General features: G+C 41.5%; 3 protein-coding genes across 5 annotated transcripts in view; all 3 read right to left on the reverse strand.

Moving 5' to 3' along the window:
* Nucleotides 1–28, reverse strand: part of LOC132891263 (potassium voltage-gated channel subfamily E member 1) — a 390-nt gene extending 362 nt beyond the window's left edge. The window contains exon 1 of the mRNA XM_060928751.1: nt 1–28. This exon is cut by the window's left edge and continues 362 nt beyond it. Coding sequence (XP_060784734.1) covers nt 1–28 — 28 coding nt within the window.
* Nucleotides 29–3,522: 3,494 nt separating this feature from the next.
* rcan1a (regulator of calcineurin 1a) lies at nt 3,523–15,465 on the reverse strand. 2 transcript variants are annotated; one of them, XM_060929761.1, is made up of 4 exons: nt 14,914–15,465; nt 5,122–5,295; nt 4,822–4,981; nt 3,523–4,737 (listed from the first exon to the last, which is right to left on the reverse strand). In XM_060929761.1, exons 1-4 carry the CDS (start codon nt 15,031–15,033, stop codon nt 4,562–4,564), a joined length of 630 nt encoding a protein of 209 aa, XP_060785744.1. In that variant the 5' UTR covers nt 15,034–15,465; the 3' UTR covers nt 3,523–4,561. The 2 variants fall into 2 exon arrangements, with proteins under 2 accessions (XP_060785744.1, XP_060785745.1); XM_060929762.1 differs by lacking the exon at nt 14,914–15,465 and adding an exon at nt 6,458–7,018.
* A 4,519-nt stretch (nt 15,466–19,984) lies between these two features.
* Nucleotides 19,985–45,781, reverse strand: sona (SON DNA and RNA binding protein a). Of its 2 annotated transcripts, none has more exons than XM_060929763.1 (8): nt 45,668–45,781; nt 34,278–34,396; nt 28,760–28,952; nt 28,599–28,678; nt 25,967–28,462; nt 25,436–25,872; nt 22,250–22,316; nt 19,985–21,645 (listed from the first exon to the last, which is right to left on the reverse strand). In XM_060929763.1, exons 2-7 carry the CDS (start codon nt 34,303–34,305, stop codon nt 22,272–22,274), a joined length of 3,279 nt encoding a protein of 1,092 aa, XP_060785746.1. In that variant the 5' UTR covers nt 34,306–34,396; nt 45,668–45,781; the 3' UTR covers nt 19,985–21,645; nt 22,250–22,271. The 2 variants fall into 2 exon arrangements, with proteins under 2 accessions (XP_060785746.1, XP_060785747.1); XM_060929764.1 differs by having other exon boundaries at nt 34,278–34,399.
* Nucleotides 45,782–72,089: the final 26,308 nt, after the last annotated feature.

Below are 72,089 nucleotides of genomic sequence, written 5' to 3' on the forward strand. Positions count from 1 at the left end.
GAACATCTGAATGATTTTGTGCTAGCATATTTGCCTTCACTAGTTTGAAAAAAAAAGAAAACCACGATGAGTTAATATTGCTCTTCAGCATCATGAATTATTATTTAATTACAATTCAATGTCAGGAAAAGCATTAAATGAGATTTCAGTTTTTCAATTTTTAAATGCCTTGATTAAAAAAGGCACATAAAACTACTGAAAAGACATACCTTCAAATCTCCAGTGGGTTGAGTTATAAAAAGATTAATGAAGCGCAACCTGTGGTGTATAGTAACGTCCTTGGTTTTATCTCATAAATTATATGCACATGGAGACTCTTGAAGGTTATGGATCCACCCACATATATGAAACAGTCACACCCACCTCTCCTTGAAGTCATCAGCAGGTTTAATAAGTCTAAAACAAGTGAAGGTTGGTGAGGGCAACATCTTCACGTCATGACTACATACACTTCAAGAGGGCAGACTCTGAACCAAATACGCTCTAATGTTTTCCCATGTAATGAAAGGACTTCAGTGACCTCTAATAAGTAAATGTTATATATAAAACCAGTATAACATTGGTGAAGCTAATATAGTAGCTTGATACACATACTGTAACCAAGTAATAACCTGTCCTTGGTTCTTTTTATGACTATGTAATAAAAAGTAATATCAGAAAGCAGACAGTGCTTATTGAATGAGATCTTCCAGAAAACAGTAGATCAGATTAGATAGAACTTTATTGATCCCTTTGGGCGGGTTCCCTCAGGGAAATTAAAATTCCAGCAGCATCATTACAGGATAAACAGAGAATAGAAAATAGAGAAAAAACTTCTAGATAAATTAAATTTTTACATACAAATATAAAAGGACGGTACGGTGGTGTAGTGGTTAGCGCTGTCGCCTCACAGCAAGAAGGTCCTGGGTTCGAGCTCCGGGGCCGGTGAGGGCCTTTCTGTGTGGAGTTTGCATGTCCTCCCCGTGTCCGCGTGGGTTTCCCCCACAGTCCAAAGACATGCAGGTTAGGTTAACTGGTGACTCTAAATTGACCGTAGGTGTGAGTGTGAATGGTTGTCTGTGTCTATGTGTCAGCCCTGTGATGACCTGGCGACTTGTCCAGGGTGTACCCCGCCTTTCGCCCGTAGTCAGCTGGGATAGGCTCCAGCTTGCCTGCGACCCTGTAGAAGGATAAAGCAGCTAGAGATAATGAGATGAGATGAGACAAATATAAAAAAAGAATAAGATATGGGAAAAGAAGAAAGAAAAAAAAAGTCCAGCAGGAGAGGTATTGCACATTTATATTGCACATTGTCCAGTATTGCTTTTTGCCAGGCTAGGCTAGGCTACTGCTCCTTCCCGTCCTCTGTCCTCCTGTTACCCCTCCTCCCCCCCAGAGAGGAGTTGGACAGTCTGATGGCGTGAGGGACAAAGGAGTTTTTAAGTCTGTTAGTCCTGCACTTGGGAAGGAACATTCTGTCACTGAACAGTGTACAGACATCCATTTGACCTTGAGGATTAATATTTCTACAGCAGAGGGAACAATGTTGCACATTGAAGTAGGCATTGGTGATGACGTGAGGTCTTTTGAGCCTCATGGATTCTATTTCTAGAGTAATCCACACTTCACCTTGAAAAGTCCTCTACGTGCGTCATTACTGCATTAGACCAGTATGAGGGCCCATTCATTCCTTTATATATATATATATATATATATATATATATATATATATATATATATACACGTGTGTGTGTGTGTGGGACAGGTGTTTTACTGGGAAATACACCACTCAGATTTTTCATATACGCTACCTCTGGGACATGCAGAACCAAAATCGTGACAAATCTGTATATGCCACTCGTGAGGAAATTAATAAATTGTTTTGATAAATTTGGGTACTTTTTGTTTTTGAATGTGTCTGTATAATAAATAGAAAATCACACACTGGCTTGAAGATATGAAGTTTATCTTCTCGTATTGAAAAACTCACATTTTTCATATGAAATGCATCGCGGATCTGAGCGACATATTTAAATAATATTGGCTGGCTTTGAGTGGTCTATCAGATATATTCCATTCAGCTAGCATGATATTGAACGAGTCAAAGACGAGCTGAATGGAATATATCTGATATATGACAAGAAAAGCCAGCCAATATTATTATACATACACATTCGATGGAATAATTATAGATTTTACAAAAAGTTAAGAACAGGGGGGTGACTTACCAATATTGAATGCTAATTCTGATCGAATGCAATTCAATGTTCTGTCAATCCAATGTACATGTACAAAGTTCTAACAATAAAAATGGTACAAGTCCAAAAACCCAACTTATATACAAGCTATATACAGGTTGACAGTTCGAGTTCAAAGTTACTTTTGGTAGGAGTTAATTGTTACATTGCATTTGTTCAAAACAAAAGGGCTTTGCTGAGTGAACTCCTCTTGTAAAAGTCTCCATCACGTTTCCTCACCTCCAAGTAGAACTTTGACAATATTTCTGCTATTGCTCTCTTTTCCAGTTTTTCGATGTCCATTGGTATGTTTTTCTCTTGTAAATATGCATGAAGAATATCCATTGAAGTTTTGGTAGCCTTTCAGGTGTCCAGCGCCTCTTTCTTTTTAAATCTTCCGCTTTTAATGAAGCAAGCGTCGTGGCCATGTTTTTGTACAAACTGTCACAGTCACTCGCTAGCACGGAAGTTTTACATCTCCGATGTGTCTCTTTTCCAGTTTTTCGATGTCTGTTGGTATGTTTTTCTCTTGTAAATATGTGTGAAGAATATCCAGTGAAGTTTTGGTAGCCTTTTGGGTGTTCAGCATGTCTTTAGTTTCAGTTTATTTATTTAATGCTTAATCCGAGCACTGAATTAACCCCATCTCCTCTCTCTCTCTCCCGGCTGATAAAGAAATGATCACGTGCATGCACAGCAGAAAAGTTTTGTCATTGGATCGTCGCATGAGCACCAAAGTGTGAGGTCATTTTGTCTTGACAACGTGCAATATTATAACCATATTGCACGCTCATTCTCCGTTGCAGAGAGTGGCATAATACATGGAGGATAAGTGATATAGTATTGCATGCCATCAATAAACCCGCTAGAAGGGATTAGAATACCTGTTTTTATTCCATGGAAAAAGTGGCCTGCATGTATAACAATTTCCAATATTTCACTCTGACGAGGTCACTCCCAGTGTTTTCCTGAGTGGACGCATGTTGTCAAAATGGCGAACCAGTTCAAAATTAAAATTCTTTTGATTAACTTGCACATTTTTTTTTGATGTGTCCATATAATATAAAAGAACATTACATGGTGAACAAAGATATGAAGTTTTTCTTGTATTAAAATTATTTTCACTCATTTGCCTTGCTCACTCATGAAATATACATTCACCACTCGAAGATCAACTTCATCTCTTCATGCAACTGTATAATATATATTTTTTTAAAACCACATTTCAGTTCATGTGCTCAGAATCATAAAGGTAAACAAGTGGAATCATGAAAAAAAAAATGTAAAAGCACGTGAAGCACAACTGTACAAGTCAAAATCCTGATTTATTATTTTGGTTGTTAAGGTACAAATCACAATACATACATCCAAGCCATTACTGAGTCAACAACTTTGTGGAAACCGAGCAGGTTCTTTCAAATTTCTGAGCAACCAGACATTAAGACATTACAATGAGGTAAACAAACATACACAGTCAAACACGAATAGGCTGAATAAAGCAGACATTAGTACAACGACTTTTACCATGTAACAAATGTAACTTGTGCAAATTCTAGTAAAGGGCATAAAGGTCATCCCTCATTAAAACTGACTGTATTACAGTGTTATGGTCGAAGGAAATTAATGCAAATTTCAGTCATGGCAAGGTGTTTCCATACAAATATTATCATCGAGATGAGATGTCAGGATGTACCAATAAACCTTTCATTCCTACTGACCAAAAAGGTTTGTCAAATTAATAGTAAACAAGTGATTAATTCAACATGATGATTTTTGAGAAAGGAAACTGAAATTAAATCTGTATTTTTACTTTTGTCATTCCTTACAACCAACATATAAAGTCGAAAATACCCATTACCACAAATGTTAAGTCTAAGATCAACCAAACATTCATACAAAGGCTTTGTAATAATACCTCACATTTCCACTGATGCCAACAGTAAAGAAATCATCATGTGTAGAAAGGAGGCTATTGAGAAAACCAAATCCATGACGACAAATTCCATTACAAAAATGCACCTTGCACTGCCCTAAAACATGCTTCTCAAATTAAAGGAGATAAATAAAGCCACGACAGGAGGGTTTTTGTTCTCTGTAGTCATAGACATCAATGGAAACTATTCATGAAACCCCCTTGGCCTTTAGATGTGTTGAAATGAGCCACTTTATCAACAAATGCATGCAATAAACTCACTTTCCCCTGAAAGACAGTGCAGATGTAGTGCCTTTCTCTGCAAGCCTGATCTTGGACTCAACGCTTCCTCTATGGGGACAGACTATGTGCATGCCTGACAATCCCGAGACAGAAAAACAAACTTAAAAGCACAAGGACATACTCCTCATGCTCACTGGGTGACAGAGGAGCTGTACTCTGGACGCCGGGTCTGGATGATTTTGGGTCGCGGCTGTCTGAAGCTGTCCATATTGTCCTCGGCACCGGAGCTGTCCTGATCACTCTCGCACACATGCACCACCACGCTGGGGGTAGTGGGGGTTCCAGAGTGCAGCTCGTATTTCTCCCCTAGAGGGATTAATAAAAAGAGAGATAATGAGTGAAGCTCAGGAATGAACACTCAGCATCTTTTCATTGTATGCGTGAAGCCACCTGGGCCAAGTCTGGCGATGGCACAGAGAAGGTCGTAGTTAATGACAGGTGTGGCATCCTGAGCCTGTTCCCATCCCACAGGAGGAGAAGGAGGTGGAGAGAGGAGGAACTGCTTCTCTGGCTTAGGAGGCTCCAGTCGTGCACTTCCTATATGTACTGACTAAAGGGGGAACGATGGGATCAGAGAGAGAGCAACGATTAAAAATACTGAAAGATTTTCGGAAAATGTCGGTCACTGAACTAAAACTTGTGTTGCTAATCAGAAAGGCAAGACAAGGAATATAAATAACAGTAACACACCTGGGCAAAATAAAGTCGGAGCTCTGAGCCGTTGAAGTCGCTCTTGTGGAGTCTTGATCTCGCCTCTGCAGCTGCCAGAGCATTACTGAAGTTAATTCTCACTCGTCTGAAGCTCTTGAAAAACTGAAAAGTAACTTCACCATCAAAGGCACGGAAGAGCTCTTCGAAACGAGCCTGAGGGAGAAATCAAACACTGAAATAAATGTACAGTTACCTGAAAACGCATATAAAAAATATAGCCAAGCCAACTGTAACTGCATTTGGCAGTTTTTTTTTTTTTAAATCAGGCTATGACATTGACATTTTGTAAGTATTGCATTTTGTCTAGATTAATCCTCAGTGACGCACAAAATGTTAATGCTATACAAAGCCTGTGAATGACTGCCTCTAGGCTCTATGAATGCACCACAAGATCATGGTTTCCAGGGTAACAAGGGAGAATCACTGAGGTATGCAGGAGCACAGACAAATGATGGTGGAAAACTGGATCAGGCCCCATGCAAAACAGTGACAAGATTGCATTCTGTGCCAACTTCCTGAAGCACAGTTATTTACCAATTGCGTGTAAATGTGTGCACGTTTGAGCACTTGGTCATCACTCACGTCAGACACATAGCTCTGAATCGCTCCTCATTAGTCATTCCACCTTGCTTATTTCCATTATTTTCCATTTTCCCAATCTCTTCTTGTTCTTTAGTCTGACAACAGGACTAACTGATTAACTCACAGTAGTGACCGAACAAACGCATCCTGGAAAAGCACAGCATAACTGAATTCCATGTTAGCATAGTGGCACATCTGATGTCCCTTTAAAGACAACATTCCTGACCTAACCATTCTTACTCATCCCTATTGTATCCGTCTGTCCTATCTCAAGCAAAGCCACTGAAATCTGACTACTGAGCTCGTGTTAAACTGGGTTTTTAAACTAATTTTTTTTGACTAGCCTCTGTCATGTATTGTAGCAGAATGGTGTGTTTGCTTCTACTGTTTAACAGTTACACAACTTAATTTTTTTTCTCAGATGTTTCCGGTTAATTATTGCTTCTGTGACTTTTCTGAACAATTTACGTACATATATACAACCAAGGATACATTTCTGTAATCTCTCTCTCATACACACACTTGTCATTTTTGCCAAGTGATGTTAAAAAGTCAAAAATTCGCAGTACAGCTTTATATCAATAACAATCCATCAAAAACATTTCGAACCTTTGAATAAACAAATCAGGTACATTTTATAATCAGTCTACTTTTACTAGACCACAGTCACATTCAGGTGTTTTGTGGTGCACAGAAAAGATCATTGGATATAAAACACACTAAAATACAGTACCCTGGCCTCAGGTCTGTTAAACATATCCAGATCCTCTAGGGATGCGATAAGGCAGAAGCGGTTGCACTTCATGGTTTTCAAGTGCATGATGGATGCTCGCTGAATCCTGCAGCGGACTTGAGAAGTGAAAAATCTGAAAGGGGTCCGTTTTGCCTTCCCCAGTGTGATAGTAGAATGAGATCTGGATCAGAACTAAATTCTAGTCTTCAATTTTCCGGCGAGGTGGCCTCTTCTTTCTATTCTAGCTTCCTCTTTGAGCCGTCTGTTGAAGTCAAGGCTGTGGTTGAAGGAAGAACTTGATGCCGGAAATAAGTCACAGCTAAAACGAGCAACACATCAAAACCAGCAGAGAGAGAGAGAGAGAGAGAGAGAGAGAGAGAGAAAACAACAACAAAAAAAAGATACGATGGAGGCACGCTGACTTGTTAACAGAGCAGAAGGAAGCTGTGTTGTCCAAACAGTCTTCTGGAAAAGACTGATTAAATGTCTTTCAGGCTCAGCCAGACTGTACACTCGCGTGTTCTCTGCTCTTTATGTAAGAGCAGCACACAGACAGACCCAGCCCCTTCAGGAAGGGAGTGAAACTACAGTCCTCCTTCCTTGCTGTCTGTGCTGACTCATCTCCATTCAAAACAAGAGCACAAGGGCTGGAAAATGTGTGTCATTGCTGACTAGAGCCTGACCTCAGTTTTACCAACCTCATTCTGCTCCATTTTGACACATTCCTGTTGGGCATATAGAACTGGAAAACTGTAACCTATCATACACACCAGCGATCCTGAACACCCGCCCTTCATGAGCAGGATGGAAAATCTAAATCAGCTGAGCTGTGCAATAAGGCAGCTGTGTTAGCAAGAGCTCCCTGCAGCATACTTTCCATGCATGTTAATTCCTTTCATCTCTCTCTCTCATGCTCCATTTTTGATCCATCCATCTGCTCCCCTATCCTTTCTCTCCGACTCTAGAGCCAGCGGATTTGTCACTTTATTGCGGAGCAGTCAGTCCATCATTTTAAGTGGCATTCAGCACAAAGACGTCAGATTTATTTTTACACCACATGACGTTTTTCTCTCCGGAGCTGGCAAGCCAAACAAATACAGTCCTTTCTTTTCTCCAACCCAAAGTCTCTCAGGTGAAATGGTCAACCCATTATGTCACAGTCACTGAGATGAGTGCAACTATATCTAAACACTCATTTGTGTGTGTGTTGAACAAGACCAGGATTCAAGTGAAGCCAGACCACTTGTGCAATGGAAAGGTAGAAATATGAAACCAACATAAAACAAAGGGAAAGAATGTAGGTGCTCTGGGACAGGGTTAGGAAACTTCCAACAAGGGTGGCTATTTAACAAATGACCACATATTCCTGTCAACTCAAACCGCTCATTTACAGCAGCTTTAAAAACCTTGAACTGATGTAGATTTTTCTCCAAACAGAGGCTTTGGGCATTTTAACCAAATGACAGATCATGCAGTAAACTAAAAGAAAATGTCTTTCAAAACATCTAATTTATTTTCTATGCGATTATGTATTGATGTCCTTTTTTAACAACATAGGAATACAACTGTCAGCATACTTTTCAGAAAAACCTGACATGCAAGTAGGCTACTAAATAATGGCAGCTTAAACAATAATAAGGCTTTGGGTAATGTCTGGTCACGAAGTAGGCAGGCTAGGCCACATTAAGTCCATCAACAAGTCACAAAGTGAAGGCAATGTTAAATTGTTGGACTCGAACACAAAGCTTTCGTCAAGCTTCTCTATGATCCCTCTGGTCTCTTTCCCAATGTCCTTTTGAGGACTTTGCTGATTCAGAACAGAACAACTTGCACTTTCCACTGACTAAACTGTTTATGAGCTTTAAGGAAACATATCAGTCCAATGGTGCATTTCCAGACTTTCCAGAGACACTAAACCCAGTGGAATCTTCCATCACACAACTATCAGCTGTCTGAGTCCAGCTGGAGCCTGACCCTTACAACTCAACACGTTTCAAAATTTTTATCTTGAGGAGGTCCTGATATGAAAATCAGTCAACGGCTAGAACAAATAATGAAAATTCTTTCTATTTAACCATGAAAGCAGTCTTATTACAAAACACCTTAAAGCACACAATCAGACAGAATTTATTATAATCACACTGCAAAAAAAACTGAATATGAGGAGAAAATTATTTATAATGCTAGTGAAATTATCTTGCTGTGTGGACACATTTTTACTTGATAAGACATCTTAGAATAAGTTGGTTGCAATCTAGAACTAGGTTTAATAAACTCAGAATTGGTGTCTTCTAATAGGAAATGCTAGATGGTTACAACTATTTTCAAGATATTTTCACTTGCTAAGATATCATTTTTGCACTGCAGTGTCTGAAAGACATCAGATTTATTATTTAAAAAGTTAATTATTAGTAAATATTAACTTTAAAATATTAAACAAATACATTTTAATGAGGGGCGGCACGGTGGTGTAGTGGTTAGCGCTGTCGCCTCACAGCAAGAAGGTCCGGGTTCGAGCCCCGTGGCCGGCGAGGGCCTTTCTGTGTGGAGTTTGCATGTTCTCCCCGTGTCCGCGTGGGTTTCCTCCGGGTGCTCCGGTTTCCCCCACAGTCCAAAGACATGCAGGTTAGGTTAACTGGTGACTCTAAATTGACCGTAGGTGTGAATGTGAGTGTGAATGGTTGTCTGTGTCTATGTGTCAGCCCTGTGATGACCTGGCGACTTGTCCAGGGTGTACCCCACCTCTCGCCCGTAGTCAGCTGGGATAGGCTCCAGCTTGCCTGCGACCCTGTAGAACAGGATAAAGCGGCTAGAGATAATGAGAATGAGAGACATTTTAATGAAGACAGTGTTGTATCATATAACACTGTTAAATAGCTTACAGGATCAGGAACATTAGGCTTTCTTTTTCAAATATGTAGAAAGGCACTCATTTAGAAAACACATGCAAGTAATGATGCCAATGACTGCGTTCAAAAATGGACTTGACACCACTAATTAGATGACTTAAAATGCACCAGAATTTGTGTACATCACACTGTTTTCCTTTTAGACATTAACTGGGTCAGTGTTGATGAAGTTATTGAAATTACAACAGTGTCTCGAGGGACTGCATGGTGTAAAGATAAAAACATAATGGCAGCTTTCAGCATAGTAGCGCATGTAACCATATTAATGGTTTAAACACATTTAAGAAATCTGAATACTATATGATGTCCATTTTCCCGTTTTCCACTCAAACACAATTCTTGTTTCCCCCAAGCTGGTTATTCTGTCCCACCTGGAAACAAACATGACTGTGTGTTTGAGCATCGCGTTTGCAACCTGGACACAAACTTTTATCAAGATTTTTTCTTCCATTTTTGATGTATGGCACATTGAGCAAAACCTTTCTGTCACAGAGCTAACCGCAAAAACATATTACTGCATGTGAATGAATGCAGTATATTGAATGGATATGTCTGATCTCTACATCTGTGTGAATTGCAGGGATGGAAGTAACTAATTATAATTACTCTCATTACTGTAACAAAGTTCTTTTTTTTTTAAGAACCAAGGTCACTTGGGTATGTTTAAGGTATTTTACTTTGCTACAATATAAATTCCCTCCATTACAGAGAAAAAAAAATTCCACAAAATATGGGCCAAGAAATGACTTGACCTACATGTTGGAATGTGGTTACTGCCCCTTTCTGGTTTCAAACAAACCTTTGAATTTGAATGGCAAGTGTTTGATTAAAACAAATAAATAGATAAAAATGGTAAAAGTATGTCCTGATATGTCATTACTAGTTTCTTTAGTACTTTGGCAGCTGATATACAGGGTGTTTCAAAAAATGTTATATCTAATAACTTTGCCAATTCTCGTTCAATTGACCTCAAATTTTAACAGCATGTGTGGAAACAGGTCAAAATTTTGTTTAATGTTTTAAGCTTTATCTTTTTAGGTAGAGAAATGCCAGTCACTGGAAAAGAAAAGGCGTTTTGTGTATTAGAGTACACTCGAACACAGTCGAACAAGACTGCGAATTTAGAGAATTCTCTAAAAATGCACCATACCAAAAGACGTACTGCAGCATGTTTGGCAGGAGCTGGACTACTGACTTGACGTGTGCCATGTCTCAGGAGACGTGCATATTGAAAATCTGTGAAATCATTCATGGAATGCACATACCTTTGAATTTCACATTCAAATTTTGACGAATAAATCTTATACTGCTTAACATTAAGCCTGTTCAGATTCATTTGCCTAGACTATGTAGTTTCTGGGATATTTACATCTCAAATAATATCATATTTTTGAAACACCCTGTAGTTTAGTCAGTAATGTATAATCAGACTAAATGAAAAAAAAAAGTTATATAGGCACCCTTGATGTACCATGTTTATCAATTACAATATGAAAATGGGATGGAATCAGCTGTTTATAGTGTAGATAGTATGACAATGTGTATCCCTTCAAACAGTTTTTAACTTTATTTTTAGACATACAGTGGGGCAAAAAAGTATTTAGTCAGCCACCAATTGTGCAAGTTCTCCAACTTAAAAAGATGAGAGAGGCCTGTAATTTTCATCATAGGTACACTTCAACTATGAGAGACAGAATGGGGGGGAAAGAATCCAGGAAATCACATTGTAGGATTTTTAATGAATTAATTGGTAAATTCCTCGGTAAAATAAGTATTTGGTCACCTACAAACAAGCAAGATTTCTGGCTCTCACAGACCTGTAACAACTTCTTTAAGAGGCTCCTCTGTCCTCCACTCGTTACCTGTATTAATGGCACCTGTTTGAACTCGTTATCAGTATAAAAGACACCTGTCCACAACCTCAAACAGTCACACTCCAAACTCCACTATGGCCAAGACCAAAGAGCTGTCAAAGGACACCAGAAACAAAATTGTAGACCTGCACCAGGCTGGGAAGACTGAATCTGCAATAGGTAAGCAGCTTGGTGTGAAGAAATCAACTGTGGGAACAATTATTAGAAAATGGAAGACATACAAGATCACTGATAATCTCCCTCGATCTGGGGCTCCATGCAAGATCTCACCCCGTGGGGTCAAAATGATCACAAGAACGGTGAGCAAAAATCCCAGAACCGCACGGGGGGACCTAGTGAATGACCTGCAGAGAGCTGGGACCAAAGTAACAAAGGCTACCATCAGTAACACACTACGCCGCCAGGGACTCAAATCCTGCAGTGCCAGACATGTCCCCCTGCTTAAGCCAGTACATGTCCAGGCCCGTCTGAAGTTTGCTAGAGAGCATTTGGATGATCCAGAAGAGGACTGGGAGAATGTCATATGGTCAGATGAAACCAAAATAGAACTCATCTCATCTCATTATCTCTAGCCGCTTTATCCTTCTACAGGGTCGCAGGCAAGCTGGAGCCTATCCCAGCTGACTACGGGCGAAAGACGGGGTACACCCTGGACAAGTCGCCAGGTCATCACAGGGCTGACACATAGACACAGACAACCATTCACACTCACATTCACACCTACGGTCAATTTAGAGTCACCAGTTAACCTAACCTGCATGTCTTTGGACTGTGGGGGAAACCAGAGCACCCGGAGGAAACCCACGCGGACACGGGGAGAACATGCAAACTCCACACAGAAAGGCCCTCGCCGGCCCCGGGGCTCGAACCCAGGACCTTCTTGCTGTGAGGCGACAGCGCTAACCACTACACCACCGTGCCGCCCCAAAATAGAACTTTTTGGTAAAAATTAAAATTGTCATGTTTGGAGGAGAAAGAATGCTGAGTTGCATCCAAAGAACACCATACCTACTGTGAAGCATGGGGGTGGAAACATCATGCTTTGGGGCTGTTTTTCTGCAAAGGGACCAGGACGACTGATCCGTGTAAAGGAAAGAATGAATGGGGCCATGTATCATGAGATTTTGAGTGAAAACCTCCTTCCATCAGCAAGGGCATTGAAGATGAAACATGGCTGGGTCTTTCAGCATGACACTGATCCCAAACACACCGCCCGGGCAACGAAGGCGTGGCTTCGTAAGAAGCATTTCAAGGTCCTGGAGTGTCCAAGCCAGTCTCCAGATCTCAACCCCATAGAAAATCTTTGGAGGGAGTTGAAAGTCCGTGTTGCCCAGCGACAGCCCCAAAACATCACTGCTCTAGAGGAGATCTGCATGGAGGAATGGGCCAAAATACCAGCAACAGTGTGTGAAAACCTTGTGAAGACTTACAGAAAACATTTGACCTCTGTCATTGCCAACAAAGGGTATATAACAAAGTATTGAGATGAACTTTTTTTATTGACCAAATACTTATTTTCCACCATAATTTGCAAATAAATTCTTTAAAAATCAGACAATGTGATTTTCTGGATTTCTCATTCTGTCTCTCATAGTTGAAGTGTACCTATGATGAAAATTACAGGCCTCTCATCTTTTTAAGTGGGAGAACTTGCACAATTGGTGACTGACTAAATACTTTTTTGCCCCACTGTATCTAAGCAAGAAATGTGCTTTATTAAACGTCAATACCAAATGTTTTTTATGAATGTAATAAATTCCAGCTGTATGAAAAAAGTGAACTGAAATTAAAAACGTTTTTAATATACATTATGTATTTATGGATAAGTGTTTTACTGAGAAACACACCACTCGTATTTTTCATGCACGCTACATCCAGGACATGGAGAACCAAAACAGTGACATAAAACTCTATACATCACTCATGTTTTGATAAATCTGGGTACTTTGTTTGTGAATGTGTCTATATAAGAAAAAAAAAATCACACATTGGCTTGAAGATATAAAGTTTATCTTTGTGTTGAAAAACTTGCAATTTTCATACAAAATACATCACAGATCTCAGTGACATATTTTCCATTATTATACATACAGGACACTTTTTTGATGGAATAAAAACATGGTGTTCTATTCCCTTCTAGCAGGTTTCATTCATTTGGTTTGATAGCACGCAATATTGTTAGCATATTGCTATCCTACGTGTATTATGTCACTCTACCCAGTGGAGAATGAGCATTGAATATGGTTTACAATACTGCATGGCTGTCAAGACATGTCACACATCAGCGATGTAAAGTTCTGCGCTAGCGAGTGACTGTGGCAATGCATATGCGCTCATTTTGAATTTGATGCCAGCAACACTTCAAAAAAAGTTGTTATACATATATAAATAATGAGAGAGAGGATATTACACAGTTGTGCAAAGATATGAAGTTTATCATCTTGTATTGAAAAATATTTTCACTCATTGGCTTACTCGTGATATCACGAGTGAAAATACTTTAACATGAGATGATAAACTTCATATCTTTGCGCAACCGTGTAATGTTCTTTATATTATATGGACCAAAAAAACCTGCAAGTTAATCAAAAGAATTTTAATTTTGACAATGCGCATCCAGTTAGTGGGAAAACACTAGGAGTGATGTCATCAGAGTGAAATATTTAAATAATATTGGTTGACGCAGAGTGGTATATCAGATATAGTCCATTCAGCTAGCACGATATTGAACAAGTCGAAGACGAGTTCAGTATCATGCTAGCTGAATGTAATATACCATAAAAAAGCCATTTATTATTATTATTATTATTATTTACACATTCCTTTTGGGTGTTCAATGCATCTTTCTATTTCAAAATCTTCCCTATTTAATGAAGCAAACCTGGCAGCCATGTTTGTTTACATATTGTCAGATCTCCACATGGAAGGCATCATTGGAAAGCTTAGAAACTGTACTTTCTGAATCTGTCAATAACTCAAAATGCCCCTGGGCAGACATGTGTCCCAAGATTCCATGATCTGACTCATATATGTGTCAGTTTCAACATTTGATATGTTGTCTTTGTACTATTTACAGTAAAATATAGGGATTCTCTGATTTGCAAATCACCACATTCTGTTTTTATTTGTTATACACAGCGTTCCAACATTGTTTTTGGATTTGGGGTTGTAGCAAGTCATTATTATGAGACAGAACGTCATAATTATTCATGCAAAATTCTCTCATTATTATGAGAAGTCATAATGAGAAACCTTTTCATTAACATGGGGGCAGAAACAGCTTTCCATAATTATACAGTATGTGCTGCACCCTGGTCCTGGAGAAACGACATTTTGTTCCAGTGTATCCAAATTATAGAGGAATGACAAGAAATCCCCACTTGACTTGATTTGAGAGACAAAGAGAGATATGTTGGTCGGTAATATTTTAAATAACAATGGGGGATCTGCAGTCAGTACAATCGTGAGTTGCTTGCTCTATCGAGGCAAACACAAACAAAGAGACTGGCTAAATTTAGATGTATTTTTTATTATTTCAAACAGACATCTGTTTAAAATTCATTATGAGATACAGCCCAGGTTCTTCTCTTCTCATTCATCTTTCAGCTAACAAACGACCTTAGCACAAATACAGCTAGCAGAGTCTAAAGGCGTCAGTAAATGAAGTACTCACTCGGAGCTGTCCGTGTCGGAACACATCTTCATCCACTTTATACGCAATGAGAGAATCAGGAAGAGCAGTGAAGTGCACATTGACCAGCTCCTCTTCCTCCGCCATGTCCGCCTGCTGCATGATTAGCACCAGTCTCCCAGTAACGGTACACTTTATCTCAGCTAGTGAGCTTTATAGCCACCTCGGCTTGTTCGTTATACAGCTACCAAACCGGTAACTTTTAGCACACTTCCAACGTTTGGAAAAACAGATATTGTGCAAGGCTGCGTAATATTTTTTATTTGAATGTGTATCAAAAGTGTTTTAGATAAAACAAACGGTCGTTTACCGAACAACAGGTTAAGTCATTACTACCGGAGGGCAGATTTCAAAATTAAAGCCTAGGAAATATTCTAATATTTAATTCGTAAAAAATATCTAAAACCTTTGAGGGGGAAAAAAAAGAGCTACTTCTGTTCGCGTTTTAGGGTCCCTAACCAGGCTGTAAACGCACTTATTTATAACCCATTTACGCAGCGAAAATTGTTATAAAGTAGAGAGCTGAGGCTTTTGGAAGTTCGAGACTTCGGGTAGTTTGCACTTCAGCAACAGTAACACCGGAAGCTACTTTGCACATGCGCGTGTGGGTTACGGTTAGTTAGGTATTAACATAAAAAATAAACAAACAAACTTGGGGGGGGGGGGGGGGGGTATTTTGGCGATTTGAAGCAATTTAATGATTTTCTCACGCGCTCTCTTTATATAAGAACGATACCCTCGCGAGATCTTGTCAACAAATATGGCGGAGTTGGCCTGATACTTCAGTTCTAAGACTCGAGCCTTATATTTAAATAATAATAATAAAATCGATATCAGGTACTGTTTTTCAGTAGTGACTTTGTTTTATTCATTTTTATTTATTGTTGGTTCGCTTTAGGATAGGAACTTTTTTTTCCCATCTTGTCACTCCACTCCCTACAGCTCAGCCGATAGAGAGGCAGTAACGAGGCCTACTGAGAAACAGATTCTGCCTGGGAATCAGTCACTGTTTGGAGCCATTTCACTTCTGTAAATAACAATGAAGCAAAATGCGGCATGTAGAAAGTCGGTAAGGTATTGTGACAGTGCCATAAAGCTTATGAAATAGTATTTTGACAGCACTAATGTCTGCTGTATATAGATAGCTATACAAGGGTAATGGTTATTAAGCCTGCCCTGGGTACACCAGTTTTCCTATCAAGTTTTCTCGCATCTGTTGCCCTCAGATTCCGGCAGCTCAGCTTGGATGTACATTTACTTTCCAATAAAAGTTATTGATTTAACATGCCTCATAAGTTTGACTCTTTGCACCATAACAATACTTATAGGCAAATTGTCGTCATATCTCTGCTCCATGAAACGCATGTTAATGTTCAGTAGTACGCACACATGGTTCTATGATATTGTACTAAAATGCGTTAATTACTGGGTATATATGCAGCTGAAACGGGTAGCCTACTGCATCCCAAAGTTTTCAACATTAACATTTTAATATAACAGTCATTATGACCTTTAGAAAAATATTTTTTGGGGGATAGGGCACCATAGGCCCCCGTGGCGCAGCCTAAGCCTTTGTCCATAATGACTTTTTTTTTTTTCGTGCGTTACTTTTATACTTTAAGTTATTTTGAAATCGGTATTTTTGTACTTGAGTTGATACTTCAAATTCTACATTAGTCTTTTAAAATCTTAGTATCTATGCTTCTGAGTAATGAATGTGAATACCTTCGACACCTCTTTGAAGTACATGAAAAACTGCCACACGAGCATGAGTTACAACAGAAGAGAAATACCCACACGTGACCGAGTGACGCGGGGCCAAATTACTCAATTCTGATTGGTCAATCAAGGAGGGCTTTTTTTTTCCCTTAACACAGGGCTGTATTTCTGATGCTATTGGCTAGTTCGTTGCTTGGTTACGGTTACAAAAATTAGCAAATTTTGTCAACAAAATGGCCGACTCTGCAATGCCGCGTTTTGCTATATTTGACGAAGAAATGATAAACCAATTGGCAGCTGCAAGCGAAAATGAAAATACCAAAAAAATACAAATTTTTGGCTTTTCGTGTTTAAGAAATGGGCCGCAGAAAGACAAATAAACGACTCTCTAGTGGCATATGAATGCTGAGAGTTAGACAAGGTGCTATCGCAGTTTTATGCAGAAGTGAGGAAAGAAAATGGGGAAAACTACGAACCAGACTCTCTTAAAGTCATGCAGGCAGCATCGGATCGGCATCTGAGACAAAAGAAATATCCGGGATCAATCCTGAAAGATGTTACTTTTCAAGAATCACGAAAAGTCCTCGAGGGAAGAGCAAGAGACTTGCGAAAACAAGGAATGCTTTAGAAACTGATTCAAACATGCAAGATTGGTTCAGAAAACGTGAATGACAAATGCTGTGAACTTGAATGGCTTCCGAAGTATGAATTTGGCCCTATATATTATAAACAAGTAATCGTATGGTTCCTTGTAAAATTAAGGATCAAATTGATTCTTAATTTTACTCAGCCCCATACGAATACTAATAACTTTTATCCACAGAAATCTGTTGACACTGGTTTCCAAAGATGCTGTGCAAAAATAACGCATGACAAAAAATAATGTAAATAAATTACAATGTCATTTATTACATGTTAATTATAAATACTAATAATCTTCATTGGCAATGTCTCAACGATACATTCACGAATAATGTCTCCAGTATATCAATTTAAACTCAACACTATGAACAGATCTAACCTCAGGGTGAAGACTGTTAAACAGCATAGCTGAGTTGGATGCAAGTTTAGCAGTATGAATGTCTCTTCCTTTGGTGTTATAGTTATGTGCTGATGAATTTTCTTTACAATACTTGAGAGATATGATGGAAACAGGCCATGGAGGCACTTATATGCAGCACTACATTTGTGGAAGGACCAATGATCTACCCAACCAAGCTGTTTAAACAGTTCTGCTGATTGTTCATTATGTATTTTCTTCTGTAAGATAAAACGAGTGCCTCTCTTTTGGAGCTTAATAAGTTGCTCCAGACTGGTTTTGAGGGGCGTTTGACCAGATGACATTACAGTACTCAAAAAGTGGCTGAACAAGGGTGCCATAGAGCTGTTTACATGCATCAACTCCAAGATATTTCCTAAACTGTGCCACTAATCCTAACCTGCTCCATAGTCTATGTGGTCATGCCAGTTTAAGGACGACTCTAATATGCAGTTAGTTCTCTGACAGAAAGGAGCTTTTCAGAGGGGCAGGCATTATCCAACGATAATAGTTGGTTAAATTAACCATTTGACAAATAAGCAGGAAATGCTGGTTATTTCTTGAGGTGCAGCATACTGCACTGTATGCAGAGTTTAGCTGACCAAGGTCACGTTAAGATATTCATCAGGTGTCTTCAATCTGTATCTAAATAATAGCAGTAAGCAAAAACTGATTAACACACCAAGATGGTAACAGCTTGATTCAATATGTATAGGTATTTTATATTTTGTCTGTATATGTCTATGTAATAGGCACTAGGTCTTTTATGGGAGGGGAAAAAACCCTCCTCCTTCATTGATCCTGTATCAGTCTAGTGAGGTTTTTTTTTTTATTATTCTAATCATGATATTGGTGTGCATATAAACACTCAGTTGAATTATTGCCATAATCAGTGCATGTATATACTAGATTGGACACATTTTCAAAAAAAGAAAAACATATATTATCCATTTTGTGAAAAACGAATATGCAGCGCTCAGGATTTTCAAAACAGATTATTTTATTAGATGCTACTGTTTTAAAGGTAAAAACCTTAGGTTGTTAATACCTTCAGGGATTATCTACAGTGAATTATTCTATCAGCTGTCATTTGATCACAAACATGTCATCTCATGGTGGATAGTACATTTTGGGGCTGATTGGATTAATGACATTTCAAATTAAATTACACAAGTGACTTGCTAGTGTAAATATGTAAATATTCTTAAAATAAAACGAGAGATTGTCAGTTTTTCCATGTGTGTCAAAGCTTTCAAATCCAACTTTTGATATCTACATTTACCAGTTTTCACTACAGAAGTCACAGATTTTTTTGCGTACATAAGACTTTTTAAAGAATCAGCACACTAGTTTTAGTATTACTTGGTATCGGACTGAAAAAATCAGGGGCATCACCCATTCCTGCTTCACACAGCTCTGAGCACATATTGGGTTCAAGACAGGAAACCAAGGCTCTCATGGGCACAGAGTCACCTTAACTGGACAGCTGAAGATTAGAAAAAGACCAGGTGATTTTGTCTGTCCCCCCCCCCATCATCAATTTCCAGTTTGGGTGAGTCTGTGCCTATGATGGTCTCAGATTTCTGTTCAACGTTAAATGTTTTGGGCATGTAGAGATGCTTTTCTGCTCTGATTATACAAGTTACTATAGCCTTCCTGGCAGCTTGAACCAATCTTAACCTGTTTTATGAACAAGGTGTTTCCACCCACAGACCTGTCTCTATGTCAACTCAAGAGACTTGTGTGAGAAAATCCCAGCTCAGCAGTTTCTGAAATACTCAAACCAGCCCTTCTGGTACCAACATCCATGCCAAAGTTACACTTTTTCCTTCATTCTAATGTTTCATGTGAATGCCTTTTTTTTTGCATTGTGCCGTTTTGATAACTGCATAAATGTACAGGCGTTACTAATAAAATGGACAGTGAGTGTCTACCATTGCTCTTCCACAACTATACTACATAGTACTGTTTTACTAAGTGTATTTTAAGGACATTCAGTATAAGCATGATAGGAGCTGCAGCAGTAGAAGTGTGGTTCTGGCACTGGCATCACATCAGGTGTACACATCACTGTGTGGAGAAAACTTGGATCTTAATTGACCAACACTTACACGCTGCAGGTGGGATACATTTTCAAAGGGCCAGAGGAACCACAGTCACAAGATTCAAAAGAATTTACCACAAATTACTGAAGTGCTCTAGCTTTGCATGAAACGTGACCTTTTTGTTAATGAATACTTAAAATAGGGAACTGAATAAAATACCAAGTGTCAACAAAAAGAGGGGGAAAAATAATCAGTGGTCATGGGCATGTATTTTAATAATCATATGGTGCATTATGTACAAAGCAGGCTTGTCTTACAGCAGAGGAAAATCCAAACCATACTGTGTAATCAAAATTGTGGATACGACACCTATGATAGGAACATGGTACTTACACGAAAGGTACAATAATACACACTGTCTCATAGATTGAGTACCACTCATTTTCAACAATCTCAAGTGTATTACATTCCTATTACAGAGTGGCCTAAGAATGGGGTGTAAAAAAATGTAAATTTAAAAAAAAAAAAGTGTCACCAATTTGGGTAGTCTGCTACTCTAGATGCCATTTATTGTCATGTTTTCTAACCATAACCATTAATCCACCAGTACTATCCATGGGTCTGATCAAAAGCATGAGATTTGTGCTAGCATTTGGGGAAGTGATGAAACTGGCAAAAAGCAGTACTTATTCCACACTGATGAGTGGCACATGTAATTATATGGAGTGATTTCATTATGAGAAACGAAGATTCAAATGCTTCAGACCTTCTAGTTCAAAATCAAAACTTGTTAAGAGTAGACGAAGTGTGTGTATCAGTTTTACGTATACCATTATAACTAGGGCAAATCAGAAGCTTGAAGGGGGTGTGCAATTTCATTAACAGGTTAAAAAAAAAAAAAAAAAAGGTTGTTTCAACTAACAAAACTATTTCCTAATGAGTAGCCTTAAGCTAATTGGGGATGTTTCTCCACAACATACTGCAACTATACCATCTCCCCCTCCCGCCAAAAAGTAATGCACCAAAATAAACATGAACACCTCGACAAGACACTGAATATATATCATAAAGTACTGGTGTCTCAACAAGCGCAGTTCTTCCAAGTACATCTTATGCATTCTTATATTTTGATCTGACCATTCTGAGAATCTTGAATAGCACAAACAAAGCACCCCATCACAAACCCCTACTGGCCATATACATTTCCAATCAATTCAAATAAAATAAAAATGGTACTGTACACCTATCCGGCTCCAAAATCCACTACAGTGTGCCCCTTTTTGTAATTTCCCAGTTCTGGGTCAGATCACATACAACTGCAAAGCTGCACAAGTAAAATGTCATCTATGAAGCATAGCATTTAGTGACCATTTATCCTCAAATTTTAGTTTCTTAAAAAAAAATCTTCACAAAAAGAGTTAAGAACAAATAATGGAATTCTGATCACAAAAAGTACTTTATATATGAGATTTACATTTTATATGGGATTTACAGGTTGATGCGAGTCATGGAGCTCGGTGGTCTAAAATTCACACTGTTGATCAAAAAAATCCACAAGAGTGCAGCTTGAAAAAAAGTTGATTCTTTCAAGTGTCGAGAGACACTACACTGAAATTCAAACAATACTTCACTGTGAATCTGACCAAGCAGTGTTTGCTTTGAAATACAAGGCGGCCCTTAATTTTCCTGAAGACACACAAAATCTTATCTTGCAGATCAAGTCCTGCAAAAACAATAACTGCCACCTAGAGTGGTGTCATCAGAAAATTAGATTGTTGAACCATCCAAGGGAATCGGGACTATTTCCGAGATTTACAGTTTAAAATCCAGTGGCGTCTTCGTTTCGTCTTCTCATACAACTTGATGGGTTACCATCAAGTACGTTTCCATTAACCATGAATCAGTCATTTACTGCAAAATAAATAGAACGTGAGGAGTAAGTTCAAGCTATTAACCCAAGGCACTAATATACAATTTCACAGGGCTGATCACATTACAATTGGGTTGAAACAAAATTACAATTCAGACAGAAAAATGCTGACTAAATTTGACCGTAATGAAAACCCAATGCGTAAGCAAACTTCTGGTGACAGTTTACTGATCAAAATAAGAAATGATGTATTAGTGCATAAAAATATTATAGAAACTGTAGCTAAATGGCCATGTGGGAAAACACTAAATTTGCAGCCACTGTAGTCTATTAAGATAGGAAATAAGATCCGTTAATCTTGAGGACCAAGTACCTGAAAATCTGTTGAATCTAGCTGATAAAACAGATGATTAAGCAGTATTCTTGAAATACAAATCTCGTTTGATAGTGTAGTTTGTAACTAAAAATTAAATCAATACTACAGAGCTTAAATTTTGAACTCCCATGTTTGCCCCAAATTGATCTGATTTGCAAGCAAGTTGACTAGCAAATAAGCAGTCTTGGCTTAGAGAGAAATAAAACACCTGGTCACTGAATTTGTAATAATTCAGGCAAAACAGCCATCTTCGAAACGAGACAACTTACCAGTTTTCCATAATCTTCAACATCAGAAACCCATCTCCTCTTTACCTTCTGCAATCTGCTTGCATTTCTAAAAATAGAGAAACACCACAGCATTCCTTTGATGAAGATCTTTAACTTGGATACACATACCACAGTGTTGCTGAATTCTCATACATGACTGGTCAGAAGGGGTTTGCTAACGTTCGACAACAGCTCATCCCTGATGATAGGAATGATAGCTGGAATTCAAATGATAGTACATACAGAGAATTCTGATACAGCCTAACAACGATTAAGTACCTACTACCCAACCATACCTGTAATATATTCCACGAGCATGCGAGAGTACACTGAGGACACAATTCAGACATCTGCGAGTCAAATTTACAACAATTCAAATCACGATCATCAGGTTGTGTAATTTCTTAGAATTTCATAGCTGTAATTGGATTTTTTAGACAGTAGAGGGCACAACATAAAATAGAATTCGCACGACTTCATCCTAGGCAGAAGTAATACAGCTCTAATAGCCAGGACAAATAGATTTAACAAGAAATGAGTTCTTTTTATAGACTGCAAAAAAGCTAATGAAGAGGGGGAAAAAAAAAAGGTAGCTTGTTTATAGCCTTCACAAACGTTCATAAATTTTTACTAAGAAAAAGCCTGTGTCATTTCAATAAAAAGAATATTTCAGTTAATGGGCTATTATATTTTACTCCAATCTTTACAAACGTGTGAATTATTGTTTGTTATAAAGAAAAAAATTTAACAAAAGGAATATTTAACAAATAAAAAAAAAAAGTTGCAATTTTTAAATACTTGTCAAAAATATCATGGGAAAATCAAATTGTGAACCCAATATCGTGACTCAATTTGAATCATAATTAGTGAGTCAATACATGCCTAGCACGTATTCCGCAAAATAAAAGGAAATGAAAATTACTTTGCAACAGCAGAAATGTTTAAACAATTCCTGATACATTTGTACACTATTGCAACAACTGGCTTCGCTTTGGATAGCCATCTTTCTATTTTTCCAGGGGAAATTCTTTGGTTATTTGGAGGCTCCAGCTGAATTATGGCAGAGCGTAATGTAGCACGCTTGCATACTACAGATGTAGCTGATCACCCAGGTACTGTTCGACTACTATTAAATGCCTACTGAGCATTAGGACACCTTACATACTACATTCTGCAAACTAGGTGTTGAAGAATGCGTATTTGAATCCAGCCATAGTTTAAACGAATGTGCTAATGCTTACTTTCTATAGTAACAACTCATTCACTGGGACTTGTATGATGGATGAAATAACGTAATCCAAATCTAATAATAAATGGATTAAAACGTCAACTGATGTATGGAGCTTTCTGTTAAATGTTTAACAGAAATGAAAAGTAGTCTTGGGTGTCACTGCTCTGCAACATGAGCCTTTTTTGTTTTTGTTTGTTTTACAACAAACATTTCAAAAGCCTACTTATAGCTTCTGTAACAGTGATAAATTATTAACTTCGCATTATTTGTACCTGAATGGCTGGTTAGAGTAGTTCAGAAACTACTGATCTCCTGAGAATTTCACTTACTTATACGCGCACACACCAGAGTTTACACAAAATGGTGTGAAAAACAAGACATCCTGTGAGCAGAAGAGAATAACCAGTGCCGAGTTTCCCCAAAAGCATCGCAGCACAAAGATCATCAAATGGTAGAACAAGCAGCACAATGAACACTTTCTCTCCTAGATAAAAAAAGAGGCTCTCAGCATTAAGAGACTTTTGGGAAACCCACCACAGACTGGTTTGAGCTGAAAAGCAACTCAGAATGCACAACACATCAAACCTTGAGGCGGACCACATCAGGTTCCACTCCAGTCAGCCAAGAAAAAGAAAGAATGAGGCCATCTTGGGCACAGACTCACCAAAAATGGATAGTTGACGACTGAAAGGGGAGGGAATCCACACCACACACACCAGGTGATGCCCCCCAATGTTCTACTGTCTAGTGTGGGTGAATCTGTACCAATGATGGCCTCAGATTCCTGTTGGCTGACAGGAGTGGAACCTAATATGGTCTTCTGCTGTTGTAGCCCATCCACCTCAAGGTTCGATGTTTTGTGCATGCGAGATGCTTTTCTGCTCACTACGGTCATAAAGAACCCATCCATCCATCATCTGTAGCCTCTCATCCTGTTCTACAGGGTCACAGGCAAGCTGGAGCCTATCCCAGCTGACTATGGGTGAGAGGCGGGGTACACCCTGGACAAGTCGCCAGGTCATCACAGGACTAACACAGAGACAAACAACCATTCACACTCTCATTCACACCTATGGTCAATTTAGAGCCACCAATTAACCTAACTTGCATGTCTTTGGACTGTGGGGGAAACCGGAGCACCCAGAGGAAACCCATGCAGACACGGGGAGAACACGCAAACTCCACACAGCTCCGCTGGGCTCAAACCTAGGACCTTCTTGCTGTGAGGCGACAATGCTAACCACTACACCACCATGCCATGTAAAGAACCATTATTTGCATTACTATATCCTTCCTGGCAGCTCAAACCAATCTGGCCATTTTCCTCTGGCCTCTCTTAACAAGGTGTTTCCACCCACAGAACTGTCACTCATTCAATGTTTTTTTGTTTTTCACACCAGTCTGTGCAAACTCTAGAGACTGTTGTGTGTGAAAATCCCAGGAGATCAGCAGTTTCTAAATTACTCAAACTAGTCCTTCTGGTACCAATATCAATACCACCATCAAAGTCATAGCAATCACACTTTCTTCATTCCAACATTTTACGTGAACCCTGAAGCTCATGACCTGTATCTGCATGACTTTATGCACTGGGCTGCTGCCATGTGATTGGCTGATTAGATAACTGCATAGGTGTACGGGTCTTCCTTATAAAGTGGATGGTGAGTGTATATTCCCACTAGTAGGGGTCAACTAATAACCAAAACAAATGTTTTAAAAGCATGTCATTCATTAATAAATTTGAAACTAATCTTTGACAAGTTGCTGTGAGATTGGAATAAAACACTTCAGGGCATGCTGTTATAGGAAAACAAGAACAGCTTTCTACTTTACGTTGGGCTGGGACTGTTTTCCCCATATCACCACGCCCTATCATGTTTTATTCCTTAGTGCATACACATATTGACTATTAGCCAAAAAACTGTTGGAACACCTAGTATAGCCATTTTCCCCACCTCTGTCAGCTCCTTAATACTGATGCTGTTAGCCTGTTGTGCCACTTTTCTCTTCACTTCTTCAATGTTTGCCAGATTAGGAGTAGGAGCTGGGGGAGGTTTGTTGGTGATGGTGGGCAGTGGAGGCATAGGGGGCATGGCTGCCAAGGCTCCCATGTTAGAAAGTGCCGCAGTCATGGTAGCTGCTGTCATACTAGCCACAGCAGCATTCATAGGCATGTTTGGTATTGCAGGCATACCAGGTATTCCCATTGGGATGTTCATGGGCAAGTTGGGAACTGGCAGAGGCAGCGGCAAAGACAGAGGGGCTGGAGCGGGAGTTGGCAGAGGCAACTGGAGGATAGCCTTAGGTCGAAGGCTCTCTGGGATGGGCATCCCTGCTTTAGCACACATTGCTGCAGCATTAGCCTTAGCGATCTCTAATAGCTGATCCTTGTCTGTCAAGAGGAAAAAAGTAATAATATAAATGAATGAGATGCCAAGATGCCTATTTTCAGCTGCATAGACAAACATCTCAACGTGTGTACTTACCTAGCTCAGTGAGACGTGGTGGCGTCTTGCTAGTGCTACGACGCGTTCTTGAGGTGGACCTTCTTTTACGGAGGATGAGAACAGGAGAATGGCTTGGCTCACGCTTCCATCGATCTCGACGGTCAAAAGAATGACCTCGAAACATGGGTCTCCTCCGACGAGATGCAGAACGAGATCTTTTAGATCGTGCATGACGGACCCTTGACCGTGAACGTGACCTCCTCTTCCTGGTAGGGGAACGAGATTTTGATCGTTTGCTCTTTTCTAGACTCTTTGACTTCTTCCTTCGAGCAGGAGAACGTGATTTAGACCTCCTTTTTCGTACTGGTGATCTAGACTTGGAGCGTTTTCTTTTGGGAGATTTGGACTTTGAACGTTTGGTTCTGGTACGAGATTTAGATCTTGATTTCCCCCTTTGAGTGACTGACCTCGAACGTGATTTCCTTCGCCGGGCAGGGGACCTCGATGTTGACCTCTTTCTCAGGCTGTGTGAGGAAGATCTAGATCTTCGTTTCCTCGTAGGAGATTTAGATTTGTCCCTACCACTAACAGACTTTGATTTGGACCGTGCCTTATGGGTTGAGGAGGCAGACCTAGAGCGCTTCCTTCGAATAGGTGACTTGGACACCCTGCTGGGCTTTAATCCCGATTTATTTTTGGCTGGACTTGGTGTTCGTGATCTCGAGTTATCAGACTGTTCCTCATCATCTGACCCAGAACTCCCATCCTGAGCTAATGGTTCTGATGAAGAGGACCTTGATCTAGATGCATTTTGCCTCCCAGTGCCCTTATACTCTTTACTGGAGTTTTCATTTTTTGATTCAAGTTCTGATTGTTCCAAATTGTCATCTGAGCTGTTTTTTGGAGATAGATGTGTATCCATCAATGGTTTCCACCTTTCTGTGGGAGCTGTTTGGTCTACTCCAATGGGAGCTTCTTCTATTTTGGACTCTGATTTTTCCTTACACTCATGTTTATCTGGCAAGTCTTGGTCTGTGGATGGTGACAAAGATCTAGACCTGCTCTTAGCTGGAGACTGACTTCTATCTGAGGAAAGTCTTCCTCTCGAATTAGATCTAGATCTGGATGTGTCTTTTGGTGAATTTGATCTTGATCGCTTACTTTTACTTATTTTTGCTCCTCTACTGAATTTCGGCGAGGCAGTCTTTGAATGACGAGAACGTGACTTTGACCGCTTACTGCGCTTCGGAGATCTTGATTCTGACCTTGTCCTACGTGGAGATTTTGACCTCCTTTGTCGAACAGGGGATTTTGATTTGGAGCGCCTGGAGCGCAGGGGAGAGCAAGATCTGCTTCGCCTTCTTGGGTTTCTAGACCTTGATCGAGATCGTCTGTTTCTCTTCATTCGGGATCTGGATCGTCTGAGGATCACAATGGACCTTGATCGGGTTCGTCTCCTTCTCCTGATTGACCTGGACCGAGACTTTCGTGTACGGGATGGTGGGGTCCTCCTCCAAGAGCGTGATTGTGAGCGCCTGCCTCTCCGAGCAGATCTTGAGCAGGACCTTGAACGGTTCTTTCTACGAGAAATTGATCGTTTTGACCTTGACCGTGAACGACGTAGCTTTACAACAGAGCGAGATCTTGTTCGCCGGCCACGTCGTGGGGACTTGCTCCTGGACCGTTTGGTTCTGGTATTGGACCTGGAGTCAGAGCGACGCCTTCGCTTTCCAGACAGGGACCTTGATTTGCGCCTTCGTCCTCGGACAGATCTTGACCGTGACCTGCGACTTTCTGAAGGTGACCTTGAATGCCTTTTTTGGGTACTACTGTTCCTTCTTGAGCTAGAAACAGATCTGTCTCTGGATTGCGATTTAGCTTTCCTGCGTGCTGATATACCAGAGGATTGCACTGGAGTTCTTGAACGACTGTGGCTTGATTTGTCATCAGAACGTGATCGAGACCTTAATCTTGACACTGACTCCTTATCTTCCTTTCCTCTCTGATTCTTATGTGGTTCCTCAGCTATGTTCTTCTGTAGGAGTTGCTCTTTGTATACATTCTCCTGCTTAGGGATTATATCAGGGAGCTCCTGAGTTTTGCTAAAACTTCCATTCTTTTCAAGGTTCGCAACTTGGATGTTATTTTCATTGTGCTGTTCTCGACTTACAGTTTGCAAATGATCATCCTGTGGAGACTTGTCTTCCCTCCATGCTGATTTTATGCATTCCTCTTCACCATGGTCAGATTTGCTAGTGACTTCTCCCTTTTTATCATCTGGTAAAAACAGCTTATCTTTACAGCTGTCATTTGAAAGCTTCAATGCAGTCACCGGTGACGACCTGTCCAAGGCTGAGGGGTCCAATGCTTGTGGCAACTTTGACTCGTGTTCTGATTCGGACTCAGATTCAGATGTACTTGCTGAGCGTGAACGAGAAGAATTTCTCTGTTGCTTTTCTTCTTCTTTTCGTCTCTTTTTCTTCTTCTTTTTCCCTGTATGACGCTTTGTTTTTCTGACCTTGTGATCATCATGTTCTGTCAGAAAAAGAAATTCAACAAATGAGAAAAATTGCATTAATTTGGGAAGCACATGGAAGTCCACAAGACTCAATGAATCCAAGCTTGGCATTAACATTAGGCTAGGATACAGCAAGGATACAAATAAACTCACCTGCAACTGAATTTTTTGCCGATTCTTTATCTTCATCACAAGTGCCAGACTCAAAGTTGGATGGGTCTTCCTTTTTCATACTGGGGTAAATGACACGATGCGTTTAATGGTCTAATCGCAAATGTGTGTTTATTTTGAATGCTTATTGAGCAAACCCTTACCTTGACTTTGTTTGAGATTCCTGGTCAGATTCCACTCCAGATTCAGAGCTGCTATCTTTTTCATCCTTCTTCTTCTTGCGCTTCTTCTTACTTTTGTGCTTTTTGTGCTTCTTGTTTTTCTTTCGTGGTGTTTCACTGCCATCCCTGAGGGCATTATCTTCACACCGAACAGTTTCAGTGGGCTCACCACTCTCTGTGGGGGGTGAAAATGTTTGCAACTTTTTTTTTTTGCATTATAGTAAATATTTTCTTGTGTCTAAATCCAGCATATGCAACTGTGAGCTCTGATGAAACCCAGTTAAGTGCACATTCACCATCATATTTTACTTATCATGAGTGATTTATAAACTGATGCCACTGTAATGCAATTTAAACCACGATTATAGCTATCTGTAGCTGGAGAGAGTCTGTAAACAGGAATGGTCTCTGATGCTTTGCTCTGTATTCTCTAACCAAAATGTTATAGGAGAAGAGAGAAGACTGTCATTTTATTGGTAAAGGGAGGCTGTAAAAAAGTATTAAATGCAGGGGTGCCAATCATTGTGGCACGTTTTTATTGAAAATTATTTCTTGATTAGTTTTTATCTGAATAAACTTTTCAATAAAAAGGTTGGGTTTATCCTCATGTTTTTCTGTGAGATGAAGCTACTGTACCAAACAGTGAATTTTTCAAATCTTCACAAGGAATGCCAATAACTGAAGGATGCTGTAGTCAAGATTCCTTTAAAGGAACAGTCCACCGTACTTCCATAATGAAATATGCTCTTATCTGAATTGAGACGAGCTGCTCCGTACCTCTCCGAGCTTTGCGCGACCTCCCAGTCAGTCAGACGCGCTGTCACTCCTGTTAGCAATGTAGCTAGGCTCAGCATGGCCAATGGTATTTTTTGGGGCTGTAGTTAGATGCGACCAAACTCTTCCACGTTTTTCCTGTTTACATAGGTTTATATGACCAGTGACATGAAACAAGTTCAGTTACACAAATTGAAACGTAGCGATTTTCTATGCTATGGAAAGTCCGCACTATAATGACAGGCGTACTAACACCTTCTGAGTGCTTCGGCAGCGCATTGATACGGAGCTCAGATATCAATGCGCAGTCGAAGCGCGCAGAAGGTGTTAGTACGCCTGTCATTATAGTGCGGACTTTCCATAGCATAGAAAATCGCCACGTTTCAACTTGTGTAACTGAACTTGTTTCATATCACTGGTCATATAAACCTATGTAAACAGGAAAAACGTGGAAGAGTTTGGTCGCATCTAACTACAGCCCCAAAAAATACCATTGGCCATGCTGAGTCTAGCTACATTGCTAACAGGAGTGACAGCGCGTCTGACTGACTGGGAGGTCGCGCAAAGCTCGGAGAGGTACGGAGCAGCTCGTCTCAATTCAGATAAGAGCATATTTCATTATGGAAGTACGGTGGACTGTTCCTTTAACTTTCTACCACGAAACACACTGAAATATGCACAAAAGGCTTCCAATTGATTTGTTAACCAAAAACATGTTTTGTGCTTCCTCCCACTGAAAACAAATCCTTTTTCAGGTACAGCCATTATACCAACAGGCACTAATTATCACACCATTAGTGGAATAGTGCAATTCACTGCACGTTATAATCTGTGTGTGTCACCAATAGGATATTTGAATTTGAAAATTGCACATGCCTCATTTATTCAAATCAACAACCTTTCACTGTGTGTGTGTGTTCATTCTATGGATTTTATTAGCATCAAAAATGTTCCATGTACTGCCACTGAATCAGGGAGATGTATACATTTACCTCGCCTGTGACGAAGCAAGGTATTGTAATCAGTGCGGTTTGTTTGTTTGTGTGTCCGTCTGTTAACAATCTAGCGTCTAGACGGTAGGGGTGGGCGATATATCGATATTTGCGATATATCGATATGTTTTATGAACACGAAAAAGATTTTGGCATATCGTATATATCGAGATAATGCTCTAAATTAATATGATTTCGCCACTGTGCTTAATTTCCTTCACTGTGCTATGGTGCTGCCCGCCCCGCCTCCTTCGTGTGTTTGTACCCCCTCCCCTCGCGTGTAGGCGGCGTGTTAACTCATTCAACATGGCGGCGCCCACAGAAAGCCCGGAGGCGGCAGAACTCGTACCAAAAAAAAGGACAAATGGCTCCATTATATGGAGATATTTTGATTTTAAACCGTCGGATGAACAACAGAAAGAGGTCTACTGCCGGGAATGCAAGAAATTGGTGGCAACCAAAGCATCGAGCACCACGAACCTGTTCAACCATTTACAGGTACGCCACAAACTTTTGTACGAGGAGTGTGCCAGGCTGAGAGTTAATGCAGTGAGATGAGTTTGAGTTTTGTTTTTAAGGAAAAGGAATCATTTCTATAAGTCAAATTATTATTTATGAAATGAGTTTTTTTTTTTATCTTAAATGTTTAAGACGCACTTTATAAGAACTGCCTACCCTCAGGTTTTATGTTTGTAATTAAAATAAGGCAATATACTACTTCCTTGGTTTGATAATTCATGTTAAAAATGGTGCACAAGCACTTTGTTACTATTACCTGTCTACCTCTAGGCACTTGGCTGCCTACCTGTTTGCACTTCAATTAAAAAAAAAAAAAAAAAAAAAAAAAAAAAAAACACCTTGCTGAATTTGGTGTGTCTGTTTTTTGGGGGTTGTTTTTCCTGCATAGATATCGAGATATATATCGTATATCGAGATATAGCAAAAATATATCGAGATATTTTTTTTCTCCATATCGCCCAGCCCTACTAGACGGTTGCACTGATTGACTTCAAAATTTCAGGGTAGGTGGGCAATGGTCCGTAGATTACCTGATTAAATTTTAGGGGTAATCGGGTCAAGGTGAAGGTCACCGTTTTGGTCGAAATAACATTTTCCATTTTAACTCAAACGGCTGCCAATAGACAGAGGTTTACTATTACGAGCATACAGGAACTCCCATATGGCCTTTCATTTGGCACCATGATCTTTGACCTTGAGTGACCCTGAAAGGTCAAACTGAAGGTCATGGATTTTCAAAGGGCTATACCTTTAAAATGGTTCATGATAGCCAGATCAACATATACGATTTTCACATGACGTCACAGAGTTGGGGATTCCCTGGTGGCAGCCACCTTGGGGGGCGAGCTTACCGTATGGGTCATTGAGCACACATTGTAACGCGCGAGTTACATTTATTTATATGTTATTTACATTTATAGTTAGATTATTACTATTTAAAGCTAGCAATGGTGCACACCCGTTGTATTCATGGCTGTCGTAAAAGATCAGGTGAGGACGTCAAGCGGAGCTTTTATGGAATTCCCACTGTACGGGAGCACGAAGGCGAGCAAACAAACTCAGCATACAAAGGAGAAATCTATGGCTTGCGAGAATCAACCGCAAGGATTTTCAGCCTTCCAGACACAGCAAAGTCTGCTCCGATCATTTTATAAGTGGTAAGTTGTTTAAATAAACAATCAATTGTGTTTAAGTTTGTTTCTGGAAACCAAAACATCGTGTAAACAATCTCTAGAGAATGCCTAACTGGAACCGCTGAGTGTACTGTATTTATAAAAACATTTGGTACAAGGCTGCAAACATATGATTATTACTGGCCTATAAATTGTCATTTATCATAAACAAAATGTAACAAGCCTACATACCAGTTAATTATATTACAAAGTTTATACTGACATGGTACTGTAATACCACTAATGGATGTAAAATTTGTCTTAAATCAACTCGATATTATACACACACACACACACACACACACAGTGTTGAGAGCTCTAAAATTCCAACGTTTACATACCTTGGCTGTAATTAGGACACGGCTCTCACTGGTTTTTATATGGCGGACTTCGTGGACCCAGCCACAGACAAAATAATTGTATGACTCCAGCGACTTGTATGCTTTGAGGTCGTCGAGTGTGTAGGCGCTTTTAGTATTCACGAAATAGTTCACAATATCAGGGTACGATATGGATGGCAGCCCTGCATAGTCACTTGAAAATGCTTCTTTGTCCACTTCTTAGGGGTCAATTCCCCCAATCAAGGCCAGTTTGGCTGCATACCATTGTCGTGAGATGTCGTCCAATGTATCCATATACTTCCGTTTGCTTGATTTTGCCGACATTGATCTTTATTTTAGAAAACTGACTATATAACTTAATAAATTCATCCGAGATAACGTAGCAGGTAATGGCGATGGTCCGTTTTGTTAGCCCCGCAAGATGGCGGCTGGGGGGCGTTCCCCGGGATGCTGTGACGTCAGTGAAAACTATCTATAAGAAGTCCCATATAGGCTTTTAGTTGCCGCCATGACCTTTGACCTTGAATGACTGAAATGTCAAACTCAAGGTCATGGATTTTCATAGGACTATAACCTGGCAGCTGATGACTGAGAAATATTACCATTATCAACATATAGGTATAAAATAAATGCTGCCGGGCGAGGTTTGTTTTGCCTGGCAAAGCTTGCTTCATATTTGACTGTACTCCAGTTTCTCAGTGATTACCTGTGTGCCATCATAATGTCAGTTTGACAGTGAGTGCACAGCTCAGAAGTGGACTTTACAAATGGATAAAAATTAATAAATAGAATCGTCATTTAAAGCTAAACTGCCTTTCAAATTTTTCAAGTGTAGGTCATAAAAAGAATCTTCCCTGACACCGAATTATTTTTGTTTAGCGAACCAAAAGCTACTGAATTCAAATCACAGACTTCCAATTTTATTTTATTTTTTAAAAATAGAACAATTAATGAATTTAGAGCCATGTGGCCTTAAATTCTCTGCTATTTCTTCTTGCTTCATACAAGATACTATGTCATGCATCATGTGGTGAGCTTTCCCCATTCGCGCAAGGCATTGCAGGATAAAAATTTGAAACAGGAGAGAAAAATAGAAGACGTGAGTGTGCGAATAAAACGTGAAAGACCGACTACAGTAAGGGAAAGCAAGAAGAAAAGAGGTTATCTTGCCAAGGAAAGGAAACGCAGGACCAAACTAATAAATATCGGCGGTCAGCGAGCACCTCTGTGTGACCAGCTGTTCGTTTAGCGACAGAATGATGCAACCGTCAGTGCACAGTTAAGGTAAACCTGTAGATGGCAGTAATGCAACACTGTGGATGCCAGCTGCCGTAAAATCCAAAAGAAGGAGGTAAACCTGTGCATGAGCACACGGACTTCCTCTGTCTGCTTGACTGCGTGAAGCGAGTGAATTCATGCACATTATTTGCTCGGGAATCCCCTCAAATTAAATAACTTCCCAGCCACAGAATGGCCTGGGGTTTTTTTTTTTTTGGAGATATTACAGAAATAAACATATCACAATGACCAAATTTCAGAGGGAACCGATTTTATGAAACTGAAAAGCCATCTAATTTTAACATTTTACTTGTAACCTTTTTTTTTTTTTAAAGAGGGAAAAAAAAAATCAATAGACCATGACTGATATTTTAGGACATTCCAAACCCCAATACACAGAATATATATATGAAATGAAACATACCAACACCAGTGTTCACATCACATTCCATTTCTGCAACTCGATAGCTGCCTTCTTGAGTTTAGTGTAAAGAGGGAGTTCTTTTGACGTGGATGTGAGAAACGTTTCCCTTGCTGTTCACTCTGCTGAAAAAAAAAATGACTTAATAACAGCAACACTGGACACACACAACCAACACACAGTTTTTAGAGTTCATGTTCAATACATAAAATCTCATTTTGCATCGGTACAGACTTATTTCAGTGAAATTATCAAGCTCAAATTATCAAATTCATTTTTCCTATGCCAACCATAACTAAAAACTTCATGAATTTGAACTAAAATCAAAAAACAGAACAATCTTAACATCCTCACACAATTTATTCAAGCTTCACTGAAGGATGCATCTATGGATCATGGACGTTGAGCGGTATAAACATGCATGGCATGACAATTTCTATAGTAAACAACTAATTTACAGGAACTTGCAGGGCAGACAATCTGCATGATCTAAGGCCAACAATAAAATGTGGCACAACTATCACTTAAGTGAGAACAGGAATTGACTTGTCTTGTGGATGTTCCACAACATGAAATCTAACTATTAAACCACTGAAATGTGCGACATTTCTTTTATTAATGCGAGAGTAGAAACCAGCATGCCAGTGTCATAGCCAACTTTCGAATGTAACTGAGACATGAAGTAAAAAAACCTAACATTATCGTAATGAACATGAACAAAAACGCATGGCTGTTAATATGCACAGCTGTCAACTAGCTCACTAGCTTTAGCAACATGTCACATGTAATGAGTATTCACAGGAAGGTAGGTTGCTAGGTAGGCTTTTCTGGGCATTTTACAGCCCTGTGACATGATGGATTTCTTTTTATCATCAGACCATCTGATTTATTCACTGCTGTCAGGATGTAAAGAGAATTAAGAAATATAAAAAAGGCTCCTAAAATAAATGACTTGCCCTAGCTTCGTTAATAAATTATTTATTAAAAATGGTCACTGATGGCAAATCACTGTGGTGCAAGTGGAATAACACACTTACATAATCCACATAAGTAACGCATTACAAAAGCCCTTTATGGATTACTTTCCTACAACAGTACAGCCCAAAGTGACTTATTTCTATATTTTTTAAAAGGGAAATTAAATGTCGTGCACAAAAAAATAAAAAGTTATTATAACTCAGCTTTTAACTCTTGCAGCTTTATTTAAGCAAAGTACCTTCCTTGGACATCATATTTCTCACATCACGACAGCACTGTTTAGCATGAGGTTAATGATAAACCTATTTTTATTTCCTTATTAAGTTGTACAGTAAATAAGTAGTTATAAAAGAAACACGTACACACCCCTCAACAGTTATGATACATTTTTGTGGCTACTGCCTCACAGAGGCTGTAGCCACTATGTCATCATGTTGTAAGAATGTTACACTCATTCTTACAATCGTGTATGTGCATACGCACATGTTCCGTGATGACCAGCGAGTGTATGCAATTCGGTTCACCATTTGAAATAAATGGATGAGACTAAAGAAAAATCACTTTCAGACACGTTTATGCTTATTATCGAGGGAAAGTGCATTCCTATTTTAAAATATACTCCAGGTTGTCCCCCTTTCCTCGCCTTCTTCAGCCAGTGGTCCCATGCGTGATGTAGATGTGACGCACTTCCGAGTTGTTACGCGAAGTTGTCGATAAGAGACCACTGAGCTCTACGCCGGGCCTTTTCCAGGAAATAAGAGTTTGGGTCATGGCGACTGTGTGTGTGTGTGTGTGTGTGTGTGTGTATATATATATATATATATATATATATATATATATATATATATATATATATATATATATATATACACACACACACACACACGTCAGCCTCAGTTTGGAGGTTTCAATTTCGAAAACTGTAAGAGGTAAGAGCAAAATAATAAAAGTACAGACACTTGATATATTTCACTTCTGTGATTTCTTTTTTAAATTGTGCATTTTTGGATTATGCTTCATTTTTGTGGCTACTGCCTCATAGCATAAATATCTTATATTTACTGTATGGACATGGTATCAGAAAATTTTATTTATAAGCAGCAGCCACATGTACCCATAGGGTACCTATTTTTTCTTGATGTTGCATTAGTAGCCAACAAACTGCACTTAACCAGTGAAGTTGCTGAGTAACAAAACACACACTGCTTAAAATCAGTTTAAATCTGGTGAATTATCTGGATTACTTTGAAGTGACCTTTTAGCCTTCAAATCAATGCTTTTTTTATGCCAATTAGTGAAAATCTAATTAAACTTAATGACTATACAAGCAAAGGCGGATATTAACACCTTATATTTACTCTCACGTACTTCAGTAACTTTTTCCAATAAATTGTACTTACAGGAGTAGTTTTAATGCATTTCAGTCTGAATACATTTACAATAAAAAAAAAGTATGCTCCGTTAGACTACACACTTCTCGCTTCTTTTATTTAACTTATTAAATTTTATTCACATTTGCACAGCTTCCACAATGTCGACATCAGTGTGGAAGCACGTTGGATCGAATTCCTGAATCCACTGAGAAGGGTCTGACTGCAGAGCTGCAGTTCTACAACAGCAGTTTCAGGCCAGTGGCATTGAACACATGCGTAGTAGGACATTGTGTGAACCTGTGTGATAGTGCTATGTACACAGTGACCGTTTGTGCTGATGGTATGCGTTGCCATGCAGATTACCATTCAGGAAGGGTCTAACCCTAATTAACTAACCCCCAAGCCTTAAACAACTGAAATGTTGATTAGCCTGCCAGTCACGAAAACAAACTGATTAGCACACGCGGTTAATGCCACTGGCCTGAAATTGCTGTTGTAAAACTGTGGTTCCGTTTTACAAAAGCTGAAGAGAACTTATCATTAAGTTATGGCCCTTTTCCACTACCCTTTTTCAGCTCACTTCAGCCCGACACGGCTCGCGTTTCGACTACCAAAAACCAGCACGACTCAGCTCGTTCCAGCCCTGCTTAGCCCCTAAAACTCGCACGGTTTTGGAGTGGGGCTGAAGCGAGCCAAGCCGTGCCGAGTGAGGCTGGGGGCGTGAGCAGACACTCCCCTGTGCACTGATTGGTGAGGAGGAGTGTCCTCACATGCCCACACACGCCCCGCGAGCGCGCTGGGATCTGTAAACACCGCAAACCCGGAAGGAGAATAATTACGAATTACGAGAATTTCTGAAGCCTTATGCGCCTCGCCTCATCTATACGCTCTTGCCAGTATCTGTCCGCGTTGTCGGTGACAACAAGCCACAGCATCAAGACCAGCAACACTAACGACTCCATGTCCTCCATGTTTATTGTTTACTATCCGGGTCGTGAGACTACCGCTTAAAAGCTCACTGATGTCACTGTTTGCGCTGCTTAACGACATCACGTGACGTCCACCCACTTTCGCTAACTCCACCCAATGTGTCCACCCACTTCCAGCCAGCACGGTTCAGCGCGGTTGTAGTCGAAATGCAACTCCAACAGCCCCGCTCAGCCCGACTCAGCACGGCACGTCTCAGCCCGACTCAGCCGCGTTTGTAGTGGAAAAGCGGCATTAGTTTGGAAGATTAATGAAATTAACCTGTTGCAAAAGTTGGAAGATTAACGAAATTAACCTGTGGCAAAACGGCCTTAAAGGTCATAGGCAACAGTTTTAAATTTTATGCACATTTGAAACTTTGTGTGTTAAAAAACCCTCTGTAATTTTCTTCTGGTCCCAAGAAGTATCGTTAATAAGTCATAATTAAAATAAGTTAGCACGGATTGCAGCGAATTTCTGTTCAGCTATTTTCATGACCACTCGGTGCGTGACGTCATTTAAGACAAACAAACTGCTTGAGTTGAGTCCACTTCCGTTTACTTACATTGCCATTCGGCTTGAGTGCAGATGTGCGTTCAGGAATTTCCAAAGAAAAACCATGCCTTATTGTTGTGCAGTGAACTGTAACAATGGGACCAGTTCAGGAAGAAGTTTTTACCTCTTACTGAGAGAGGAGAAGAGGCGGAGCGAGAGGATTGCCTTTTTGCGAAAAAGGAGAAGAGGCACAGCGAGAGGGTTGGCTTTTTCTGAAAAAGGAGATGAGGCGGAGCGAGAGGATTGGCTTTTTCCGGAAGAGGAGACGAGGCAGAGAGAGTGGATTGTGCACGTGAAGCCAGAGGGTTGTTTTTTCCCAGAAGAGAAGAGGCAGACAGAGTGGATTGTGCACGTGAAACAAAATCAAGCAGTCAAAGAAGAAACGGACCAGCAACGCTCAAGCAAAAAAAGAGGTAAACATTTTTACTTTTGGAAGTAAACATTTTTACTTTTGCTTGCAATTGACAAGTCAAGAATCCTGAGAGATCCTGAAGATGTAAACAAACCTTCGGAAATTGGGCAAAACAGTATATTTTAACTGTTTTATTCAATTTTAGGATGCAAATTAGACACTAGGAAGATTGAATTCGCTTTTTGGGTCATTCTTCGAGACAAAGTTGATCATCTACGTTTCACCTCCGACCGTTGCCAATGACCTTTAATTTATAACCTCAAATCAGAGAGCATGTTGAAAACTGAAGGCAATTCTTGTGTAAATAATCTTACATGTATTGTACTCGACACAATAGAACAGCACATTTGATTTTTACCTCACACTTTTTTTCAAAATAAAAACACTTCAATTTTGATTCTTGCAACACATAAAAAAAAAAAAAATTGGTACAAAGCATTTACCACTTTGTAAGGTTGCCATTTCTTCTTACAACACTTAAGATGTTTAAAGACTTGACACCAGATGGTGTTTCAGGTATTATTTTGTTCCATTCTTCCTGCAAACAGGTCTTAAGGTGTGCAACAGTAGTCAAGTCAGCAGACAAGTAGTTACCGTCATATTTTTCATTTAAAAATTCGCCACACATTCTCTATTACTGACAGAGGGGACAGGCACCCTCCCCTTCCATAGCTATGCCTTTGTAACAGAATGTGTGTGTGTTTTTTTTTTTTTAAAAAGACCTGGAAAAGATGCCATCTTGAAGGCAGCATATGTTGCTCTAAAATCTCAATGTATTTTTCTGCATTAATGCTGCCATCACAGAAGTCTGTTACTGTGTTCCAGCTAGTTTATTTTAGCAGTGCCGCACCCTGGCCTCAAGAACGTGCACCCTGGCCTCAAATACCAGCGCCATGGCCAAATTTATATGCGCCATACTCATACTTTGCCAGAACTTTCCAATCGCCTGGCACATACGTTCCGCCACAGAAGGAAAGTGCGCACTAACGAGTGTTGCCGACTTGCAATGAAGGTAACACGCTGACCAATCACAGCACACTCTTAACGCCTACAAAACACACAAAAGAGAAAAGACTCCGTTAAAGCAGCAAGGGGCTCACAGAACCTAGCATTGCTGTGTGCCAGAAGATAAGTACATCTAGAAGTTGAGGATTAAACAAATTCAATCAAAAGTTAGGACCGACAGATCTAGACTCTATGAATAAAAGTCTAGTTAGACTAGATCTACTCCAACGTTAATATCCCAGACAAATATTGATCAATTAATGCTATTAGTATTACCATTATAAGTAGTATTAACTTGGGTGGCACATCAGTGTTGCGGTTAGCACCGTTGCCTCATAGCAAGAAGGGTCTGGGTTCAAGACGAGCAGCTGACGGGAAACTGTGTTGAGCTTACATGTTCACCCCGTGTCTGCGTGGGTTTCCTCCAAAGACATGCAGTTAGGTTTACATGGGGCAGCCTTAGGCTGAAGCAAGGTATCTAATCCCCAACTGCTCCCTGGGCGCTGCAGCATGGCTACCCACTGCTCTGGGTGTGTGCGCGCGCACTCATTGCTCACATGTGTGTTCACCGCTACAGACGGGTTAAACGCAGAGAAGAAAGTTCATGTGTGAAAGTTCTTCTTCTGACCATTTGACATCATATTAATGGACAACAGACAGATATAAGCGATGAGTGTTTATTGAAAAGCACACTGATAAATTCCAAAAAGCGAGACAAAGGCAGAACCAACAAACAGCCGACTGGTCCAACAAAGCACAAACAGGATATCATCAGATTAAGCAATGCGTGGTTGGGAAAAAAGTTGCAAACCAGCAGTGAAGGCATAGTACCATCAGACACAAGGTACAGAGCGTATACTCTGCAAAGTCTGTGTGTTGTGAGAGTCTTTATATGCACATGCTGTTACTGCACTCTGATCAAGAGCAGGTGTTCAGAGTGCAAATGTGTGTGGACAAGAGTGACAGTTCGAGGTGCCAAGCATGAACATGTCCATGCATGATATTCTGAAGCATTGTACAACCCCGATTCCAAAAAAGTTGGGACAAAGTACAAATTGTAAATAAAAATGGAATGCAATGATGTGGAAGTTTCAAAATTCCATATTTTATTCAGAATAGAACATAGATGACATATCAAATGTTTAAACTGAGAAAATGTATCATTGAAAGAGAAAAATTAGGTGATTTTAAATGTCACGACAACAACACATCTCAAAAAAGTTGGGACAAGGCCATGTTTACCACTGTGAGACATCTTTTCTCTTTACAACAGTCTGTAAACATCTGGGGACTGAGGAGACAAGCTGCTCAAGTTTAGGGATAGGAATGTTAACCCATTCTTGTCTAATGTAGGATTCTAGTTGCTCAAATGTCTTAGGTCTTTGTCATATCTTCCGTTTTATGATGCGCCAAATGTTTTCTATGGGTGAAAGATCTGGACTGCAGGCTGGCCAGTTCAGTACCCGGACCCTTCTTCTACGCAGCCATGATGCTGTAATTGATGCAGTATGTGGTTTGGCATTGTCACGTTGGAAAATGCAAGGTCTTCCCTGAAAGAGACGTCATCTGGATGGGAGCATATGTTGCTCTAGAACCTGGATATACCTTTCAGCATTGATGGTGTCTTTCCAGATGTATTTACACATCTGTTTACAAGCTGCCCATGCCACATGCACTAATGCAACCCCATACCATCAGAGATGCAGGCTTCTGAACTGAGTGCTGATAACAACTTGGGTCGTCCTTCTTCTCTTTAGTCCGAATGACACGGCGTCCCTGATTTCCATAAAGAACTTCAAATTTTGATTCATCTGACCACAGAACAGTTTTCCACTTTGCCAAAGTCCATTTTAAATGAGCCTTGGCCCAGAGAAGACGTCTGCACTTCTGGATCATGTTTAGATACGGCTTCTTCTTTGAACTATAGAGTTTTAGCTGGCAACGGTGGATGGCACAGTGAATTGTGTTCATAGATAATGTTCTCTGGAAATATTCCTGAGCCCATTTTGTGATTTCCAATACAGAAGCATGCCTGTATGTGATGCAGTGCCATCTAAGGGCCCGAAGATCACGGGCACCCAGTATGGTTTTCCGGCCTTGACCCTTACGCACAGAGATTCTTCCAGACTCTCTGAATCTTTTGATATTATGCACTGTAGATGATATGTTCAAACTCTTTGCAATTTTATACTGTCGAACTCCTTTCTGATATTGCTCCACTATTTGTCAGCACAGAATTAGGGGGATTGGTGATCCTCTTCCCATCTTTACTTCTGAGAGCCGCTGCCACTCCAAGATGCTCTTTTTATACCCAGTCATGTTAATGACCTATTGCCAATTGACCTAATGAGTTGCAATTTGGTCCTCCAGCTGTTCCTTTTTTTGTACCTTTAACTTTTCCAGCCTCTTATTGCCCCGTCCCAACTTTTTTGAGATGTGTTGCTGTCATGAAATTTCAAATGAGCCAATATTTGGCATGAAATTTCAAAATGTCTCACTTTCGACACATGATATGTTGTCTATGTTCTATTGTGAATACAATATCAGTTTTTGAGATTTGTAAATTACTGCATTCCGTTTTTATTTACAATTTTTACTTTGTCCCAACTTTTTTGGAATCGGGGTTGTATAAAACTGGTTTACTAAATAGTTTCGGATCTGCTTACTTTATTTTACAAAAGCAACCTACCTTGGATAGTTGCCCGGTATGGCTAATTTTGCATGATGGAGTCTTTATCTAGAGGCTCCCCCACCCCGATCGTGATGCACAAAAAAACTGCCAATGGCATCCCGCCCTTTTGGAAAGCTAGCTGGAACACCGAGTCGTCAGTGCCCTTGGCAAAGCTATGACCCCATACCATGACAGACCCTGGCCTTTGGATGCGTTTCTGGTCACTGTCTGGATGGTCCTTTTCATCTTTGGTATGGAGCACACGGTGTTTATTTCTTACAAAAAAAAAAAAAAAAGACCTGGAATGCTGATTCGTTTGACCACAATACATGTTCCCACTGTGCCAAGGTACATCCTAGATGCCTCTGAGCCCAGAGAAATCGCTTCTGGACATGGTTAACATAAGGCTTTCTTTTTGCACAATAAAGTTTTAACTGCCATTTGTGGATGCAACTCCATACTGTTGCACTTCAAAAAAGTTTGCCAAAGTAATCCCGAGCCCATTCAGCTATAGAAGAATGATGATTCTCGATGCAGAGCCTTCTGAGGGATCCGAGATTGCAGTTGTTCAGCTTAGGCTTGCGACCCCGTCCTTTATACCCTGAAATTCCTCAAATCACATAATATGATGCACCGTGACTTGTACCAAATATTTGTTCCACATATTTGGCATAGTTTTTACACCAGATGCCCTTCCTGATGCAACCCTCCCCAGTCTATCTGGGCTTAGGACTGGCAATAAGTATGCACTGACTGGGGGGGGGGGGGGGGGCAGAGAACCTGGAGGAAACCCATACAGACATAGGGAGAACATGCAAACGCCACACAGATATTGGCCATGAGGTTCGAACCCAGAACCTTCTTATGGCCCTTTTCCACTACCCTTTTTCAGCTCACTTCAGCCCGACACGGCTCGCGTTTCGACTACCAAAAACCAGCACGACTCAGCTCGTTTCAGCCCTGCTTAGCCCCCAAAACTCGCACCGTTTTGGAGTGGGGCTGAAGCGAGCCAAGCCGTGCCGAGTGAGGCTGGGGGCGTGAGCAGACACTCCCCTGTGCACTGATTGGTGAGGAGGAGTGTCCTCACATGCCCACACATGCCCCGCGAGCACGCTGGGATCTGTAAACACCGCAAACCCGGAAGGAGAATAATTACGAATTACGAGAATTTCTGAAGCCTTATGCGCCTCGCCTCATCTATACGCTCTTGCCAGTATCTGTCCGCGTTGTCGGTGACAACAAGCCACAGCACCAAGACCAGCAACACTAACGACTCCATGCCCTCCATGTTTATTGTTTACTATTCGGGTCGTGAGACTACCACTTAAAAGCTCACTGATGTCACTGTTTGCGCTGCTTAACGACATCACGTGACGTCCACCCACTTTCGCTAACTCCACCCAATGTGTCCACCCACTTCCAGCCAGCACGGTTCAGCGCGGTTGTAGTCGAAATGCAACTCCAACAGCCCCGCTCAGCTCCACTCAGCACGGCACGGCTCAGCCCGACTCAGCCGCGTTTGTAGTGGAAAAGCGGCATTACTGTGAGGCAACAGCGCTAACCACCCTAGTGTTACCTCATTACAAGCCCGAAAGTTCCCCAGTTCCAACTTTGTTTAGAATTTGTTACAGGCCTAAAACGCAGGAAGAGACTAGAAAAGCACTCGGAGAGCGCAGACCTCCGCCAAGAATCCTTAAAAAAAAAATGCAGGATCCAGAAGGTGATCCGGATCACCGCCAAAATTTAATGGATTGTTACTTGTGCCCAGTCACACTTCTGGAAAAAATTTCAGAGCAATCCGTTCATTACTTTTTCCGTAATGTTGCTAACAGACAAGCCAACAAACAAACGCTACCGAAAACATAACCTCCTTGGCGGAGGTAATTATACTTAATTTTTTTTTTTTAAGCTGATCAGACAAAACATGAAATATCTTGGGCTCATTCTGTCTGCAATGAAATACAAGGTACATTTAGAAATCAATGTTTTGTTTTTTAATTTGCAATTTCCATACATCCAAACTTTTTCTGATTTGCAGTTGTGTGTTACTTTGTTACCTATATAATTTATTATTCTTATTACAATTTAAAGAAAAATTAGGAATATAATTTAACACTTAAACGAGCAGATTTTTCTGCCGTGTTTTCATTAGACAAGCACTTTACATTTTAATTTTGGACATGCCTGATATTCTGGTGCAGTTGAAGATAATACATTACAGATGCTAAAAAATAAATTAAAATCATACTCGGTAGCTGAGGAACCATTTTATGAGAAAATTTCCCTCATACTCAAGTGCTTATTTTGAGGAATACTTTTACTTGAGTAAAATTATAAAGAAACAATACTTTGACTTGAGGACAGTTCTTGCCACCTCTACACGAGTCATTTTATAGGAGCCTAGTGTTCAGCTGTGGCGAAATAAATACAGCCAAAACTTTCAGCCTGAACGCGAGAAAGTGATAAACTTAAGAGAAAAGCCGCACCAGGTCAGGAAACTACAAAACTCAGCGGAGAAACATCAAACTCTGGCAAAAACAACTACCGGCTACATAAATACAGCAAGGAAACCTTTCAGAGAAAAGGCTTAAACACGCCGTTTCCAGCTGAGACAAGGCGACAAGTAGCCGTCGCGGTTGAAGAGCCACGCTAACGGAAGCCTCCACAAAAGACAGCGCAGACACTTCTAGAACTAGCCATGCTAACCATTTAGCACTCTAGTGAGAAACTCTAAACAGTCATCTCCAAATGTGAACAGTTAATAAGCATATAACCTGCCAAACACTCCTGTTTAAGGCTGGAGTGGAACTGATTCGACAGGCAGGACAGCAGCAGAATCAACAACTCGAGCTAGCTTGTGTTGTGTTGAGTTGAGTTTTGCTTAACTAGCCAAGTTTCCCTACGCAGCGTGCATGAAGATAATTAATAAACCAGACAGCTGGCTTTGTATCTGTTTATTGCTCAAGAATTATTTTTTGGCATATCAACTTTATAACCACAATTAACAATCCTGTCGTGTGAAAACAAATATCTAGGCCCATGAACACAACTAGATCAATGGCTCGGTAGAGAGCTAGCTAGCTAGCTAGCAAGCAAAGAAACGTGTGTAAGAAGTCTTTCTTCACTAATATTAGTCAAGCGCGAAAAGCCGGTAAGATTAGACCGCGAGGTTTAAGTATAAACCAGAAGAGCAGGAATAAACGATTCTCCCTTTTCACTGAATGTTTGTAGCGTTAACAAAAGGAGCAGGGCTGCTAAATCTCACCAGCTTCCTAGCAGGCCAGCTAAACCTCGTTAGCACCTTACACAACAGCGCGAGGCTCCGCTAGCTGCACTCAAATAGCTTTGCATGCAATACAAAGTACAGTAGAGTAAGCTGAACCAACAAGATATAAAAAAATAATAAATCATATAAATAAATAAATGTACTGACCGTTAGCTTTGATTTCAGGAATTATCCTGTGTTACGAAAGCACAGTAAAGTTGCTCGGTGATGGTCGCCATGACATGGTGCGGCGGGTAAATCCTCCAGTAACCCAGGAGCACGTGCTCTCGTCTTACCTCCCACACACACAGGCATGTAGCGCCACCTAGTGTTTCTATCGATCTCATCATGAAATATGTTAATTTTGTTTTTGACATTTCTAACGGAAAACTCCATGTTGAAACATGAAACGTTGATACTGAAATATCTGCGTTGTGTTCAATGAACCTGCAGCTAATTGACTGATTTCTCGTTATTTCTGCAAGTTGCCACTTTGACCTCACTGGAGAATATTATGAATACAGTTGCAATGGCATTTGTGCAGCACGGTGGTGTAGTGGTTAGCACTGTCGTCTCACAGCAAGAAGGTCCTGGGTTCGAGCCCACGAGGGCCTTTCTGTGTGGAGTTTGCATGCTCTCCCCGTGTCCGCATGGGTTTCCCCTACAGTCCAAAGACATGCAGGTTAGGCTAATTGGTGACTCTAAATTGACCGTAGGTATGAATGGTTGTGTGTCTCAATGTTGCCCCTTTTCCACCAAAGCAGTTCCAGGGCTGGTTCGGGGCCAGTGCTTAGTTTGGAACCGGGTTTTCTGTTTCCACTGACAAAGAACTGGCTCTGGGGCCAGAAAAAACAGTTCCAGGCTAGCACCAACTCTCTGCTGGGCCAGAGGAAAGAACCGCTTCCGTCAGCGGGGGGCGGAGTTGTTAAGACCAACAACAATAACAAGACCGTGAAAGATCACCATTTTTAAGCGACGAGAAGCAGTAGTTGTACAAACGCGAAGTCATCCATTATTATTGTTGTTGTTGCTGCTGCTTCTTCCGCGTTGTTTTTGTTTCTATATTCGCGCCAAGGTTTATGCAAACGTAGAGACGTAACTGACATATACAGCGACGTAACTGACGTATACAGCGACTTAATGACGTGGCACCGCGAGCTATGGAAAAGCAAACTGGTTCTCAGCTGGCTTGCAAGTTGAACGAGTTATGAACCAGCACCGGCCCCGAACCAGCCCTGGAACTGATTTGGTGGAAAAGGGGTATGTGTCAGCCCTGTGATGACCTGGCGACTTGTCCACGGTGTACCCCGCCTCTCGTCCATAGTCAGCTAGAATAGGCTCCAGCCTGCCTGCAACCCTGTAGAACAGGATAAGCGTCTACAGATGAAGGATGTTTTTGACATTTCTAACGGAAAACTCCATGTTGAAACATGAAATGTTGATACTGAAATATTTGTTGTGTTCAGTGAATCTGCAGCTAATTGACTGATTTTTTGTTATTTCTGCTAGACGTCAGCAGTTGCCACTTTGAACTCACAGGAGAATGTTATTAATACAGTTGCAATAACTTTTGGTGTAGTGGTTAGCACTGTCGCCTCACAGCAAGAAGGTTCTGGGTTCGAGCCCAGTGGCCGACGGGGGTCTTTCTGTGTGGAGTTTGCATGTTCTCCACATGTCTGCGTGGGTTTCCTCTGGGTGCTCCGGTTTCCCCTACAGTCCAAAAAGACATGCAGGTTAGGCTAATTGGTGGCTCTAAATTGACTGTAGGTGTGAATGTGAGTGTGAATGGTTGTTTGATTCTATGTGTCAGCTCTGTGATGACCTGGTGACTTGTCCAGGGTGTACCCCACCTCTTGCCCATAGTCAGCTGGGATAGGCTCCAGCTTGCCTGCAACCCTGTAGAACAGGATAAGCGGCTACAGATGAAGGATGTTTTTGACATTGCTAATGGAAAACTCCATGTTGAAACATGAAATGTTGATACTGAAATATCTGTGTTGTGTTCAGTGAATCTGCAGCTAATTGACTGATTTTTTATTTCTGCTAGATGTCAGCAGTTGCCACTTTGAACTCACAGGAGGATGTTATTAATACAGTTGCAATAACATTTGGGTGACGTTTGGTGTAGTGGTTAGCACTGTCGCCTCACAACAGGAAGGTCCTGGGTTCGAGCCCAGTGGCTGACGGGGGGCCTTTCTGTGGAGTTTACATGTTCTCCCCGTGTCTGCATGGGTTTCCTCCAGGTACTCAGGTTTCCCCCACAGTCTAAAGACATGCAGGTTAAGCAATTGGTGGCTCTAAATTGACCGTAGGTGTGAATGTGAATGGTTGTTTGTCTCGATGTTTCAGCCCTGCGATGATCTAGCGACTCGCCCAAAGTCAGCTGGGATAGGCCCAGCTTGCCCATGACCCTGCACAGGATAAGCGGTTACAGATAATGAATGATATTTAACGAGAGAGAGAAAAAAGAAATGCTCTCAAACACAAGTTATAATGGTTAAGCACGAGCTTCATTTTCCACTCACTATTTTTTTTCCGCTCATTAGGAGATCTGTGAGATGACCTGAATGATGGCATTAACTACAGTTATAGCAGTTATAGTGATAGTACAAGCTTTGGAGTCTTGTCTGTTTGAACAGAGGGTACAGATGAGGAGCCATGAAGGAAGTAGGGCTCTCCATTATGTAACCCCTGGTATAGCATTTTAGCTACTTCTGAAATTGTTCTCTCCCAGACCGAGATTGTTCTGGTCTTGGGGTCACATCAACAGGTTCTTCTGTCTTAAATCAGACAGCCTTGATGTTACCCTTTAACTTCTGTCTAGTTCCTTTTTAATCCCTGCTATTTCTTCAGCTTCTTTTATTGATTTGTTTGGATCATACCATGATTGGGACAGCGCTTGGGTCCACCCAAGAAATATGCAATGAAAAGAAATATGTAACGAACATATGCCACTTAAACAAATAAAGATGCGTAGTAACAGCCTGCCCTGGATAACAAAAGAAATTAGAATAACTATGAATCAAAGATATAAGGCGCTTAAAAAGGCACGTCACCTCAATGATCCATTATTGTGGAACGTTTACAGAAGACTTAGAAATAGAGTATCAACAATGACAAAAAAGGCAAAAGCTGAATATTATTTCAAATCATTTGATGAAGTTAAAACCACTGCGGCTTACTGGAGATTACTAAAAATAAATAAATAAAAAGGCATCAGGAACAACAAAAATAAACAGACAAGCCCGCCAAAAGAAAGACGATGGAATCCTTACAGTAGATGACACCGAAAAAGCAAATCTGTTATATGAATATTTCTGTACAGTTGCTGAAAAATTAATTGGCCACATGGATTACATTCAGCCATTACAAGTTCATAGCCATGAGAATACGGATATACTGACTATGACCAAGATAACGATCAGGCAGAAGGAAACTGAGGAAAAGACCTGTAAGATAAAAGGTAAGAAAGCTATGGGACCGGATGGAGTTACCAGCGTGTCTTTGAAAGCCTATTTGAACACAGTGCTAAAGCTTGTAAGCCACCAGATCAGTGGAAAGTAGCTAGTGTCAGTGCAGCATTCAAAAAGGGACAAGAGGAAGATAGAACGTGTGAGAGACCACTATCAATGCTCAGTATCCCAAGTAAATTAATGGAATCATGCATCGCAAGTAATATCATTGAACATGTGGTTGGACAAAATCTACTTGACAACAGGCAATGGGAGTATAAGAAGGGAAAGTCAACAGAACAGCTCTTAATACACATCACAGAGAAGTGGAGAGAAGCAGTAGAAAGAAAGCTAGTTGTGGGAATACTGTTTATCGAATTTTATCAAAGCTTTCGACACTGTCACATAATACAGTGGTGCTTGAAAATTTGTGAACCCGTTAGAATTTTCTATATTTCTGCATAAATATGACCTAAAACAACATCAGATTTTCACACAAGTCTTAAAAGTAGATAAAGGAGGATGTTAAACAAATGAGATAAAAATATTATACTTAGTCATTTATTTATTGAGGAAAATGATCCAATATTACATATCTGTGAGTGGCAAAAGTATGTGAACCTTTGCTTTCAGTATCTGGTGTGACCCCCTTGTGCAGCAATAACTGCAGCGAAACGTTTCCGGTAACTGTTGATCAGTCCTGCACATGGGCTTGGAGGAATTTTAGCCCATTCCTCCGTACAGAACAGCTTCAACTCTGGGATGTTGGTGGGTTTCCTCACATGAACTGCTTGCTTCAGGTCCTTCCACAACATTCGATTGGATTAAGGTCAGGACTTTGACTTGGCCATTCCAAAACATTAACTTTATTCCTCTTTAACCATTCTTTGGTGGAACGACTTGTGTGCTTAGGGTCGTTGTCTTGCCACGTGACCCACCTTCTCTTGAAATTCAGTTCATGGACAGATGTCCTGACAGTTTCCTTTAGAATTCGCTGGTATAATTCAGAATTCATTGTTCTATCAATGATGGCAAGCCGTCCTGGCCCAGATGCAGCAAAACAGGCTAAAACCATGATACTACCACCACCATGTTTCACAGATGGGATAAGGTTCTTATGCTGGAATGCAGGGTTTTCCTTTCTCCAAACATAACGCTTCTCATTTAAACCAAAAAGTTCTATTTTGGTCTCATCCATCCACAAAACATTTCTCCAATAGCCTTCTGCCTTGTTCACATGATCTTTAGCAAACTGCAGATGAGCAGCAATGTTCTTTTTGGAGAGCAGTGGCTTTCTCCTTGCAACCCTGCCATGCACACCATTGTTGTTCAGTGTTCTCCTGATGGTGGACTCATGAACCTTAACATTAGGCAATGTGAGAGAGGCCTTCAGTTGCTTAGAAGTTACCCTGGGGTCCTTTGTGACCTTGCTGACTATTACACGCCTTGCTCTTGAAGTGATCTTTGTTGGTCGACCACTTCTGGGGAGCATAACAATGGTCTTGAATTTCCTCCATTTGTACACAATCTGTCTGACTGTGGATTAGTGGAGTCCAAACTCTTTAGAGATGGTTTTGTAACCTTTTCTAGCCTGATGAGCATCAACAACGCTTTTTCTGAGGTCCTCAGAAATCTCCTTTGTTCGTGCCATGATACACTTCCACAAACATGTGTTGTGAAGATCAGACTTTGATAGATCCCTGTTCTTTAAATAAAACAGGGTGCCCACTCACACCTGATTGTCATCCCATTGATTGAAAACACCTGACTCTAATTTCATCGTCAAATTAACTGCTAATCCTAGAGGTTCACATACTTTTGCCACTCACAGATATGTAGTATTGGATAATTATCCAAAATAAATAAATGAGCAAGTATAATATTTTTGTCTCATTTGTTTAACTGGATTGTCTTTATCTACTTTTAGGACTTGTGTGAAAATCTGATGTTGTTTTAGGTCATATTTATGCAGAAATATAGAAAATTCTAAAGGGTTCACAAACTTTCAATCGCCACTGTACGTTATTGCAAAAGCTGAACAACCTTGGAATTAGAGGAGATATCTGGCTGTGGTTAAAGGATTACCTGAAGACAATTCATCAGAGTCAATGGATATGACTCAGATACACAGTTCATATTGCATGGAGTACCGCAAGGGTCAGTCTTTGGTCCCATGATAGTCTCATTCTTCACAAACAACCTCCCAAAGTCAGTATACTCTGTGGAAACCTACTTGTATGCAGACAACACAACAATATTCTGCATTGCAGAAATGATTGATGTTTTAACAAACACACTAAACAAGGTCCAAGCCGAAGTCAAGAAATGGTGTGACAGGAATCTATTGGTTCCACACCCAGACAAGTGCAAGGCAATGATCATGCAACGGAAACCATTTACTGGTCCCATTCAAGCTCTGCATTTTGGTAACAACATAATAAAGTAGACAGCCTCAGAACGACTCCTTGGAGTTCAAGTAGACAATAAGATGTCCTGGTCAGATCTGTAAATATAGCAAAGTCCTTTGCATCTAAATTAAGTTTACTCCGATGTATGCGGTTTCTCCCCTGGAAGTAACCGAAGGACTTCTACACGAAGGTTGTACTGCCATCAGTTACGTATGGTCTAATAGTTTGGGGATCATGCAACAAGACACACTTAAGCAACCTGGAGGGCCGGACGTATTGTATCTAGACCGTCATGGAACACTAGCACTGAAGAAGTTCTAATGCACACAGGATGGGACAGTTTGGAGACAATGTACAAGGTACAATTACTGGAGTTTGTCTTCAAATGCATAAAAGTTGATACTGTTACATAATTCAAGGATTTATTTGCACATAGGAATTCAAGCTGTGAAAGTAGAAGAAATCGAGACAGAATTCTTCCAAGTCCAGAAACAAACTATACAAGGAACTCCATACAATACAGACGAGCAATAGCATGGAACAGTCTATCTAGCAAGGAATCAATGGCCAATAACTTAAAGGTCGACTGACTTTCAGGTTTTTCAGATTTAGGTCATAAAAAGAATTTTCCATGACACCCAATTATTTTTGTTTAGTGAACTGAAAGCTACTGAATTCAAATCACAGACTTCCAATTTTATGATTTTTAAAAAAAAATAGAACAATTACTGAGTTTGTGGCCCTAAATTCTCTGCTATTATTTCTTGCTTCACCATGATGCAATACAAGAGACAAATGTCATGCATCACATGGTGGGCTTTTGCTATTCGCGCAAGGCATTGTCTCATCTCATCTCATTATCTCTAGCCGCTTTATCCTTCTACAGGGTCGCAGGCAAGCTGGAGCCTATCCCAGCTGACTACGGGCGAAAGGCGGGGTACACCCTGGACAAGTCGCCAGGTCATCACAGGGCTGACACATAGACACAGACAACCATTCACACTCACATTCACACCTACGGTCAATTTAGAGTCACCAGTTAACCTAACCTGCATGTCTTTGGACTGTGGGGGAAACCGGAGCACCCGGAGGAAACCCACGCGGACACGGGGAGAACATGCAAACTCCACACAGAAAGGCCCTCACCGGCCCCGGGGCTCGAACCCAGGACCTGTGAGGCGACAGCGCTAACCACTACACCACCGTGCCGCCGCAAGGCATTGTGGGATATAAATTTGAAAGAGGAGAGAAAAATGGAGGACACAAATGAAACGTGAAAGACCGACTACAGTAACAGAAAGCGAGAAGAAAAGACATTATGTTGCGAAGGAAAGAAAACGCAGAACCAAACTAATAAATATCGGTGCTCAGCGAGCATCTTGGTGTGATCAGCTGTTCATTTAGTGACAGAATGATGTAACTGTGAGTGCACGGTCAAGGTAAACCTGTAGATGGCAGTAATGCAACACTGGATGCCAGCTGCTGTAAAATCCAAGAGAAGAAGACACCGTCGAAAGGTAACATGCACATACCGGACTTCCTCTGTCTGCTTGACTGCACGAAGTGAGCAATTTCATGCACATTATTTGCTCGGGAATCCCCTCAAATTAAATAACTTCCCAGCCACAGAATGGCCTGGTTTTTTTTTTTTTAAAGATATTACAGAAATAAACGTATATCACAATGACCAAATTTCAGAGGGAATTAAATTTCACCGGTTTTATGAAATTGAAAGGCCATCTACTATTAAATGAATTCAAGCATTTACTAGCTAAATTTGACATTAGTAGAATGAATTTTGAGCCTATTGTAGCCGTAACTAAACACAAAGACAATAGTTATGCATGCTAGAGCGGCGGCTACAATTATCGACACCTTAACGATCTTTTGGCCGTTGTAAAAGTAAAGACTTTCAATATGTAAATAGTGCATGAATAATTACTCAGGCTACGTTTACCCTAGACCGTATCTGTCTCATTTTCTTCGCGGATGCACTGTCCGTTTACATTAAACCGCCTGGAAACGGGAATCCGCCAGCGTCCACGTATTCAATCCAGATCGTGTCAGCTCCGGTGCTGTGTAAACATTCAAAATACATGGATACGCTGTGCTGAGCTCTAGCTGGTGTCTCACTGGACAACGTCACTGTGACATCCACCTTCCTGATTCACTGGCGTTGGTCATGTGACGCGACTGCTGAAAAACGGCGCGGACTTCCGCCTTGTATCACCTTTCATTAAAGAGTATAAAAGTATGAAAATACTGCAAATACTGATGCAAATACTGCCCATTGTGTAGTTATGATTGTCTTTAGGCTTGCCATCCTTCCACTTGCAAGTAGTAAGTGATATGCGCTGGGATCACACACACAGCATCTCAGTTCCGAATCGTGGCTTGTGCACTTCACTCGCGCGCTGTGTGAGCTGCGCAGGGCCGGAGTGCGCACCCTCCAGAGGGCACTCGCTGTTCAGGGCGGAGTGATTTGGAGCGCAGGATGCCTGCGGAGCCGAGCGTATCCGCGTATTGGGGTTGCTGTGTGCACGGCTAATGGTTTTAGTGTAAACGCGAATCGTTTTAAGAACGTTAATCTGATGATCCGCTGATTCGACATAATGTAAACGTAGCCTTAAACTTCCACTGGAAAAAAATGAGTTGATTCCTGATTACTTAGCGCATCAGATCACGTGACACCGTTCCACAATTCTCAACACCTTTGTCCACAGTTATCGACATCAATTATAAAAAAAAAATTGGTATGTGGTATTAAGTTAACAAAACAGTTTTTTTATTTAAAATTTGTTTTACATAGATTTATATTTAGTACAAAATATATTTTATATAAATATATCGATGTCTGTGCTTTTGTAAATGAGGAAGTAATTCTAAAGTTTGTAAACAAATGAACTGAATGTTTAAGCTGTGTCAAAAAATCTTTTTGTTCCACTTTCTAAGTATTTTCATTGATCACATTTTGTTAATCCTTCGTTTTTGTTTGTATTAATTTCTAGTTATGTAGTTTACCAATAAACGTCAACAGGCAATTGACATTGTAACCACATGAAAATCCAGGTCAAAGGTCGCATGTCATTCCTCGAACCAAAATATAAAATGTCTACCGATATTGTAGTACAGGGGTGTGCAATTATTTTTTCCATGGGGCCACATGAGAAACAGAAAATTTTGTGGCGGACTGGACCAAAAGGCTGAACTAAATTCTGCATAATATTAATTGTATTTCTTTATATAAAGCAGTGTATAACATTGTTTTTACAAGCTGCTAAGACTGGTAAGAGTATGGAAAAAACGAGGTTGCCTTACAAAAAATGTCATTTATTCAATCAAATTTCCCAAAACAATGTTTTTTTTTAATTAATATTTTTATTAGGAGGCAAGGCACATCAAAACAGGAAACAATGTCAAATCAACATTCAATACCACACCATCCCTACCTCCTAGGATTTTTTTTTTCATACAAACAAGAACAAGACATTACACAATTAAAAAAATAATAATAATAATTAATAAATAAATAACGAAGTTCTATTATGTAATAAATATTAAAGCTGCACAGTACACATAAAACCAAAAGGAAAAAAAAACCTAAAATAAATAAAAAAAGGGAGAGAGAGGGTCCGTCAGTTAGGGGGCAGAGACTGGAGAGAGTGGAAGAATGTAAGAAAGGGAAGCCACTTGTTATAAAATTTAGCAGAGTTACCGTTCACTGAATATCTTATCTTTTCCAACTTTAGAAAAGACATGACGTCATTGAGCCACTGACGACTCGAGGGAGCTTTAGTCGACTTCCAGTGGAGTAAAAGGTGGCGTCTTGCCAGTAAGGAAGTAAAAGCTAAAATATCCAATTGATGAGAGGTAAACCGGTTATGGTCCTCTGGGAGCCCGAATATAGCAACATGGGGGGAGACTTTTATGGTCACTGACAGTATTTTAGACATGGTATCAAAATAATACAACCAGAAGCAAGAGAGTAGCGGACAAGAGTAGAACATATGGGTTAAATTGCAGGATGAGGCATGACATTTGTTGCATTTGTCAGCAATACTGGGATAGATTTGAGACAATCGAGCTTTGGAAAAATGGACTCTAAACAGTACTTTAAACTGTACAAGTGTGAGACGAGCACAGGATGAGCTTGTGTGAATTTTTTTTAAGAGCAGTGTCCCACCAGTCATCCTCCAAGTTTAGATCCAGTTCATCTTCCCAGGCAGTCTTAACTTTAGTAACTGGTGAGCAATCAAAAGAAAGAAGTTCGTTATAAACTTTAGAAATAAATGATTTTTGAAGTGGATCGCGGTTTAAAAACACCTCCCAGTGTAGAGTAGGCGGTAAGGAAGGAAAAACTGGAAACAAAGCTTTAGCGCAGTGTCTAATTTGAAAGTATCGAAAGAGATGAGAAGGTGGGAGATGAAATTCTTTTGAGAGATCTATAAAGCTGCGAAAAATACCATCCTTGTAAAGGTCTTTAAAACATTTCAGGCCTTTATTATGCCATGCGAGAAAGGTTGAATCTGTAAGCGGAGGTTGAAATAAATGATTCTTCAGTAAAGGAGCTAATGTAGATGCTGACTTAAATTTGAAGTGCTTCCTAAACTGATACCAAATTTTAAGTGTGGAGAGAACCACTTGATTATTTGTAAAGCCAGAGGGGTTAGATGGAATAGAAGAGGTAAGTAAAGCAGGTAAAGAGGATGAAACACATGACTGTGCCTCCAAGTAGCACCATGGCAGATTGGTAGATTTGAACCAAAATGAAATTTTATGAATATGCGCCGCCCAATAATACAGTTGGAAATTCGGAAGTGTCAATCCACCATTGAATTTACATCTCTGAAGTATGGATTTACGGATCCTGGGAGCCTTTCCACACCATAAGAAATCAGAAATAGTTTGATCAATTGTTTTAAAAAACTGCTTTGGCAGGAAAACTGGGAGACAATGGAACAAAGATAGAAATTTGGGCAAGATGTTCATTTTAACTGCGTGAATTCTTCCAATTAACAAGAGAGGCAAGCTTCTCCATCTTTGGAAGTCAGATTTAATTTTAGACATTAAAGGTAAAAAATTAGCAGAAAAAAGTGACTTTAACGTTCTGGTAACGCTGATCCCAAGATACCTAAAGCCAGACAGATTCATCTTAAAAGGGACATCTGACTGTGTAAGCTGTGATGCTGAAGCATTAATAGGATAGCATTCACTTTTAGAGATATTCACTTTCTAGCCTGAGAATGATCCAAATCTCTGGAAAGCAGATAAAATTGTGGGAATGGAAAGGACAGGATCTGAGACATATAACAATAAATCATCAGCATAAAGTGACAACTTGAATTCTGTGCCCAATCATGAGATCCCTCTAAAAGTTGAGGAGGACCTCAGAAAGATTGACAAGGGCTCTATAGTTAGTGCGAACAATAGAGGAGATAGGGGACACCCCCGTCTGGTTAGAGTAAAAAAACTGGATTGGATGCCATTAGTGGAGATGCTTGCTTGTGGAGATGTATAAAGGAGACGTATCCATGAAATGAACCCATTTCCCAGTCCAAATTTCTTTAGTACAGTAAATAAATAGTCCCATTCAACCCTATCGAAAGCATCAACCGAGATTACTACTTCGGGTGTTGTTGTGGTAGCTTTAGAATAAATAATATTTAGGAGTGTGCGGACATTAAAAAATAACTGCCGCCCCTTAACAAATCCAGTTTGCTCACGTGAGACAATAGTTGGTACAATGTTTTCCAAGTGACAGGCTAAAGCTTTAGCAAGGATCTTAGCATCTACATTTATTAATGAGAGAGGTCTGTATTCCCAAAACAATGGTTAACAAAATATGAATGTTTGTACCATTTTTTTTTCAGTCACATTCACCCCAAAACACAATAAAGACATCACAATATTGTCTTTCTACTCCAAATATCAGGCAAGATACATCAGATTATAATAATGATGCCCACATTTGTAGTCTAATCACCTCATTTGGTGTTTTTCGGATCTGCTCTCCGCAAACTAAACGCATGGCTTTATCTCTGACTTCAGTAAATAAATACTTAGCAGTCCATGTTTTGTTGAAAGCCCTGCATTCGGCATCTACCTTTCTTCTTTTTGCGGACATTTTGGGGGCTAAAGTCTTCTTGTGGCCTGCTCGCAACAACTTCGATTCGGTGTAGGTATCAGATCTACAGATTGGCTCTGGCGCCTGCTGGTGACGTCACGTTATGTGATTGGCTGGACTGTTTGAAGGATGACGTACAAGTTTGTGGTTGGTCTGGACAAATTACGGAAGTAGTTATCGCGGGATTAGGTTTCGTGGGATTTCATGTCATGTTCATGTCGCGCGCATTGCGTTTTTGTTTAACACAACTTCAAAATAAAGGCAATGCACATTCAGTCCATGCATGAGGTAAAATTAGAAAATAACGTATTTATCCTTATAGAAGCGCCCTCCCTATTTGACGCGCCTCCACGATTTTCAGAGCTAGAATAGTATTTACCAACCATTTTCTTCATTTAACAAACTTTAAAAATTCAACAAACCACAACAGAGACGTTCAATTTCACCGCTGATTTTTTTTTTTTTACCGGAAATCGCGTTAGTAAACATGGACAGTATAAAATACGGACATTCACTCTGCTGCGGATATCAATACGGGTGGAGACATACCTTTTGTTTGCACCACTCTTGTACACGTTTACGGTGAACATTAAATGTTTTTGCAGCTAAGTGTTTGCCTTTCTGCTCTGCCAGTTCTACAACCTTTAACTTAAAACTAGCGGTGAAGGATCGTTTGAGTACGACATTTTGTTTTGTGAGCTCATAAACATCGACGATGACGTGAATTGTGACGTCACTACAAATAGTTTACTTACCAATGTTATCCTTATAAGCGAGCTGGACATTGTTTAATTGACTTTTTGGACATATAACTGTATTTTCATGTGTTTCAAAATAAATGTTTTAAATTCCGATGATTTTGTCATGTTCGATTTTTGTCATTTAAGGGTCGAAATTGACGCTCCCCCTTCATGTTTTGCATCGCGCCCGGGCGCGTTTATTAGGATAAATACGGTACGTTTATTTTGTAATTTCTAATTAACCTTACGCGGGTCAGTCAGAATGAACCAAAGGGCCGGATGCGGCCTGCGGGCCGTAAAATGCCCAGGTCTATTGTAGTATGTGGTAGATATTTTCAACAAACTGCAAAAAACAAATGTTTTCTGAATGGAATAGAAAAATCTGAATATTTCAAGCATGTAATTTTTTTATATGCTCAGAATTTAATTCTGGTCTAATTCTATTTATTGTAATAGGATTCCAAATAGTCTATAAGCATTCCATTCAGCTATGAATCAGAAAAAAAATATAATAAATCACAGCACTTTTATTTTTTAAAGTATTTCATCTACTTCAACAGTGTTACACAAAGTTCGATCCATAAGAGTTGTAAATGTCACTTAATTCCACAGGGTGTAGATAATGGTGGACACCGGTGAAAGTGGCCCCTGTTATCGACACCTTATGTGACTTCTCAAACGTGTGTTTAGATACAAAATGGCGACTGTCAGATGAAAGAGTAAGAAACAAAGTAGGTTTTGACAAGGATATCATGAAAAGTGCATTTGAGAAGTAAAAACCTGTCCATGATCGTTCAGCTTACCTGCGATGATATCCTCAAATTTTTTCCTCAAATTGCTGATCGTGCTAAAAAAATTCCATTTCAGGTAACGAGCTGTGTCGTCAGGCAACAAGATCAAAGGGTGTGTGTGTGTGGGGGGGGTCTTCCGGTTGATTAATTGACCAATAATACAGTGGTGCTTGAAAGTTTGTGAACCCTTTAGAATTTTCTATATTTCTGCATAAATATGACCGAAAACATCATCAGATTTTCGCACAAGTTCTAAAAGTAGATAAAGAGAACCCAGTTAAAGAAATGAGACAAAAATATTATACTTGGTCATTTATTTATTGAGGAAAATGATCCAATATTACATATCTGTGAGTGGCAAAAGTATGTGAACCTTTGCTTTCAGTATCTGGTGTGACCCACTTGTGTACCAATAACTGCAACTAAATGTTTCCGGTAACTGTTGATCAGTCCTGCACACCGGCTTGGAGGAATTTTAGCCCATTCCTCCATACAGAACAGCTTCAACTCTGGGATGTTGGTGGGTTTCCTCACATGAACTGCTCACTTCAGGTCCTTCCACAACATTTTGATTGGATTAAGGTCAGGACTTTGACTTGGCCATTCCAAAACATTAACTTTATTCTTCTTGAACCATTCTTTGGTAGAACGATTCGTGTGCTTAGGGTCCTTGTCTTGCTGCATGAACCACCTTCTCTTGAGATTCAGTTCATGGACAGATGTCCTGACATTTTCCTTTAGAATTCACTGGTATAATTCAGAATTCATTGTTCCATTAATGATGGCAAGCTGTCCTGGCCCAGATGCAGCAAAACAGGCCAAAACCATGATACTACCACCACCATGTTTCACAGATGGGATAAGGGTCTTATGCTGGAATGCAGTGTTTTCCTTTCTCCAAATGTAATGCTTCCCATTTAAACCAAAAAGTTCTATTCTGGTCTCATCCGTCCACAAAACATTTTTCCAGTAGCCTTCTGGCTTGTCCACGTGATCTTTAGCAAACTGCAGATGAGCAGCAATGTTCTTTTTGGAGAGCAGTGGCTTTCTCCTTGCAACCCTGCCATGCACACCATTGTTGTTCAGTGTTCTCCTGATGGTGGACTCATGAACATTAACATTAGCCAATGCGAGAGAGGCCTTCAGTTGCTTAGAAGTTACCATGGGGTCCTTTGTGATCTCGCTGACTATTACACGTCTTGCTCTTGGAGTGATCTTTGTTGGTTGACCACCCCTGGGGAGAGTAACAATGGTCTTGAATTTCCTCCATTTGTACACAATCTGTCTGACTGTGGATTGGTGGAGTCCGAACTCTTTAGAGATGGTTTTGTAACCTTTTCCAGCCTGATAAGCATCAACAACGCTTTTTCTGAGGTCTTCAGAAATCTCCTTTGTTTGTGCCATGATACACTTCCACAAACATGTGTTGTGAAGATCAGACTTTGATAGATCCCTGTTTTTTAAATAAAACAGGGTGCCCACTCACACCTGATTGTCATCCCATTGATTGAAAACACCTGACTCTAATTTCACCTTCAAATTAACTGCTAATCCTAGAGGTTCACATACTTTTGCCACTCACAGATATGTAACATTGGATCATTTTCCTCAATAAATAAATGACCAAGTATAATATTTTTGTCTCATTTGTTTAACTGGGTTCTCTTGATCTACTTTTAGGACTTGTGTGAAAATCTGATGATGTTTTAGGTCATATTTATGCAGAAATATAGAAAATTCTAAGGGGTTCACAAACTTTCAAGCACCACTGTAACTGTTGTAACTGAAACTCACCTTTGTAAAATTGTTTTTTATTGGTAAATCTGAAAAGGTGTCGATAATTATGGACTGTCGATAGTTGTAGCTGTCACTCTATTAATTAGCTTAATGTGAAGATAATGAACAGATCATCAGCAGATTTTAAGGGTGTTTTTTAAGATTGTGTATATTTTTAGTCTTTTGCATTTGTAATTATTTGTATCTGTACAGGACAGCACAGCGGTGGTGTAGTGGTTAGCACTTTCACCTCACAGCAAGAAGGTCCTGGGTTCGAGCCCAGTGGCTGACGGGGGCCTTTCTGTGTGGAGTTTGCATGTTCTCCCCGTGTCTGTGTGGGTTTCCTCCGGGTGCTCCGGTTTCCCTCACAGTCCAAAGACATGCAGGTTAGGTTAATTGGTGGCTCAAAATTGACCGTAGGTGTGAATGTGAGTGTGAATGGTTGGTTGTCTTGATGTGTCAGCCCTGCGATGATCTGGTGACTTGTCCAGGGTGTACCCCACCTCTTGCTCATAGTCAGCTGGGATAGGCTCCAGCTTGCCTGCGACCCTGCACAAGATAAGTGGTTATGGATGGATGAATGTATCTGTACATGCACAACCTCACCAGCTCTGCTGATTAGCTTATTGCATTTAAATAAAGATTCATTCATTCATACCCATGGATGTTTCATGTCTCATCCACAGCAAGCATCTCCCACCAAATTCAGGCTGGTGCATAGTCTCTAGATGTTGGATTTTTGCTCTGTACATTGTGAGCAGTTTCCTGGTCTTTAAATCAGCAGTGTCGAGATCTACTTTTGGCCAGTGTATTGTGCCATCTGGGTATTTTATGAAGGAGAGGACAGTTTTTTTTTTTTAATGCTTGAAGCTATGCTTTATTACAGGTTAATCACTATTAGTGCCACTTAGAAGGTACAGCATGGTCAATTTAATTGGAAAAAAGCTCAACAAGTCATTGTTTGCAAGTTAGAGATACGATTCAGTCAGTCCTACAAATAAAAAGCTTAACAGACAGTATTAGTGTCTCACATTTCATCTCATTATCTCTAGCCGCTTTATCCTGTTCTACAGGGTCACAGGCAAGCTGGAGCCTATCCCAGCTGACTACGGGCGAAAGGCGGGGTACACCCTGGACAAGTCGCCAGGTCATCACAGGGCTGACACATAGACACAGACAACCATTCACACTCACGTTTCACACCTACGGCCAATTTAGAGTCACCAGTTAGCCTAACCTGCATGTCTTTGGACTGTGGGGGAAACTGGAGCACCCAGAGGAAACCCACGCGGACACGGGGAGAACATGCAAACTCCGCACAGAAAGGCCCTCGCCGGCCACGGGGCTCGAACCCGGACCTTCTTGCTGTGAGGCGACAGCGTTAACCACTACACCACCATGCTGCCCAGTATTAGTGTAAATAAAAGAAATACACTCCTGTCAAATCCAGTTATTGGCACCATTCATAAAAATATTATAACATTATCAACATCTCATCTCATCTCATCTCATTATCTCTAGCCGCTTTATCCTTCTACAGGGTCGCAGGCAAGCTGGAGCCTATCCCAGCTGACTACGGGCGAAAGGCAGGGTACACCCTGGACAAGTCGCCAGGTCATCACAGGGCTGACACATAGACACAGACAACCATTCACACCCACATTCACACTCACGGTCAATTTAGAGTCACCAGTTAACCTAACCTGCATGTCTTTGGACTGTGGGGGAAACCGGAGCACCCGGAGGAAACCCACGCGGACACGGGGAGAACATGCAAACTCCACACAGAAAGGCCCTCGCCGGCCCCGGGGCTCGAACCCAGGACCTTCTTGCTGTGAGGCGACAGTGCTAACCACTACACCACCGTGCCGCCCATTATCAACATGTACAATTAATTATATTTTGAGCCTAAACAGAGACTGTTCAAACTTCCAGTTTTTTTAGGTATTGCAGTTTTTAAAAAAAACTGCTTTCAGATGCGCGTTGAAATGAATTCTTAGCACACAACAAAAAAATACAATCACTGAAATTAATCTTTGCTAGCACCATTACAATCACAATCACTTCAATCATTCGAGCACAAGGAATATGCAAAAAGAAATACGAAATAATATCCAGCAGGGGGCAGTGTGAGATCACAGTGTCCAACATCTTCAACATAAGTTCAGTAGTTTCACATGAATAATGAACTTCCTCTGTGCTCCCAATCCATGGTTGTTCTCTGCCCTTTTGACCTCTTGGAGCTTTTTATGGGCATCTAAATAATAATGATCTCTATTCATTTTTAAAATTATCATTTGCAATTAGGAAACAGCTTTTCTTCGATTAGCATTTATTACTAATCGAAGAAAAGGTTCAATAAACAAACATTTTATCCTAGTAATTTAGTAATATTAACTATTTAATAGAATCCATACCTTCAGTAGTTTCAGTTTGGGGAAGGTGAGACAGTACTAGATGAGGTATTTGTATCCTACTCCTCTTACATTTATCTCTGCATACATATTTTGCACATTATGACGAGGTATTATACTTTTTCTATTATGGTGAAGTAACAAATAGGCTACACAGTGTGTGATACGAAGGTATTTCATTTCTTTAATACCTTCATGCAATGCCATACATGACTGAATTAAATTATCTGCACTGTAGGAGGTTGGCCACTGTGAAGTAAAGGTAGATGACGGCATGTCCAGAAAACTGTAGAAATAGAGTTTTTGACTCATGTAGACCAGGAAATAGCATTACCTCTCATTTAGTTGGTGAATATATCAAACACAGGTTTGTCAACAGAATTAAATCTTTTTTAATATTATATAATGCAGACAAAACCACTGGTGTCATTAACAAATCACTGACAGTATTTGTGCTTCCAAGTGGAATAGACTTTTAACATACTCATACTCAAACCCTGCATCACACTGTTCAGTTCTGCAGTCTGGCATATCTGGTAAAGTGATAATATGACTCTCACATTTGCTTTTATGATAAGTCTTGACCTGTTGTACATTTTTCTTTTAATTAGCATGACAAAAAGTTTTTTTTTTAAACTTAGCAGAGTTAAATGAATTTTAATACCAATAAGTATATGAGTGACTTTAAAGTAGGTGCAATCTTACAAAAGTATTCATCCCCCTTTGTGTCTGTCCTGTTTTGTCGCATTACAAGCTGGAATTAAAATAGATTTTTGGAGGGTTAGCACCATTTGATTTACACAACATGCCTACCACTTTAAAGGTGAAAATTGTTGTTTTATTGTGACACAAACAATAAGATGATAAAAAAAAAACAGAAATCTGGAGTGTGCATAAGTATTCAGCCCTTTTCGTATGAAACCCCTAAATAAGAACTGGTACAACAAATTCACTTAATAAGTCAATCAAAAGGTCACATGATCTGTCACATGATGTCTGGATAAATCAACCTGCTCTGGAAGGACTCTGACTCTGCTACACTACTAACCAAGCAACATGAAAACCAAGGGGCACTCCAAGCAGGTCAGAGACAAAGTTGTGAAGTATAGATCAGGGTTGGGTTGTAAAAAAATATCCCAAACTTTGAATATCCCACGGAGCACCATTAAATCCATCCATCCATTATCGATAGCCGCTTATCCTGTCCTACAGGGTTGCAGGCAAGCTGGAGCCGATCCCAGAAGACTATGGGCGAGAAGCGGGGTATACCCTGGACAAGTCGCCAGGTCATCGCAGGGCTGACACATAGAGACAAACAACTATTCACACTCACATTCACACCTACGGTCGATTTAGAGCCACCAATTAGCCTAACCTGCATGCCTTTGGACTGTGGGGGAAACCGGAGCACCCGGAGGAAACCCACGCGGACACGGGGAGAACATGCAAACTCCACACAGAAAGGCCCTCGTCGGCCGCTGGGCTCAAACCCAGGACCTTCTTCCTGTGAGGTGACAGTGCTAACTACTACACCACCGTGCTGCCCTACCATTAAATCCATTACAGCAAAATGGAAAGCATATGTCACCACTACAAACCTGAAAAGAGAAGGCCACCCACCAAAACTCACAGACCGGGCAAGGAGAGCATTAATCAGAGACACAACAAAGACACCAAAGATAACACTGAAGGAGCTGCAAAGATCCACAGTGGAGATGGGAGTATCTGTCCATAGGACCACTTTAAGCTGTACACGGGTGGGGCTTTATGGAAGAGTGGCCAGAAAAAAAAGTCATTGCTTCAGAAAGCACGTTTGGACTTTGCCCAACAGCATGTGGCAGACTCCCCAAACATATGGAAGAAGATTCTCTGGTAAAATTAGACTAAAATTGAACTTTTTCGCCATCATGGGAAATGCCATGTGTGGTGCAAACCCAACACCCTGAGAACACCATTCCTACAGTGAAGCAAATCAGAATCAGAATTACTTTATGTGGCAGTTCGTGTAAATGGGTGGAGCACAGAAGGACGGCAGGACAGAACTGAGTTCACAAAAACTCTCTTTATTCAGCTTTTCAGCTGGTAAACACACACACAGACACACGCACACACATCAGCTGTCTGGTTGTGGAGAGCCCCTCTGCTCTCACTCTCTCTCCTTAAGAAGGGCGCGGTCACTGGGAAGACACACAAACACATCAATTAACAACAGGTGTTGTGATTCTGCCACTTAACTTCCCCGACTCCGCCCTCCTGTCACAGACCGATGCTAGACCACGCCCCCACTGCCACATATCCCCACCGCCCGACTCAGGCCGGGCAGCCATCCGGCCCGCAGCTAACGACCATCTGCGCCCCCGGCCTGTGGATCACCTTGAAGTTAAAGGGTTGGAGTGCCAGATACCAACGGGTGATCCGCGCATTGGCATCCTTCATGCGGTGGAGCCACTGGAGGGGCACGTGGTCCGAACAGAGGGTGAAAGGGCATCCCAGCAGGTAGTACTGGAGGGCGAGGACCGCCCACTTGATCGCCAGGCACTCCTTCTCGATGGTACTGTAGCGCCCCTCACGCACCGACAGCTTGCGGCTAATGTACAAGACAGGGCGATCCTCCCCCTCCACCTGCTGGGACAAAACGGCCCCCAGCCCTCTGTCCGACGCATCCGTCTGCAACATAAAGGGGAGAGAAAAGTCAGGGGAGTGTAAAAGTGGCCCCCCACACAGTGCAGCCTTAACCTTAGAAAAAGCCCGCTGGCATTGCTCCGTCCACTGGACCGGATCTGGTGCCCCCTTTTTAGTCAGATCAGTCAGTGGGTTGGTGACGTCCGAATAATTAGGTATAAACCTACGATAATAGCCAGCCAACCCCAGGAACTGTCTCACCCCCTTTTTGGTCTTGGGCCTTGGGCAGGCCGCAATCGCTGCAGTCTTGTTAATTTGGGGATGCACCTGCCCGTTGCCCAAGTGAAAGCCCAGATACCGTACCTCCACCCGCCCAATCGCACACTTCTTCGGGTTGGCTGTGAGACCCGCCCGCCTCAGCGACCTAAGGACGGCCCTCAGGTGTTGTATGTGCCGCGGCCAGTAATTACTATAAATAATGATATCATCTAAGTACGCGGCCGCATAGGTGGCGTGGGGGCGGAGGACCCTGTCCATCAGCCGCTGAAACGTAGCAGGCGCCCCAAACAGCCCAAAAGGAAGTGTGACGAATTGGTGTAAGCCGAACGGTGTGGAAAAGGCCGTTTTTTCCCAGGATAATGGAGTCAAGGGGATCTGCCAATAACCCTTTGTTAAATCCAGTGTCGAGTAAAAACGAGCTGTGCCTAGCCGATCGAGCAACTCATCAATACGAGGCATTGGGTACGCATCGAATTTAGACACTGCGTTGACTTTTCTATAGTCCACACAGAACCGGACCGACCCGTCAGCCTTGGGTACCAAGCCCACCGGGCTGCTCTAGTCACTGTGGGACTCCTCGATGATGCCCATTTCGAGCATGGCCTCGAGTTCTTCCCGAACCACCTTTTTCTTGTGTTCGGGTAATCTGTAAGGGCGGCTACGCACTACCACCCCCGGGGGCGTCTCAATGTGGTGCTCTATGAGGTTAGTGCGGCCGGGCAGGGGTGAGAACACGTCCGAAAACTCGGTCTGCAACTGGGCAACCTCCGTGAGTTGGGTCGGGGAGAGGTGGTCTCCACAGGGGACCGGAGAGGGACGTGATGCTAATGTTCCTTTTTGAACCTCCGGCCCCAGCTCCGCCTTCTCCGGAACCACCGACATCAACGCCACAGGGACCTCCTCATTCCAGAGTTTGAGTAGGTTGAGGTGGTAAATCTGTAGCGCCCCACCCCTGTCCGTTCGCTTCACCTCATAGTCGACGTCCCCGACTCGCCGTGTGACCTCAAAGGGCCCTTGCCACTTGGCGACTAATTTAGAGCTCGATGTGGGCAACAGTACGAGTACTTTCTCTCCCGGTGCAAACTCTCTAAGGCGCGTACCCTTGTCGTACAGGCGGGTTTGCCGTTCTTGGGCCTGCCGCAAATTCTCCTGGGTTAGTTGTGTGAGTGTGTGGAGTTTTGCACGCAGGTCAATAACGTATTGAATTTCATTTTTGCTTGGTGAAGGTCCCTCCTCCCAATTTTCTCGCAGCACGTCTAAAATGCCGCGCGGCTTACGCCCATATAATAATTCAAACGGGGAGAACCCCGTGGAGGCTTGGGGGACCTCTCGCACTGCAAACAGCAAGGGTTCGAGCCATTTATCCCAGTTATGCGCGTCCTCACAAATTTCTTAATTATGTTTTTCAGGGTGCGATTAAACCGTTCCACTAAGCCGTCCGTTTGTGGGTGATACACGCTGGTGCGGATCGGCTTAATACCTAATAACCCATACAGTTCCTTCAGTGTTCATGACATAAACGAGGTGCCTTGATCAGTCAGAATCTCTTTTGGGATTCCAACTCGGGAGATGACGTGGAAGAGTGCCTCCGCAATACTGTGTGCTGAGATATTGCGAAGAGGCACTGCTTCCGGGTATCGCGTTGCATAGTCCACCAGAACTAATATAAAGCGGTACCCTCGTGTTGACCGATCTAATGGCCCGACGAGATCCATCCCAATTCTTTCGAACGGGGTCTCGATTAACGGTAGAGGGTGCAAAGGCGCTTTTGGAATGGCCGCTGGATTTACTAACTGGCATTCGCGGCATGCCATACACCACCTACGGACATCGCCGTGAATCCTTGGCCAATAGAATCGGGCCATTATTCGGGCTAGTGTTTTATCCTGCCCTAAGTGTCCAGCCATGGGATTAAAGTGAGCCACCTGGAATACCAATTCCAGGTGGCTCTTCGGAATTAAAAGCTGCGTGACTCGCTCTTTAGTTTGAGTGTCCTGCGTCACTCGGTATAATCTATCCTTCATAATCGCGAAGTAGGGGAAGGACGGGGTGGCGTTCGGCTGGAGCGTTTGACCATCGATTACTCTCACTTGGTCAAAAGCATGCCGCAGAGTCTCGTCTCGCGATTGCTGTAACGGGAAATCCGCGAGGGATTCCCCAAGAGAGAGAGGAGGAGCCGGCGGCTCCTCACTCTGGCGCGGAGATGACGTAGATGGCTCTGTGACAGCTGCTCCCGCCAAAGAGACACCGGGACCTCCCCCTGTCAAATGGCAGGACCCACTCTTGACTAAGTGTGTCATTAAACCCCGAAATCCCGGCCAATCAGTCCCCAAAATTAAAGAGTGGGTAAGGCGAGGATTAACCGCCGCCTTCACTATAAATTTTTCCCCTCTGAAAATAATGTGGACCGACACTAAAGGGTAGTTGTGAACATCCCTGTGCACACATAACACCTTCACCAATTGTGCTCCCCCCAATGCCTCGTCTTGCACCAGGTTTTGGTGGATTGAGGTCTGATTACAGCCCGAATCCACCAACGCCTGATATGTAGCCCCTTGGATAAAGTGTGGCAGCGGGGGCGTGGTCACCGGTATGCGATACGCTCCGGCCCGATCGAGGGCGGCTCCTGGCGTGTTGGGGATCCGAACCACCACGCCCACCTCCATTATTGAGCACTGCTGTTGGAGGTGGCCCGGTTCCCCGCAGCGCCAGCAAACCGGCCCGGGCTTCCTCTCTGCACTAGTGCTCTGGGGCTCACTCACCTGAGGGGGGGGAGAGACAGACACAGAAGGGAGACACGGAAGGGCACCGCGGGTGCGGCGGGTGCGGCGCCGGCCCCTGTCTCCGCGGTGGGGGAATGGGGCGAGGAGAAGACACAGGAGGAGGGGAGAGAGAGAGGAGAGAAGAGAAGAGGTCGTCTGCTGTCCTGCCGTCGGGACAGCCGCCAGATGATCCTCCGCCAGCTGGATTGCCTGATCCAGCGACGCCGGGTGGTGGCACTGGACCCACTCTGCGGTTCCCGCTGGTAGACGCGCGACGAACTGTTCCAGTACCACCTGGTCAATGAGTCCCTCGGCATCACAGCTGTCGGCCCTCAGCCACTGCCAGCAGGTGTCCCGGAGTTGCTGGCCAAACGCGAACGGCCGGCCGACTTCCTCCAAGCGCAGAGCGCGGAAACGCTGATGAGGTTGCTCCGGGGTGCGTCCCACCCGCTGGAGGACGGCCCGGCGAAGGTCCGCGTAGGCCAGCCGGCGGTCGGCGGGGAGCTGTAGCGCGGCCAGCTGCGCCTCTCCCGTTAGCAGGGGGAGAAGGCGCGCCGCGCGCTGTTCCACCGGCCACCCCGAGGTCTCTGCTACCTGCTCAAAGAGCGTGAAGAATGCCTCGGGGTCGTCCTGCGGGCCCATCTTCGTGAGGGTGGGGGGGAAGGGCCCGCGGCAGTGGAGTTGGTGGACCCCGCCGACGCGAGGAGGTGCCGGAACGCCCGACGATCTTCCTGTTGCGCCAGCACCAGGGCCTCGAACCGTTGTTCTTGCTGCTTTCGGAGGGCGAGCAGCACCTGGTGCTGGCTCTGTTGGGCCGTGGCGAGGGCGTGGATCAGGTCGGCGAAGGTGGAGGACTCCATGGGGCTGTTGTCTTCTTTGCTCATTCCCGGGTTTCAGCACCACTGTGGCAGTTCGTGTAAATGGGTGGAGCACAGAAGGACGGCAGGACAGGCATGAGTTCACAAAAACTCTCTTTATTCAGCTTTTCAGCTGGTAAACACACACGCAGACACACGCACACACATCAGCTGTCTGGTTGTGGAGAGCCCCTCTGCTCTCACTCTCTCTCCTTAAGAAGGGCACGGTCACTGGGAAGACACACAAACACATCAATTAACAACAGGTGTCGTGATTCTGCCACTTAACTTCCCCGACTCCGCCCTCCTGTCACAGACCGATGCTAGACCACGCCCCCGCTGCCACACTTTATTAATCCCCAGAGGGAAATTCAAATTTGCTACCAAGCTCCTGAATCAAAGAAGAAGTAAACATGTCTAAAAATAGAAGATAAAATCATCTGAAAAAAGAATAAATAAAAATAAATTTAAATAAGTTCAATAACTTAAGTAAAAGCAAAATGAAATGATTTTATACACAATGATTCCTATATACATATATTACACCTGAGTTAAGGATACAGTATACATGGTAAGACAGTGTACCACAGTTATACAGTGGCATTGTACAGCTTGACTGCAACAGGTAGGAATGATTTCCTGTGTCTCTCAGGCTACGTTTACACTAGACCGTATCTGTCTCGTTTTCTTCGCGGATGCGCTGTCCGTTTACATTAAACCGCCTGGAAACGCCTGGAAACGGGAATCCTCCAGCGTCCACGTATTCAATCCAGATCGTGTCAGCTCCGGTGCTGTGTAAACATTCAAAATACGCGGATACGCTGTGCTGAGCTATAGCTGGCGTCTCATTGGACAACGTCACTGTGACATCCACCTTCCTGATTAGCTGGTGTTGGTCATGTGACGCGACTGCTGAAAAACGGCGCGGACTTCCGCTTTGTATCACCTTTCATTAAAGAGTATAAAAGTATGAAAATACTGCAAATACTGATGCAAATACTGCCCATTGTGTAGTTATGATTGTCTTTAGGCTTGCCATCCTTCCACTTGCAAGTAGTAAGTGATATGCGCTGGGATCACACACACAGCGGCTCAGTCCCAAATCGTGGCTCGTGCACTTCACTCGCGCGCTGTGTGAGCTGCGCAGGGCCGGAGTGCGCACCCTCCAGAGGGCACTCGCTGTTCAGGGCGGAGTGATTTGGAGCGCAGGATGCCTGCGGAGCCGAGCGTATCCGCGTATTGGCGTTGCTGTGTGCACGGCTAACGGTTTTAGTGTAAACGCGAATCGTTTTAAGAACGTTAATCTGATGATCCGCTGATTCGACGTAATGTAAACGTAGCCTCAGTTGTGCAGCGTGGAAGAATCAGCCGTTTACCGAAAGTGCTCCTGTGGCTGGTCAGCTCCTCATGTAGAGGGTGGGAAGGACAGTCTAAAATTGTTTTTATTTTGGACAGTGTCCTCTTCTCCAACACCACTGTCAGAGAGTCCAGTTCTACGCCTACAACATGGCCGGCCTTGGTGGCAGCATCATGCTGTGGGGATGTTTTTCATCTGCAGGGACAAGAAAGCTGGTCAGGACTGAAGGAAAGATGGATGGCATAAAATACAGGGCAATTCTGGAGGAAAACCTGTTTGAGTCAGCCAGAAGTTTAAGGCTAGGACAAAGGTTCACATTCCAGCAGGATAATGACCCTAAACATACTGCTAAAGCTACACTGGAGGGGTTTAAAGGGAAACATTTAAATGTCTTGGAATGGCCTAATCAAAGCCCAGACCTCGATCCAAATTGAGAATCTGTGGCATAACTTGAAGATTGCTGCACACCAACGCAACCCATCTAACTTGAAGGAGTTGGAGCAGTTTTGCCTTGAGGAATGGGCAAAAATCCCAGTGGCTAGATGTGCTAAGCTAATAGAGACATACCCCAAGAGACTTACAGGTGTAATTGCAGCAAAAGGTGGCTCTACAAAGTATTGACTTTTTTTTTGGGTGGGGTGAATATCTATGCACACTAGATTTCTGGGTTTTTTTTCATCTTACTGTTTGTGTCACAATAAAACAACAATTTTCACCTTTAAAGTGGTAGGCATGTTGTGTACAACCCTGATTCCAAAAAAGTTGGGACAAAGTACAAATTGTAAATAAAAATGGAATGCAATGATGTGGAAGTTTCAAAATTCCATATTTTATTCAGAATAGAATATAGATGACATATCAAATGTTTAAACTGAGAAAATGTATCATTTAAAGAGAAAAATGAGGTGATTTTAAATTTCATGACAACAACACATCTCAAAAAAGTTGGGACAAGGCCATGTTTACCACTGTGAGACATCCCCTTTTCTCTTTACAACAGTCTGTAAA

Source organism: Neoarius graeffei, chromosome 9, assembly GCF_027579695.1.
Source record: "Neoarius graeffei isolate fNeoGra1 chromosome 9, fNeoGra1.pri, whole genome shotgun sequence".
Classification (NCBI taxonomy): domain Eukaryota; kingdom Metazoa; phylum Chordata; class Actinopteri; order Siluriformes; family Ariidae; genus Neoarius; species Neoarius graeffei.

What these genes read in the sequence shown, in the direction of transcription:
- rcan1a (XM_060929761.1), bottom strand. Translation starts at nt 15,033, where the DNA reads ATGCAGCAGGCGGACATGGCGGAGGAAGAGGAGCTGGTCAATGTGCAC. An exon ending in TCCGACACGGACAGCTCCGA is followed by an intron (nt 5,296 to 14,913) that starts GTGAGTACTTCA and finishes TTTCTCCCTCAG; the next exon opens with GCTCGTTTCGAAGAGCTCTT. An exon ending in CATCGCCAGACTTGGCCCAG is followed by an intron (nt 4,738 to 4,821) that starts GTGGCTTCACGC and finishes TAATCCCTCTAG; the next exon opens with GGGAGAAATACGAGCTGCAC.
- sona (XM_060929763.1), bottom strand. Translation starts at nt 34,305, where the DNA reads ATGGAATGTGATGTGAACACTGGTGTTG. An exon ending in TGATGTGAACACTGGTGTTG is followed by an intron (nt 28,953 to 34,277) that starts GTATGTTTCATT and finishes CACCCCCCACAG; the next exon opens with AGAGTGGTGAGCCCACTGAA. An exon ending in ACCACGTCTCACTGAGCTAG is followed by an intron (nt 25,873 to 25,966) that starts GTAAGTACACAC and finishes TCCTCTTGACAG; the next exon opens with ACAAGGATCAGCTATTAGAG.